General features: G+C 42.3%; 2 protein-coding genes, 2 long non-coding RNA genes and 1 other non-coding gene across 6 annotated transcripts; 3 read left to right on the top strand and 2 right to left on the bottom strand.

The window, feature by feature from the left end:
• Positions 1–1661: 1661 nt before the first annotated feature.
• On the bottom strand, positions 1662–11092 carry LOC130604404 (uncharacterized). Of its 2 annotated transcripts, XR_008973445.1 has the most exons (4): positions 10477–11092; positions 7857–7958; positions 5083–5175; positions 1662–2461 (listed from the first exon to the last, which is right to left on the bottom strand). It is a non-coding gene; the product is annotated as an uncharacterized LOC130604404 (long non-coding RNA). The 2 variants fall into 2 exon arrangements; XR_008973446.1 differs by lacking the exon at positions 10477–11092 and having other exon boundaries at positions 7857–8262.
• Positions 11093–25318: 14226 nt separating this feature from the next.
• Positions 25319–29115, top strand: IL6 (interleukin 6). The gene is made up of 4 exons (XM_057418907.1): positions 25319–25662; positions 25748–25861; positions 26098–26244; positions 28487–29115. The coding sequence occupies exons 1-4, from the start codon at positions 25408–25410 to the stop codon at positions 28676–28678; spliced, it is 708 nt and encodes a 235-aa protein (XP_057274890.1). The 5' UTR covers positions 25319–25407; the 3' UTR covers positions 28679–29115.
• A 9859-nt stretch (positions 29116–38974) lies between these two features.
• On the bottom strand, positions 38975–43806 carry TOMM7 (translocase of outer mitochondrial membrane 7). Its single transcript, XM_057418912.1, has 3 exons — positions 43659–43806; positions 40402–40450; positions 38975–39193 (listed from the first exon to the last, which is right to left on the bottom strand). Exons 1-3 carry the CDS (start codon positions 43759–43761, stop codon positions 39178–39180), a joined length of 168 nt encoding a protein of 55 aa, XP_057274895.1. The 5' UTR covers positions 43762–43806; the 3' UTR covers positions 38975–39177.
• On the top strand, positions 43764–48557 carry LOC130604408 (uncharacterized). The gene is made up of 2 exons (XR_008973447.1): positions 43764–43846; positions 48179–48557. It is a non-coding gene; the product is annotated as an uncharacterized LOC130604408 (long non-coding RNA).
• Positions 48465–48552, top strand: LOC130604410 (small nucleolar RNA SNORD93). The gene has a single exon (XR_008973448.1). It is a non-coding gene; the product is annotated as a small nucleolar RNA SNORD93 (small nucleolar RNA).
• Positions 48558–71760: the final 23203 nt, after the last annotated feature.

The following is a 71760-nucleotide window of genomic DNA, read 5'->3' as shown; positions in this document are numbered from 1 at the left end:
AGAGAATCAAAATAGTCAGGATAAAGCTGCATTATTTAACCTGATTAAAAGCCAAAATATTGTGATGAGCCAGTCCCCATCACTACTGAAAAACAAGCACAGTGATCAAACAGGGAGATGTAAAAAGAGTACACAGCTTTCAGCCCGCTGTAAGAAAAGGTCATCCTATTTTGGGGGGGTGTGCTTGTGTATGTCGGTTGTTTTTCATATAAATTGCTATTAAGCCAAACATTATAAAAGGCTTAGTGTCTATGTTCTTTCCTACAGCATATTGCTGGGAAGCTGCACTGTTTAGAGGCTGTGATCTCTGATTGCAAGGAAATCCAGCAATAGCATCAGCAGCCAAATTGATGGCAGTGAGTCAGGCCAGTTTCTCTCAGAAGTTTCTGCTGCTGGTGTACGTAGTCAAAACCCTGGCAAGTATTACTGAGCTGAAATGAGAACTGGGGAAGTTTCACATCCTTGCCCAGTGCTGGGTAAACAGCACCTTCTCAGCCCTCTTGTACCAGAATACGCTTTACACAATTTATTTTTCAAGTAACCCTTGTTGTTGGCCAAGAAGAAGAAGAAGCAGCCAGATTTTCTCAGTGAGAATTACCCATAAGGACAGAAATGTTAATACTTCAGTAGCAAAGACCAGCAATGATGACATGAGGCCAGCCAGTGCTAATGCTAGGCACTCCTGCAAGTACAAAGAAATTAGGTTGAGGGAAATGATGAACAGAATAACGTTCTTTGCTGAAAGGCTGACAGCCCCAGAATCAGTCTGAGAAGCTGTGGTTACATAGCACGATATGTGGTAAGGAGATAAAAGGGAGGCTGGAAGAAGTGATACTGGGATGAAGCAATCAGTCACACTTATAGGAAACAGCCATGTACCATGTTTTTCCAAAAATATCCAAAGCACTTGGAGGATCCTGTCCAGCTTTCACTGGTGTCTATGACCCTGTTACATTGCTGCAAAATAATCATCAAAAAAAGTAAGAAAACTTAACTTTCAACAACTTCTGAATACACAGCTGTTGAGAGGAATGTGATGGTGCCTGCAAGCCGCAACCTCCAATATAGGCTAAATATTTTCCAAGTTTAACTTTTGTAACTTCTTTCAGAGAGTGCCACCTCCACTTCTAGCCTGAAAGACTTGGGAATTTATTAAAACTCCACTTGTCTGAGATACAGTCGATATTAACAGGAAAAATTCACAAAGCTCAGTATCTTTTAAAGGCTGTAGGGAGCAAGCGCGGCTCATAGCAAACCCTGAAGCTGGAGGAATGGAGCATAACATTTAGAGCTATGACAAAATGCCTACCACAATCCTAATGAATATGTGTTTAAACTCCAGACACCTGATGGTCAATTATAAGAGAGTCCTGTAAATATTAAGAGTGGTTTTTCAATGAATCCAATTGTAATGAGTCTCGCTCTGGGTGGTGCTGAGAAAAACCAGATATGTAATTGCAATGTGCTCTGCTGCTGTTCTGATTAGAGCTGTGCTGGGATCTCTCTTAGCTTCTATGATGCGGGAAAAATCTGCATATTCTCATTCAGTTGATGAAGCATCAATATCTTTAAGTTGGCCATTGAAACACCGTCAGTAGAAAACAGCCAATGAATTACCCTTGGGTTCAGGTTCACTGCATTTTACAGTTAACCACCAGGTCTGAGTTTTCTTACTTTTAATTGTAACTCTAGACATATAAATTGTCACATCTTGAATTATTGGTAAAGACATGTTCATGCAAAACATCAGTTAAATACTTTTGAAGATGCAAATAACTAGTTAATGTAGGCATTCAAAATTAGCATTTGACCTCGAGGATTTTCATGTGAGCTTTAATGCTAATTCATTAGGTGTGTTTGGACAGTATAGTTTGCATTCTGAATTCCTGTACAATGCTTGTTCAATGAAGTGAACGGCTGTAGTTAATCTACTGGAGACTGCTGGTTTGACTAATCATTGTAATATTGCTACAGCTAGCAGCCACAGTCAGCTGGGCAGCACTGTTTTGTCACACACAGGAGGCACCCCAGTTCATCACAGTCACCTTCACAAAAAAGGAAGCAGGAGAGAACCCTGCACAATCCTGGAAAGATTCGAACAACGGCTCTTGCCCTCCCTTTGAGAGAAGTCACTGCCATCACTCCTGCATTTGCCCTTATGGCTTGCTGTTACACTGGCCACAGCTCTCAAGAAGCACTGAACACATTTGGGTCAGTTACTCAGTGAATCATCTTTAGTCTATGAAAAATCAGAACAAAGAGCTGAGGAAATTGGGAAGGGAGGTAAGGGGATAACATTCCTTTTTTCCTCTTTGCCACCTTCTTGGAAATATGGGAAATGCCTTCAGCACTTCAGCCATCTGCAAGGCTTGTGGCTTCTCTATTTTATTCTCAGCAGGTACATCTGGTTTTTGCTCAAGGGATGGACTTTCACCTTCCCTTTTTCCTCTGACACGGACATCTGCAAAGTAATGAGAATGAAACCACTTCAGTCACTTTCAGGGAGACTGAGTTTTCTTGAAACATAACAGGAACTGAAAGCAGTGGCAGCTCTTAGAGCAGAGCTCTATAAGCTTATGCAGTGGCATCACATCTTGCTGCAATGCCAGGCTGCCTAGGGAACTTCTGTCCATTCAACACCTCTTCCAATGACATCTTACACTAGTTCTTTGAAGTTCTTGAATCTGGAAATAATTAGTGGCCAGTCAAAAGTGGTGTTCCCCAGGGTTCAGTATTGGGGGCAGGTCTGTTTAATATACTTATCAAGTGCACCCTCAGCAAGTTTGTGGACAACACCAAGTTGGGCAGGAGTGTTGATCTGCTGGAGAACAGGGAGGCTCTGCAGAGGGATCTGGACAGGCTGGATCAATGGGCTGGTGCCAATGGTATGAGGTTCAACAAGCCTCAATGACAGGTCCTGCCCTTGGGTCACAACAACCCCATGCAATGCTACAGGCTTGGGGAAGAGTGGCTGGAAAGCTGCTGGGGTGTTGGTAGACAGCTGGCTGAATATGAGCCAGCATTGTGCCCTGGTGGCCAAAAGCATCCTGGTTTGTATCAGAAATAGTGGGGCCAGCCGGACTAGGGCAGTGATCATCCCCTTGTCCTGGGCACTGGTAAGGCTGCACCTCCAATATTGAGTTCAGTTCTGGGCCTCGCACTACAAGAGAGACATTGAGGTGCTGGAGTGGGTCCAGAGAAGGGCAACAGAGCTGGTGAAGGGTCAAGAGCACAAGTCTGATGAGGAATGGCTGAGGGAACTAGGATTGTTTAGTCTGGAGAAGAGGAGGCTCAGGAGGACCTCATCGGTCTTTACAACTACCTGAAAGGAGAATGGGGAGGGGTGGGGTTGGTATTTTCTCCAAAGGAAGAAGTGATAGGACAAGAGGAAATGGCCTAAAGTTGTGTCAGGGAAGGTTTAGGTTGAATATTAGGAGAATTTTCTTCACTGAAAGGATTGTTAAGCATTGGAACAGGCTGCCCAGGGAAGTGGTGGAGTCATCATCCTTGGAGGTATTTAAAAGACATGTAAATGTGGCACTTAGGGACACAGTTTAGCAGTGGACTTGGCAGTGATATCTTAATGGTTGGACTTCATGATCTTGAAAGTTTTTTCCAACTTAAACAACTTTATGGTTCTGTGATTCTGACGTCCAATGTTTGGCAAGGGCAGCCTAATACGAAAAAAAAAAAAGAAAAAGAAAAGAAGTTAAAAAAATCAAATCTGTTTCTTCAAGGCTCCATGTTTAGGATATTTGGAAATTTCACAATAATTGCCAAATTCCATTCATGGTCCCCCCTCCTTCCTGACAAGCTAACTTTACTCCAGACCTCAGATACAGTAGATTCAGCTCACATCTAGACATCCATTCATCCTAACCTTCTGTTAGCAGCACTGTTGTGACAGCTGTGCCTTGTGTCAGGACTGGCCAGCTGCAGGGAACAGGGGTTGAGATAAATATGACAAGAGTGACACCAGCTTTGTACAAAGGAAATCAGGGATTGTGATGGCTCCCCAATGTGTATATGAAATATTACTTGTACTCCTCTGCATTTTTTTGACTTTTAATCGAGCCATGACCACAGGATTCTAAATTAAAGTGACTTTGCCTTCCCCCTCTGGTGTCAGAAGTGACAACACCTTCCAGAAACACAGGCCTCTAGACTGCATCTTTTGGCCAAGCTGTAGTGGCTTTGGGTGCTTGACGTCTGTTGATGTCTTGAGCATATGCTATCATTTTACGTGCGAGCTCACGGATTTCACTGGATAGGCTTTCCACAGGATCTTGGCCAAGAAAAATAACCCCCCAACAGTTACCTCTCTGAAACACAGACAAATAGAAAAATAAATCACTGCCCCATCTTGGCACCTGGTTTGCTTTTGAATCCAACCTGCCTCAGCACATACTGTTTGCTATTGCTGAAAATAGGTGCCTCTAGTTCTGTGCCTTTGGAAGTCAACGTGCTCCTTAGTGGCCTTGCTCTGCAGATGACGTGAGGTCAGCCTAGGGATATTAGAGGGAGTCCAAAATGTTTCATAACAATTGAGAGAGAAAGCACAGCTCAGGACCAGTTTGTGCTCAGTTGGGGCTGGGCTGCAGACTCTGACAAGCTTATCTGCTGATGTCAAGAGTGATTTAACATGTGACAGTGTGTGGAAACTGGCTGTGCAAGCAGTTGCAACATCCAGTAAGAGCAGCAAAGGCAGCAGGAGTACTACAAGTACTTTGCAACTACAGCAGTTCACACTGAAGAAAATCCCCACAAAAAGCATTTACAGCCATCCTCTGACAGAGGCTGGTTAGTAAGATGGGCAGTAAGTGGGATAACTGAAGGTTCCCTAAGGCAGCTGTGGTGGTTTCCATACCCCAGAGATAAGGCTGGGTGTGAGCAGGAGCCAGGAAAAAGGGGGGTGTGACATAAAAGGGAGGAGAAACCACATTTTCCATGACCCAGGAACTTTCCCCAGTGTGGGAGAGAACAGAAACCAGAAGCACATTTGCGTCTTCTCTGGGGTAAAGGGATTAATCACAAAGAGAAAATGCCTTGTAATACTGTGACTCAGCAGAAAATATTACTTACTTGGAAACAGCTGGAGGACACAGCCACAATGCAGCAGTGAGTCAGGGAAACCTGGGATTTGGGCTGTTACCTTTACCCTCCCTTCCAGACAGTCTGAAAATTTGGGAATAAGGTGATTGCTTATAAAGAAACACCTCATGTTGCCTTGTGTAGCCAGTATGGATTTGGACTGCACAGCAGAAATAGAAGTACAGAAGTCATCATTTTTCTTTTTGTGGTGTCTTCTTTGGCACTGATATTTCTACTGCAGCTCCTGTGGCATGGTCCTAGCAAAGCCGGGTGGTGTATCACACCGAGCCTTCTGACATGTACAGTAGTCTAAACTGGTAGTAGTACAGACCTACATCACCAGCTTTTCCACAGGAAAAAAAGAAAAATGAGGTAAAAAAACTCCTATCACCACAGTCTATGCTGGTTTTAGGGGAAAATCTCTTAGAAAAGGGGATAAATAAATCATGTGTTGTCTTTTCTGAGAATGACCACAAGCAATGAAGTGAGCTTTCATCTCATTTTTGATGAAAGCTTTTTGAGCTTTCATCTCATGGAGTCAAAAGGAGGTAAGTCTCATTCCCAAGAAAGACATTGTGAGGGCAGGATGTTATCCAATTGCTCTCTCCTTTCTGATTTACTTAAGTGGTTCTGCAGAGCAATGAATGGTACCTGGGTACTAAATCAAAATACAAGTTAAAGGAGTTTTAAGGACTTTTAGGCTGTCCTACTCATCTTTTAGGAAATGTTAATTTTTCATAAACCCTTCAGATCAACCTACGTAGTGGTTTTCACCATTTTATGTTACATGACAGTCTGGAGACCCCTGCCAGAAGTAAATCTCATGGTCACTGGAACATGTTGCCCAAAGAAGTGGTAAATGCTCCATTGCTGGAAGTCTTCAAGGCCAGGTTGCACAGAGCTTTGGGCGACATGGTCTAGTGTGAGGTGTTCCTGCCCATGGGGGGGTTGGAACTAGATGATCTTAAAGTCCTTTCCAACCCTAACCATTCTATGATTCTATGGTCAGTAGCAGTCTACAACTCACCAGGAAGCTGACTTTCCCCTGCCCTGATTTTATAACCCAAGATACCGACAACAAGCAGCAGGTAAATAGTTAAAGGAACCTAAGTAAGTAAAATAAACAGACTAAATAAAACCTAAATAAAATTAAATAGCAGGCAAGGGAAAGCTGATACACGGTGACAGTGAAGTTAGGTGTGATTATGTGACCTAGTCACTACAGAGACTGGGTAATTACAAGCACTTCAGGATCATTTGTGTGGCAGACAGCATGAAAAGGTAGGATTTGGTGGTGAAGAAAAGATGATGGTCTTATGAATTTGAAATAGTTCAATATGCAAAAATGTTAGGTATTTTAATTACTGGATGGATTCATGGATATATTACAAGTCCATGAAACTGAAGCTGGGATCTGCATTATTACTTTTATCAGTCATGAGGAACAAATGCTCTTTCCTTGCTGCTGTTCTCTTTTAAGCCTCACTGCTCAGCACTCTGACATCTGAAAGATTATAATGAGCAATGCCGGTGGGTTTTTCTCCCAAAATTTCTGCTGACAACCCCTGGTGATGTGTTAGAATACAGTGTTGGTATTGGGCCACTGCCAGAGGGTGAGCCAAGAAACCGGCTGTGGGAAGTGACACCAGTCCTTACAGCTGAAATCATAGGAGTGAGTGAACTTCAACTTCGCAGTCATTGGGCATAACTGCATGCTCACAGATGTACCCAGGCCCTGGTTTCTGTCTTGTCTGAACAGTACAGTTTTCAACCCAGGCTGCCAGAGGTCATCCAAGGACCACCATGACTTCAACGGTGTCTCTCCTGGTGATAGCTCTGCACACAAGTCCAAAGCTGCCAGTAACTTCTCTTAGGAGTTCTCTCTGACAAGCAGCCCTCTCTTCAGCACTAACTAAAATGAAGCCTATAGCTTACCTCATGTTAAGGAAGGGCCTAAGCCAAAACAAAAAGATAGCAATAAATCCATCATTAGAAGTTCATCTTCTTCGCTCTGTCTTTTGACTTAAATTGCTGCTTTTATCCTTGTTTTAGCTACCATCTCTAACACATAAGAAATATGCTGTGAGCCTTGACAAGCAATTGAGATAAACACCAACCCTTGTAAACCCTCAGACAAGAGGCTGCATTTCTGTTATATTTCAGCAGTTTGGAGAAACTACCAGAAGCCAGCAAGGTATAAATACTTATTAATCCTTACCTTGCATTAGTACCGTGAATGGCAGAAAGAGAATTTGAGATTTTACGGAACAATACTACACAGCTATACTACACTGATGCCAGCAAAGAAGTTTCCTCAGTTGAAAGGTGTCCTGAGGTCCTTATGCTTACTTGAGTTGTTAAAGGGTGTTTAACTTGGCCATGCCAGTAGTGTTCCCTGCACATTTTATGTTGAAACAGAACAGCAAATTTAGCTTCCTCGTATTTTCTTCCTTAGGCAATTCATCTTCGGGAAGAAAGATTATAAACATTCTGAAAGCCAGCATTTCTTTACAGTCTCACAGTACAGCTCACAGTACTCTATTAAGAGTTCCAGTATGGGTGGTACCATTATTAGAACCATAATATCCTCAGGGTCCTTATGGTGGATTAGAATTTCATATATAATAGTGACAATAATGACAGTAATAATAATAAAGCGATTGTTAAACCTTGTGTTGGTAGATAGGAGTTTGAAAAACAGCTAAATATGCCTCAGATGCTCAAACCCAGTAATGCAAATGTAGAAAGAAACAAATATTTATTACATATTTATCCTTTTGCTCTCTGTGATGCTTATTTAATGCATGATGTAAGGGTGGCACTGCTACTGTGGTATCCTCCTGATGAGATTGGTGCTGTGAAACCACCTGCAGTACAGAACAGAAGTGGACACATGAGATTAGCTAATTAAGTACTGTTCTTTAGGAGGCTGGAAAATAGAGTAGAAAGCTGGCAAGTTTGAGGAGGCTGAAGTGAAGGCAAGAGAAAAGAGATGAGGATCCCATTGCTCTTCCCATCTCTAGGCAGAAGCAGCCCGTGGCAGTTCCTTCAGTATGCCTGGGCACCTAGGCCATGCAGCAGCCTGCACTGCCACTGCCATTTTGTCCTAAGGGATGGGGAGGGTATTTTAATTTTCATTTTGAAACAGTAGTAAAGAGAGCATTTCCTCATTTCCTTTGCACCATGGCTCCTGTGTGTTATATGCGTCTTCAAGAGAAGGCAATGAAAATGTTTGTCAAAGATGCATTCAATGTAGGGCATGAAGCAGGTCTTGTTTGAGGAGTGAGGAGCAGAGGGACGAGTTTTAGCAATTCTAAGGAAGTCCAGGAAATAGTTCTTGTAAACTTGCCTGAAATCATAACGAAAATGGAAGATAAAGTGCTTTAAAAAGAGAAAACTTTAGCTTCGTCACTTGCCAATATTTTCTTTTCTAAAACTAAGCAGCCAGGCAAAAATGAGAACAGGGTTTGACTGAATTGTTCGGAGGGGCTTTTGGTTTGCGGTTTGGTTTTTTTTCCTTTTAATTTTTAAAGTATGCAGTAACTTATATTTCTAGATGAAGTGGAAAGAATAATAAGCAAAAATGCATGTAAAATGCAACCGAGTTTGTTTTGCTTTTTGCTTCTTTAGGAGTGGGGTCTGGAGATTGTGTTTTGTTTTCTTAGAAGACTTAGAAAGCAACTCACATTCCAAAAGCAGTTACCAGTTACAGTTTATCCTGTTTGTTTTTCAAGAGAGTATGAAAAATACATTTTTAAATGGCAGAAATACTTTACCATTGCTAACCATTTAATTGCCAGACAAGAGCCACAAGTTAGTAACACTATAGTGAAGTCTGTAAAAAGGACAACATGAAAAATTATTAGGTGGCTTATTTAGCTTACAGCTGTTCTGCATTCTTATTGCACTGTATGATATGTCAAAGAATGACAGTTTTCATTTTCTCTTCTGATTGCTCTGTTTAGCTCACTTTGACACAGATCACTGTTTTTACAAGAACACAGTCCAGCTGGAGGGCAAACATTTCTCCTGAGGCAGCACTGGTCTCTGCAAGGCAGTGGTAGTCAGGTCCAGCACTGGATTCAAGGCCCTGCAGAGGAGTTGTTGGCCTCTCAAAGCTAGTACAACTTTCCTTTCTCAGGTTTTTGGGTGCACTGCAGCAGCACTGTCTTCAAGCCACACTGCATCCTCCACTAAGACAGACAAGTCGTATCAAAAGGGCTTAGGGGTAAAGGACAGCTAGTTCAACTGGGAAAGGTAGATCAGACAAGGGAAGGTCTTTGTGATCCAAAGCAGGAGATAGACGCAGAAACCACACTTCAGGAGATAGATCCAGAGACCACTTGCCACTGAGAATTCCTAAAGCTGAAAGGAGATACTAGAAGGAGTAGTAGTAAGAGAGCTTATTGAAAAGCTGATCCTTAAAGACCAGAGAGTTCAGAAGAGGATGCAAGAGCAAATTTTTAGCCACTCAGAATATCAATCCTACTAAATATATTTATGGTGAGAAAGACAACATGTCCTTACAGGAAATGAATGTAAATACATTATCAGAGGCAAACATCTGCAACTGACTGAGGTTATTGTTTATGAGACTCTCTGTTGACTGCAGTGGAAAAAGGAAACAAGCATGCAAGGGAAGTGGAAGAAAGCATTTGAGAATCCTCTTCTGCGCAAGCATGAACATGTTTTGGTTTTCACTTGGTCTCTCTTGCAGTGTCCAACTGCCAAGCTAGCATACTTCTCTCTACTGCTGTTTCCTCAAGTGTCAGGCAATTGAAAGTGCCTGATGCCTTCCCCACAATGAAGTGTCTTCCCCCATGTCTTCCTCCAGCATATGCATAACTGCCCTGGGTCTTTGAGTCACTGGAGAGGTGCCAGCCCATGCGCTGTTTTCTGGGCATTTCCAAATGATTCAAACACTTTTTCCTGTGGAGGTTGTTTTGAAGTGTTCAGACAAATGATCCTGCCCATGCCTGTGCTGGGAGAGCAGGACACCTGCCACCTCAGCAAGTAGCCCCCAGTACATGGTCACACACATAGATACGTGCAGAGCTCACAATGCAGGCTGAGAGCAGTGATACTGGTGAGTGTGCTGCAAGCAACCTGGGTCACACTGAGCCACCCATGCAATGGAGACAGTCACCTGAGAGGCAGCAGATTGCAGAGTACCAGGAGACAGAAAGCTGTGCCCTGGTTCTTGGTGCAAGGCTGAAGCAGTGCAAACTCAGAGAAAGGCTTCAGGGAGAGTATTGCAGAACTACACACATCTTGCATGTATAGCTGTCTTGCACCTCACAGGTATATAAAGGCCAAGACTTTTTAGGGTCCCCATTGGCCATACCAGGAGAATTTTATCATGAGTCAGTGAAGGTTTATACTTACATTTTGAGTATATAGCCTAGGGCAAGCTGAGCCTTAAGTCACTAGAAATCGTACAACTCATTGTGTACCTCTTTAGCATCAGAGTTGTAGCCCAATCTACAGATTACCAAAAGCATGTGGAGGTTTTCCTACCAGATACAAATAAAACCAGTGAATAAGATATCCTTTCACATGAAAATATCTTTTAATTTATTCCATTTTGCCCTTCTCTGTTTATTTTTTTGCCTGCTACTTCAATATAAAAATAAATACTGTTTTAAAAAATGTTATCCTGGCCATCTAGTTATAGTACTTCTATTGAGCTCAGTAAACTATAAGCCCAGTCCTTGCACATGTGTTTCTCTGTTAATATAGGTCTACTGGACAAAGAGCTAAATTGCTTGAATTTGTTTCAATGGAATGACATTGGAAGAAAACTGAGTTACAAACAAGAAAGAGGGCTTGCCTTCTAGTCTCAGTATGGATGGGCCTGATGAATCAACTGCCTCTTTCCCCTAGAGATAATCCTACCAACCCACTTAGGCTCACTGGAGAAGATGAGTTGCTAGGGAGAGAAGGTTGAGTCAATTTGTTGGTTTTGTGGCTAGATACCCCATCTTTTGCAAGCTCTGTAATTCCATGGCTCAAAAACAGGTCAATTTTTCTTCCCCACATCATTTCACTTTCTAAATGATTTAGGAGAGGCTGTGTATCTGCCAAAAAAAAAAAAATCAAATTTTCTAATCTCTTTAGCAAATCTGGACTTCTGGCCTCCTCTTTCTCCTTCTTCCCCTTGCTTCTCTTTTGGTTCTTTCCTTTTCCCACCACTCCTTTTTTTTTTTTTTTAATCCTATTTCTGCCTCAGATGTACTTTTTTTTCCACTGAAAAATAAGATTCTTCCCAAACTTCAGCACATCTCTTTTGTTCATTACTTGGCCATCTTCAGCTTTCCTGCAAAGCTTTTCCCTGAACCTTGTGAAAACTATATTGAGGAAATGAGTGATAAAGACAACCAATAAATAATTTCCTGAGTTCCTCTCTATCAAAAAAATGCTAAGAAAGGATTGTTGTTGCTGCGAAGCTGTGAGACCTAAACATAAGAGTTCGCAAGACATTCTGTCTTGTCCCTGCATGTCTTCCCTGTAAGGCTTACAGCCTGGAAAGCACACCCTGGTCCTCAGTCTCTTTCCTACATACCACCTACATGTATAAAATAATGCTGTTGTAAAGGTCTGACATAACAGCACTTTGGGGTTTGAGGACTTATACTTTCTTTCCTCCTGCTTCTCACTCATGTGCTATGAACGGTTTCTGGGAGCTTCTTTGTTCCAATGGAGCATGAGATCATTCAGGTGGAAGGCACCTCTAGAAGTCATCTAGGCTACCTCCTCAAATATAGTTCAAAGTGTGATCAAGCTGCTCAGTGCCCCATCCAGTCAAGCTTTGCACAGCTCCAAGGATGGTTATTCAACAGCCTCTGGGCACTTGTGCCAGCAAAATTTAAATGGATTCTCACAAACATCTTTGAATCAAGACAGTAAGCTTCCCTCTTTTCTGTTGGATATACCTCACCAGACCACTCTGGCACATTAACAGCCCATCCACTGTATACACCAAGCTCCTTCCATTCCACAATTATTTCCATCCAATATATTTACTGCCATCACAGCACCCACGTCATGAATTCCTCTCTGATACATACTAACACTAAGCAGTGATATCTCCCTTTTAGCCAACTCTGTACACACCTAATCCCTGTTTTCTCACAGCTCCCTCATCCCTACATCACACAAGACTCTGAAAAGGCTTAACTGAAATTCCCGGGAAGAAAACATATATCGCTTCTCGAAGAGTCTATTGGGCTGACACTATCCAGTGCTGTAAACACATGTTTAATTTTATCCTGTTCACCTCCCAGTTTGTCCCTTCATCCAAAGTTTTCTTGAGAGCTTTGCATACTATAGCAGCCAATCACATAAGGCTTCCTGGGTCATCTCCTCTCCCCACCCTCTTAACTAAATGGCCCAGGTTTGCTTTTCTTCATGTGTGTTATTGTCCTCATCTGAAAGGTCTGAAACTAAGAATACTTGCTCCCAGGGCTCTGCTTCCATGTACTAGTCCCTCCAAAATTCACAGGCACACTTTGCTCCACAATAATCTAGAAGTTTTCTGGGAAAATGCCAGACTTGCTGTATCTTGAATGGCAGAAGGGGCAGAAAAAATGATGACACACTTGTGATCCAAAATGACTTATGATTATCCCAAAAGTGTGAAAAAAGAGACAAACTAACTGCACCGTAGCTGACAGTGTGTTCATAGCTTCAACTGTATCTCTATTGTCAGAGCTTATCTGTTTGGTCATGGGGATACAAAATGCTGCCATAGTGCTCAGTTTCATTTCTGGAGTTACTAGCTGGAGAAACATGAGAAGAGGTAAAATCAAGGCTTAGGAGTTAGCTACCAATAGGAGAGATTTCAGTTTCCTTCTAATCTCTCTGTTTGTTGACACATGGCTTATTATCCCAGTGTGTTATCTTTTTCAATCAGCTTTCCCAGAAAAACAGTTACCAGCACTGATTTTGTAGTACCCATAGCTAAAATAGTTTTGCAATATGGGGAATATCAACAAGATGGATTTTGTTGGCCTCCTGCCAATTTTCTTCAACTCTTCTTGAAGGGGCAAAAAATCACTTGGTACAAGAAAATCTTTTCCCCAGTAATCTTTAAGAAATCTACACATAGAAATAGATTCTTAAAAAATTTTAATGTCATGCTCCACATTTAAGGAGTTTCACTTTCTAATTTCAACCACAGTTATGAATAAAAACCCTGATCCCCTGCTCAAAACATAATATAAATGTCTTAAGCATGCCAAGTGGAACTTCTGGAATTTCATCCTAGAAATTTAAACCAGACCTAATTCTTTCATCTGCTCAGTTCCTTACAAAACCATCATTAAAAAAAAACAAAATACCACAGAAGTAAAACTGCCAACAAGAATAACCTTAACCTTCTGTTGCAGCTCAATGGTAACAGCACTAATCTTAAAAGATGAATTTTGTGGGTGCTGTTATTTAGTTAGGAAAAATGGTACCTGCATGGTATGGATAGTCAAAGATTAGATTTATCAGTACTGGAAACTAACTGTAGTGAATAAAATGCAGAAGACTGGGAAGTTGGAAGCCAGCAGAGAGAAGTAACACAAACCATGTGAATGTGAATGGTTATTTATAATAGAATAAGACAACATTATGTACATAAACCCAACTAGTTACTATGTAAAACATAATGGTTTATGCCATCAAAAGGCATCACGTCTTTTTCTCCTTTCAGAGCCAAGACTAAAATTTACAGACTGTCTCTCTACCAGAGTTACTCCAGACTGCAGCATGATCACAGCTGCTGTTTGTCCACCAGGGGAAAGGAGCCGATTCCTCCTTTCTCTGGAGTGTAAAACACTGTGTTGAGCTTTCAGCAGCTTTGCTATGAATCAGCTTGAGGGAGCTTGAACCCAGGGCATGGGAATGCCCCCAGATGGCTAACCAGCTCCAGCTTCCCCTCTCTCCTGTCACTATCAGTATAGCTGACATAGTACAGCTGACTATATTACAGTGCAAATACTGTCTGTAGTGTAGGTATGTAGTATAGCTGATGAAATTCTGCTCCTTTTTTGTATCAGGAAGAGAACAGCAGTATCACTGAGGGTGATATTTAAGAAAATGGGAGCTGTGGTTCAGAAAGTCTGACACTGTGGCTTCTTATAAGCGTTGTGGCAGCGCTCAGTGCCAACCAGGCCCTGCAGCAGTGTGACAGCATCCACAGAGCATTGCTACCAAGCTGCAGAGCAAGGGACATCAGGGACAATGGTCCACTGGAAGGATTTCTCACACATCACTTAATATAATGTAAGTTTATAAATAGCTAACACATTCTAGACTCTCATTTCTAATTCACTTTCTGGTCAAGACAAGAAAGCTGAGCAGCTATCACAGCTGTCCTGCAATTTGGAGGTGCCAAGAGCCGCTCCTGATATTTTAGAGCATTCCCAGCTAAAAAGAAACATTTTCTATTTCATATAAATTACTTCTGATTTATTAAAACCATTCCGGGTTACTGAAGGGAAGAAAATTAAAGTGGTGCAAAACTGTCATTGATATTTCTTTTGCAAGGTTGCAGAGTAGCCTTGGGTTGTGGTAGAGTACCATAAGGATGCTTTCCATGTGACTTTTTTTTCTTCCTGATAGCTTGAGAATGGCAGGTTTGAAGTGCTAAAGCAAGAGGGAAGTAAAGAAGAAAAAAAGATAGGAAAGAGCAGAAGTAGGATAAATACCCACAGAAGCTGGAACAGTGATCTACAGGTAATAAAACGTATTGTCTGATGCTAACAGAGGAAATGGCATGCCATGTCTTTTTCAGTCCAGGTCAAACCTGAAATTGTCTATATAGTGTGATGCTGTATTAACATTGAAAGGAAGCCCACTGCACGTGTACAAGGGAACATGCTAGGCAAAATCTGATTTGAGGGAAAAGACATTGTGGTGAAAGAGAACCTAAGTGCAGGGCAGGCTTTGAGGATACAGCAAGTATGCCTATCAGCAGGGAATTAATGCCAAACTTCAGGAGTATCAAGAGACACTGCTGTGTGGGATTACAGGTCCCTACATGTCCCTGTTCAGAAAAAGCTATTCAGGAAAAGGTCCTTAATGAACCACTTTAAAGTATTTCAACTTTTTTTTCAAATTTAAAAAAAACAAAACCAACCCACAACTATTTAAAAATCTTTGAAAAAAGGTATCACTTCTCACAAGCAACCACGTAAAATTCATTTCAAAATGAAAAGCTTGTTACTCCAAAAATCCTGGGACTTCATTTTGGAATTACAAAATGTCATGGTCCCATCATGTACTTTGTGACAATTAATTACATTCTCCTTGTTACTCCAGGGTATGTGAAGATTATTAGTGCTTAAGGGCCTAACCCAAAGGAACAAGTGGCAGAACAGGCAGAGTGACTTTGTCCCTTGGCAAAGAAGTGTCCTAGTCAATGGCAAGCAAAGAATTTCAAGCAGATGTCATCTAATGTTTGGAACCATTAGTTCCTCCTTTTCTGATATATATGCTCTGACTCATTTTCTTCTTTGAGGATGCTCATAAAGATAGATATCTATCTCTCTGTGGTAGTGTTTGTTCTGATGGTACTACTTCTAGAAAAATTTTTTCGAGAAAGAGCTGAAGGTCAAAAGAGAGTGAACAAATAGTACAGAAGGTAGGAGGGATGGTAGAAAATATTTCCCACTTGTCTGTCTTTCCTGCCAGGTTCATAATGGATTTAATAGAAATGTTGCCATTGAGTTCACCCCCTTGCAGTAATTTTACCATACCATTGAGAAAGTTTTAAAACAGCTTTCCCTCTGTGTGGCATTGATCTTTCCCTTTTGAGAAGCAGCTATTTTCATTACCCCTGTGACCGGTTCTCTGAAACAATATATAAAAATTTGCTCAACAGGGACACGAAAAGGAAACTATGAAGAATGAAGTAATGGAATTCTGGAGATGTGAAAGGAGCCTCCCACACATTTCTTATCATCGTCAGAAGCCAAAAAACATCAGCTCTGTTTTGCTGACTCTTTGCAGGCTTTTGATTCTGCAGAGGCTCTCAGTAGACCCAAGATCACTGGGAGCTCTGGCAAAATTTGTTGTCTAACAGGTTGTGCAACCCCATCACATTGCTTAGTAGAAAAAATTGTCAGCTGTGTATTTACCTATTTGGATTGCAAAGCATGCACTGACAGTGGTGAGTGGCTGCAAAACTCTTCAACTTGACTTTCTCTGCTGTTTCATCAGATGAGTCCTGTCAAAATCAGAGTAGTTAAAACAGCACAAAACATATGCAATTGCTTTCTGTAGGCCAAGACAACCATTCAGGGAATAGCAAATATGCCCAAAGCATGATCTGGACCTGAAAGGAGGTGAGGAGACAAAAGTCCTCATGAAATCAATTTGAATTTGTCTGTTAATAGAGTGATGAACATGTTAATGTCTTAAAACTTTCTCTTTTTATTACGTGGTTTCAAGAGTATCTGCTGCTTTGGAAATGCGAGAGGTGAATGTTATTTGAGATGAGGTAAAACATTTCTCATGTTCAACATAAAGCTGTAATTGGTATGGTCCTAGTAGTCAGGCATTGCAGCTGCCTCCATCACACTGACACAAGCATTTGGGTAGACGTTCAGTGACTCAGATCACACAAAAGATCCTGGTTAAAATTGTTTTGTATTAAATTCCTTTGGTGTCTCAGTTTCCAACTAGATCCTCTCCCTAGTCTGACACAACTGCTCAGCACTGACACACATGGGAGGTGGTGAGAAAAAGTGACTCATGGCAGAAGTCAGATTATGGATTAGCCTGATACTCTTTTTGGTAGCATCTTTCCCACATTATCACCCATTTGGTAGCACATTCCCACCTCCCAAGAGTTAGCAGGGCTCATTGAAAGAACTTTAAATTAGATTTGAAGGGGGAAACCAGGCTCGCCAGAGATAAATCTGGAGACAGCACCCCAGTGTTTGAGGAACAGTGTGCTAGCAAGGTCCTTCAGTCTGCCATGGAGGTATACGATGGAGATGCATGTGTCAGCAAAGACACACATTGGTAGTGTGTTAGAAACCACAGAAGTGCCAGATAATGGTCACATAGGAATTAGAAGCAGATTTCAGTAAAATAGGCATGTGGCACCCAGACTAAATGGGAGACACAGCACTTAGCTGATGATGGCATAGCAGTGTACAAGGAATGTCTTCTATATGACTTTGAAAATTTCCTATTAAAAATGCCCCTTTACTCTGCTCTTGTGAGACCTCACCTGGAGTATTGTGTGCAGTTCTGCTGTCCTCAACATAAAAAGGACATGGAACTGTTGGAACAAGTCCAGAGAAGGGCCACGAGGATGATCAGGGGACTGGAGCACCTCCCGTATGAAGAGGCTGAGGAAGTTGGGGCTGTTCAGCCTGGTGAAGAGAAGGCTGCGTAGAGGCCTCATAGCAGCCTTCCAGTATCTGAAGGGGGCCTATAGGGATGCTGGGAGGGACTCTTCATTAGGGACTGTAGTGATAGGACAAGGGGTAACGGGTTAAAACTTAAACAGGGGAAGTTTAGATTGGATATAAGGAGGAAATTCTTTCCTGTGAGGGTGGTGAGGCACTGGAATAGGTTGCCCAGGGAGGTTGTGAATGCTCCATCCCTGGCAGTGTTCAAGACCAGGCTGGACAAGGCCTTGGGTGATATGGTTTAGTGTGAGGTGTCCCTGCCCATGGCAGGGGGGTTGGAACTAGATGATCTTAAGGTCCTTTCCAACCCTAAGTATTCTATGATTCTATAAAAAAATAGTAGAAAATAAACTTCCAGAAATCTGTAATTTTACAAAATGTATAAAATATGGAAATTCACACCAGACATTTTGCATAGACTGTTGCAAACACATAATAAAATCACTGCAAAATGAAAGAGATGTTTAATTTATCCTTTCTTAAAAGTGCCTGTAATTCTGATCAAAGTCTTTGCTCACTGTTGATGCTTGCCAGTGGTTATTGAGCGAATAAGGAAAATACACTTTGCTGCATTCACCATGAATTGTGTTGGAAGTCTAAGCACTTTACCCTGACAAGCCCAGACAACTAATATCAGAAAAAAAGCAAACCATAGAAATCCCAAGATTTGAGCAACTATAAATTACAAGAAATGAAGACCAAAGCAAGAGCAGCAGGGAGTGACGCTTGATGCTGCATAGCTAAAGTTCAAAGGGAGATAAACAACGCTTTCCCTCTCCAAACCAGAATTCAGGCACAGGGAAGAGCTGGGGAGTTTTCAGTTCCAACCAGCCTGCTTCTGGTTCTTATATTTAACTTCCAGTTTCTCTTGTATTTTTAACATCAGCAGGGAGAAACAGTGCACACTGAGTTGGGGATGAGCAGTACCAGGGGACTTCATAGCAAGAGGAGCCTGACTGGGGCAGGGCAGAGCCATGGTGTTCACCAGCCATGGGCAGGGCCCCCACTGAGAAATGAGTGAGAACTGGGTTTTTTTTGTGTGAGGAGCTCTTGCACCAGCCCATAAGAAACTCGAGGGAGAAAAACTTTTCCTTCCTTAGAAAGCAGGTGTCTCTTCCTGAGAAGCAGCCTGGATCTTTGCTGTGGAGGATCCAACACCCGGTCCTCCTGGGTTTCACTATACAGATCAGCTTCTCCTCTCAAAATACACCCCATGGAGGAATTGAGGCCCTCACCCATGCCCAGGCTTACCCAACAGCTTTGAGGTCAGAGTGCTTCCTCGGAATCAATTCGTATTTCTGCCCAAAGGCTGAATTTCTTGTATCGAGCAAATATCACCTGGAATCCAGATCAGTCCAAGGTGGTACCGTGGACTTCAGACTTTCTCTTTCTGACAAAAAATGGTCCACTTTAGGAAGACAGACTGGAAACCATCTTGGCCAAGATTATTCTTAGGAGTTGGGGGACTTTCCTGTAAAGTAGCAAATCTGGGTTCATAAGCCCTTTAGATAGGGAAGGGATATGATTCAAAATCTCCACATCCTGGTTGAGCAATATAAACAAAAAGCACCTGACCATTTAATTGGTCATCTCAAGGAAAAATCTTGTTGGATCTAGACCACTTGAATCCTCTGATAATGGAATCAATAATCAATGTCCTTATAGCTAGCCTGGACCCCTGGATACCTTTACTTCAAAAGCAGCAGCATAGGAAGAATGAAGATTACAGATCCAGCACAACCTATTAATCCTATTATAGTGTGCTGGCATGTAATTAGAAAGGGCTCCCACTATAGTAAGTAGGTTTCCTTTTACAAATTCAGTTTAGAACCACACAACAGTTATTGCAGGTATATTTTGGTTTTCTAGTTACCCATCTCCTAAGAAAAATTTGCAACACATATGTACTGCTAATTAAATGTTATCTCCTAAAAGGAATATACTGCATCTGATTCTGGTGATGGAGTTACAATACTTTCATCAGCAGCACTACCACATTATAGCATGTGTAAAAGATAGACCTCCAGCTGGACACTCTAAAGGTCTCATTATACTCAGAAGGGAAATAATTTGCACCTACCAACTTTCAGCTCTATTTCCCTATTCTAACCCCCAATGGAGAAATAAAGCTCTCTGAAGCATGAAAGGTACTATCTCTTGCATCATTCCGCATAGAATGGCAAAAATAACCGCTGATGCCACCCAACTTCTGTTCTCAGTGCAGAAAGAAACTGTTGCTTTCTGGGAAAAAAATATTAAAAATACTATTAAGTGCCTTGGGTCATGTGTAGGTGATTTACAACATCACAGAGAGGCAATCAGAAGGAAAAGCAGAACAAGAATGCATGGCTAAATGTGAAACCGAGCAAGAGAACACTCTGATAATGAGATTATGGGCACCAAAAATTTTGGCATGAATGAGGGTAAACACATTTAGATCTACAAATGTCTCATTGAGCAACATATCAAACTTTTATGTAAGAGTGAAATAGATGCGATGGTTACTGAACCGAATTAGGCTTGGTATGCATTCACAAGTGTGATTACTTTATGGGTAAACATTGACACCCCTTCGGTTTTCTTTGGCACTGAGCAAGCATCTCAGAGAGAGAACTTGTCTTTTGAATGCTTTCTAACCCAAATCTCTGTCTACTGTATTATGTTAAAAGCAGCAAACTAGAAAGATAACAAACATACTGTTAAGTACCTCCCATACACTCAGGCTCCTCAGTGTTCTCTTTTCAGATTCATCATCTTCCCCAGTGTCCGAAAAGCCTCACTCTTCACCTCTGTCATACAACTTCTTCAAATTTTCATCTTTCATGCATAGAAGAGAACTCAAAGGGAACTAAGAAGTTCCTTAAACACAAGTGGAATTTAGTTCAAATAACATTTTCTATAGAAGTGCAGACCAACAAGTGCAGACCGACATAGTACTCACAAGATGGGGTCTTTGTCAAAACAGTGTGTTGCCATGGTGGACTATGGTGGACTATGATCACAGACAAGGCAGATAACACCATGCAGGTATCATGCTTGCTTGTGAAAGACAGAAGGCCACCGGGGTATTTCTAATATGGCCAGTTCTCTGCTTTTGTGCTTCATGCAGCCCTACAAAGAAGCATCACCACATGAGGAACACTGTGCCATGGTGGAGACAATGCAAGAGCTACCTTTCTTCCATTGGAAAAGTTTGTGGAATTGCTTTGTGACACCATCAGTGCAGCCACAGCAGCAAAGTGCTCCTTGTGCAAATCTAGGTTCACTGGTGAGCGTTTCGATATTCTATTGCAGTGCTAAACCATCTGCAATTGTTTTGATTTGAAGATGCGTCTACTTAAAGTGACCTGTGGCATTCAGATATCCCCCAAGAACAGTTTCTAGATCTTTCATTTACAGCTGCATACCTGCCTAGAAGCTGACTAGAGAAGACCATGATTTCTCATGGTCTCATTTCTCATTGACATGATTTCTCTCCTCAACATTAAGAAGGTAAAGCTGAAAATAAGGACATAATCTAAAGCTAACTAAGAATTTTTCCTCTAAACCTCTGATTTAGCTTAAGGCATGGAAATTCATGGTATTTGCACATAAAACACTGGGGGGGGGGGGCGGGGGGGAATGTCTATTACTACACATCCCAGTATTACTTGAAAATGATGCAAGTCTACCTTTAATGAAGTAAAAAGAAGTAAAATGAGCAATCCCCAAAGCTTTTCACCAAAAATCCACAAACAACTCTGCATTTACCTGGGAAACAACAAAGAGAGAACCAGTTTGCAAAGCCACAAAATCCAAGGGCCATTAGTCAAGTCCACCAGTGCCTTTTGGTGATGTGCAGCTTCTGAAAGCAATGTTTGCTTACGAGAAACATGAACACATGACATTAATGATCTCTTCAACCCATTCAGTTTAAATGCAGCACAGGGCAGCTTGCTTTAAGCCTCATGCTTTCATCTCTTAGCAGAGCCAATGGTGACCATTTATTTGAAAATGCATGGACAAAAATGAATTCTAGTTTTTGAAGCTAGTGATTTTTGATGGAGACTGCTGAAGATGATTCTGCTAATGCTTTGTGACACAAAAAACTCCAGAAAAAATAGAGAAGAGGCACATAAGCGTTTAGAGATAAGTGACTGTAATGTCAGTGAATGCCGAATATAAAGATCCTTAAAAGAAACGAGCTCTAGAAAAGATGAAGTGTTCACATCTCGATAGACAACAAAGAATTCATCTCCACTTTTTACAAGATCTGTAGAAACTCAAGGCTCCTCATTCCTAGCTTTGATTCAACCAAAAATATGTCAGGGGAATTGGACATAATCTTCCAACCTCATTCAAGACATTCAGAAGTTATTTTTTTCAGTCATTGTCATGATCCCACTTGAACAGTCTACCAACCATTGGCATTTTCTTCCACACAAAAACTAACACTTACGGAAGAACTGCATTTTTACTTGTATTTCTTCTCTTATTACCAACAGTACAATCTGAAATCATAATCTCTGAATAAACATTAGTGGTTTGTATTACTACCATAGAATAGTGTAGTTTATTAGAAAGAAAAAAACAGTCGAACCAAATACCCAAATAAATCAGAGTAGAACATACTGCAGCCTTAGTAATCCTCCTGCTTTATTAAAAGACCTTATTTTTCCATCTAGGAATTGCACTTATACAGCCATTTAATTGACTTGTAGAATTCAGCACACAAGGTCTCCTACTGCTGGGTTTTACCTTGGCTGATGGTGGGACTCCTTGACGACATGTGCCTGGTGGTTGACAGAAGAAGGGTGACAAGCTTTGACCATGACAGCTCCACAGCCTGTTGAATTCTTCAGTGGCAGCAGCATTTCCACACTGCTGTCACCCACCTCTCGTGAAAACAGCCTCTTGTTTGCAAATTTCTCAGGTATCAGGAACAAAAGTGGTATGGGCTTGCTCCCAGGCAGAACAATTTTAGAAGAAACAGAACCTGTTTAGAAATGGGCCTCTGAGTTGCCACACTGATCCTAGAGTTTGATGCATGGGATGATCCTGGGTGGGCTCCCTCGTTATAAGCTCGAACTGTAACCAGGAGTCATTTTCATGTCTGAGAGGAGAGAATTCTACAACATTCAGAATGGACCCCTCTTTTCCCACAGAAATGTACAGCAGTAATGCTCATTGCTCAGACAGAAGAGAAAGCTGGATAAACACTGAGAACTTCTGAAATCCCACCTTAAGAAGATCTGGTTTATAGTATAAATTACAGGGGAAAAAAACTACAGTGGCGTGAAGAACCATAGCAACAAAAGGGCATCAGAACAGTAATATGCAGTATTACAAAGATGCTATGCAGGAAAGAAATTCTTCTGTATCTAGGAATTACACCTCAGAGTCTCAGTAATACTACTTGTACATTTTAAAGTACCAACAGGCAAATCTCCTGACTGGTAGCTAACTCATGAGCAAGGGCTGTTTGTTCAGAGCTTACTACATTTTGAATAATGTGGCTACTGATGAATCAGTGTAACTCAGTGTAGTACAGTGCAGATTAATAAACCCCCTTTAAACCAGACTTCAACCGTTATTATAGATAGATTAGCACAAAGTATTTCTTTGACGTGCAGTACCAATTTAAAAAGTGGGTTTTCCATAAGAAGCTGCAATAGCAGAAATATATTAATGCTACTGTGTAAATTCCAGTTCCTCCTTTCCTTGAATGCTACGCTTTGTCCTAGATTGTCAAACTGAGTTTCTAAGGCATTAGTGAACAACTTCCACTGTTGTATGTAAGCACACTTTGTATTTCTGAAAAGTCGTACAGACAATGATGTAAAAGAGTAAATGAAACCCCAAAAGGAGACACTAATAACTGAAGGCTGAGAGGCTTTTAGATGAGGAACAACAGCTGAAATTTGCTTCTATTTCACTCTGAAAACATAACTACACACATTAGTAAGACTTGGCCCTGTACAGCAGTGCTCAGCCCAAAAAGGTTCTCTGTAGACTGCTAGGGCACAAATATTTTCATGACATCAGGAGAAAAGGACAGCTCACAAAATAAAGTTACAGAATTAAAAATTCCAGAGCTACAAACAAGATTAACTTACAGAATACCTGCTGAAAATATATTTTTAAGGAAATGTAGCCTTTTACTGAGTTTTGGTGATTTTAGGAATAGTTAATATTTAACCTTTGGATAGGCAAAGGAAAAGTTTGGCTGTCTGGAGGGAAGAGCCCAAGAGCCACCCGGCAGTGGAAGGAAATCCCTATCCAAGACATGTACACCCATGTGCTACCACAAACAGAGGAGGATGCACGAGTTCCCATCCTGTTGTATCTGCCCCTGATGGTTATCAGACTGTCAGGAGCACTGAGCTCATCTGCTCTGGCTGTTTTAATCCTTTGGCACCTTGGTCTTTTCATTTGATATTAATGAAACAGACTGTTAGTGGGGTGCTTTATTCTTATGCCTAATGACACAGACCTGCTGAGGGAGAGCTAACATGACAGAACATTATTGCTGTTGCTCCCTGCTGCTGCGCTCAGGAAACTGGGCAGAGGGGGATTGCTGCTGTTGGAAATGGCTCTCTCACACCTGCATTTCAGTGTTAACATCTCTTTACTGGGCAAAATAACCGCAGCTGCTTCTCTCTACTGGAGGAATAGGACATTAAATAAAAATGCAGTAGTACCCTCTTCTTTCCTGCAGCTCTCTATCCAGGATGTCCTTAGAAAATGAATTAGAAATATCTGGGGTTTTTGGAGAGTCTAAATGAGGACACCCAAGTTCGGTCACTGTGTTGTCTCTTATGTCCCATGTCCTGTTCTCTCCCCTTTGTGCCCTCCTGCTAACACCTCCTGAAGCAGAATCAGGCCTTTTTCTGTCTTCCTTAAGTAAGAAAACACCAATTTCATTAAAAAAGAAAAAAGATAAAAGTCACCTTGTCCAAAATCAGTTTAAGACATTCCAAAAGTTCAACTTCAGAATGCCTTGCACAGTTTGACTCAGTCCACACTCTACACAATTGAGCTGAATAGCCATACTTGCCCTGGGTAAAGAGCCCCTATGTGAAAGGTTAAAAATCCCACCTCCCCTCCCAGATGGGCAGAAAGAGATAAGGCAGCAGATAGCAGGGAACTGGGTGATATTTCCTACAGCCACCCTCTTGTCAGAGCTGGATTTGGCCTATTCAAGGCGCACTTAAAGAGCATGAGCATGATGTATTTCATTTCAGCCATACACAGGTCAACAGGGAGAGAGGTCACTTATGACTTATACATATCCAGCATTTAGTTTCAGATATATCACAGAATCACAAAATTGTTAGTGTAGGAAGGGACCTCCAGGGACAGCTGGAGGTCACAACTAATGAAAATAGCTAGAATATAAATACACATAACATAAAATTTATAGAACACTAAACCACTTTAAAATATATGGAAAAATATACATACATACACACATAGGTATAGGTACACACATAAGTGTATGTACACACACACGCATATATATAATGTAAGTATGTGTGTACACACGTAGTAGGTGCATGCATTTTCAGAGATGTTCTGTGCACCTGGAGCTGGCAGACTCGAAGGCTGCCGGCAGCTGGACCCGACCCCAGCCCCTGCCCGGTGGGGCCAGGTAAGCCGTTGCCAGCGGCAGGGATGGGAGATAGCCCGGTCCTCAATGAATTACGGTGCAGTAGCACGATGACTTCATGTAGTTTCACAATCGCCGCACTGTCCAAAGCAGTGTTTCGCCGCACACAGCCCCGTGTTCTCATGTCGGATTTTCCCTTGTCCATGAATAATCTCGAAGCCCCCTCAATAAATACACGTTCAAGGATGTCCGGAGCTCATTCAACCCGCCAGCTCCGCCGACGAGAAAGGGCCGGTGCCGGAGCCTAGGAGCCGCACCATGAGGTTTCCCCAGGGCTGTGCCTGTGACCATGATCGTAACCGCGCCGCCCGCCGCCGCCAGACCTTCCTCCGCGCCGTCCTGCAGCTGCTGCTGCTCCTATTGCTGCCGCGGGCAGCCGCCGCGCCGCTGCCTGCAGCCGACTCCTCGGGGGAGGCAGAGCTGGAGGAGGCGGCGGGGCGGCGGGCGGCGCTGCCCGACTGCGAGCGGCTGGCGCGGCTGCTGCACGCCCGGGCCGCACAGCTACAGGAGGAGGTGGGTTCGGGCGACATACACACCAGACCCGGAGGTTGCTGCCACTGGCCAAAGTGCAATGAAACCTCTCGATGTCTCTCCCTAGATGTGCGAGAAGTTTACCGTCTGCGAGAATAGCATGGAAATGCTCATCCAGAACAATCTCAACCTCCCCAAGGTGACAGAGGAGGACGGGTGTCTGCTCACCGGCTTCAATGAGGCAAGGAACCACTGCTCTCCTTTCTGGTCTAATCCTCTATACCTGGGGTAATTTTTGTCTGCTTCAAAAAACCTGTGGAAGTTGACCTAAAGATTTGTGCCGGCTCCAGCTGGCTTTGCCATGGCACAGACTTCCACTGTATCAGCACCATCCAGTTACCTGTGCTGCACACACAATGCCACTATCAAAGCGTTCCTGAGCTGTTAAGTGACCTTCTTACTTTTCTCTCACTTCAGGATAAATGCCTGAGGAAAATCTCCAGTGGGCTTTATACATTTCAGACATATCTTCAATTCATACAAGAAACTTTTACTAGTGAAAAGCAGAACATAGAATCACTGTGCTATGCTACAGAGCACCTGGCACATACCATAAAACAGATGGTGAGTTGGTTTTATATTCTCTCCAATAATTGTTATGGCTTGGCACTGATGTGTAGTCAGAGAATGAGGATGCTGTGTGAAGCTCAACATCTCCCACTTTCACTTCTCTCCCCAGATAGACATGATGGTTCCTTCTGCTCACTCACCCTTATGACTAACTTACCAGTTTCACAAGGTTTGGTTTCCTTTTCTTAAGGAAACAACTCTTCTTCCTACTTTTTATTGCTATTTCTAATTTCCAAACTAACAATTAAATGCATAGTTGTTTCAAGAATGAATACACTAACACCGCCTGGCTGACAGAAATGAGATTTCGCAAGGAGCTTGTTCCTAATTGTAACTGCAGTTCCAATTTTTCTAATGTTGCAACCCCCTGAGAAGTAGAAAAAAAAAAAAAAAAGCCTTTTTTTTTTTAAGAACCCACATAAATAGAAGCAAATACATCTTTGCAATATTATTTATCTTTAATATGCTCCAGACCAAACTTTTAAGCCAAGATACTGGTATCTCCATATACCATCTAGCTTACAAATGAAGGAAGACAGTTAAAGTCAGAATATTAGTGACTTGACTAAACAAAAGGTGCTGCCTATTGAAAAGCACACATTTTGATTGTAAACCTAGCACTAATAAAAATTCTCTTTCGATTCAGTAAACTAAATGCTATTCACCTCTGACAATCATTTTGGAGAGCTTGGAAAGTTCATGCTCCAAAAATTCACTTCATTCCTGCAGTTCTTACTCACATTAATAACCCTTAACATGAATACTTCCTTTTGTAATCAGGGAAACTATTTGCCTGAGTAAGAACCATTCAGGTGAGTAAGATCTGCAGAAATCTCAGGGCATGATTTCCTCCAAGGTGTTTTTCAGCACCTGAAAAGCCCTTTGTGTGTTTGCCATACCTTGCCTAACATTTACTTATGTCCATCATTCTTTAAGTGAAAGGGAGCTGAACTGCTTTTTTCCCACTGTGCTAGCTAAGAATAATAGTCCTGTCACAAAGACAGCAACTGACTGCTGGCTTCCAACTTGATGTAATAGTCTGCAGAAAGTTTGTTTCATAACTGGGGGAGAACAGCTTTCTGTGGAAAATTAGTAGGATTGAGGCAACTGTAACAGGCAGAATGATACACACTAACCAAAAGCAAAACTTCTGAGAAAGTAGGTTTTTGAGAAAGAGGTATCTTGATCTCCAGGTTTGAAATCCTTTCTTTACAAAAGCAGCCCATCTGCTGTTTAAGGCAAGGAGAGCAAGGACAGAATCTGTCATTTGTGCTCAGGTTGATCTATCTGCATGCTAGCTGAATGTATATCCAGATACAAAAAATTTTCAGAGCACGCTACAAGGAGTTGGATACACCACTTCCAAGTAATCTGGACAGAAAGCAATTAATATCTTACTGAATTTCACAAAGAAGATGTTCCAGAAGGAGGTGCACATGCTTTTGTCACTTGTTAATGGGTAGGAGAGATTCTAAAACCAGGATGAAGCTGATACTTTAGACTTCTAGACCATAAATCATCTAAACCAGTTCCATGATTTGGGTGAGTAACTCCCATTTTCAGAAGTCATCTACTCAGTTCATGGGACAAGTTCTTAAAAGACATCTGGGTACCAGGTGCCCAGTGCTGTCAGTCAGCATTAACTACATAACTTCTTTTACTCATCTTGCAGTCAGGATCCTACACAGGAGTGAAAGTTGGTGACATCAAGACACCCACGTGCCTAAATGCCTAGAAAGTAAAAATTAGGCAGCTAAACAAGTTTGACATCTTTGGAAACTGTTACTCTACTACAAAACAGGAGAGTACTCCAACGTCATCCAGTTAACTTATGACTTAGGATGGAGCAGCCAAAACAGTTTGGGACAAATCACAGTCCACATCTTCCCAACTCACCACATGGTTGGCAGATAGCAGGAAAAGCGTATGGATCTGTTCAGTGCAGCGTGTTGGACTGCAATGGCAGATGTCGCATTCAAACCAGGACAAACAGTATAGATCAGACAAGACACTCTTGATTGTTCCATAGTAACCATAGCAGGCATCAACATACCTCAAACCCCAAGACAGAAGTGGGGCTGTAGGGAAGCGTAGGTCCCAGAGAAGTCTGTTGTCCACAGTACAGAAAGGGGGGATTTGTAGCTGGTTGGGAACGTCACACACCTAAACTGCTGCTCCCCAACAAGTTCAATTACAATGATTTAACCAGAACACCCCAATATTGTCTTTTTCACAGGTGATGAATCCCGAAGAAATTATCATCCCGGACTCAGCTACCCAGGAATCCCTCCAGGCAAAGCTGAAGTCTGATAAGACCTGGATAGAGAAAATCACCACCCACCTCATCCTCCGAGACTTTACTTCATTTATGGAGAAAACAGTGAGGGCTGTTCGCTATTTGAAAAACACCAGGAGTTTCAGCGTCTGAATGTTTTAATTCAGGCACAATCCTTTGTTACAAATCTGTCATTTGGCAGATGACAGTGTTGTTCTGTTTTAGGAACTAGAAAGAGTAACAATAGTTTGCATTTAGATATGTTCTCATTTCCTTCTAGGAACCTATTTATTGTATTTAAAATATTTATTACTTTCTAACGTTTTCTATTTATATTTTCAATACTTAGTAATAATTTAAACAAAGGCTGTATTTTATTTCACTGCTAATGGTACTATTCAGAATATCAACTTATTTAATATGTATTCAACAAAATATATTTTCAGAAGCCAGAAAAATTGTTTTATAACACACTTTTTAAATATTTGAGAGATGGTATTTATGACTTATTTATATTTTTTAATAAAGAAAAAACAATTTGTAAAAACAAACCATATAATCTGTCTGAACTTTAAATAATACTAAGGAACTGTAACATACCCATTTTTTTATACCTGCAATTACCAAAATAACCACTTTCAAGAATTTTATCTATATAATTAGTTCAGTTATCTACATAGCACATACACAGATAGACAGCTTGATCAACATACAGTTCTTAAACTGGGATATAATGGAACCAGACACACTGAACATAGCACTTAAGAATGAACACAATAAAGCACCACTGCTCTCAAGAAACAAATGAACAATGAGTCCCCTATATTTAACAAGGAACACACCATAAAATAGTAACTGTAAGCATCTGCTTACATGTCAAGCAATCTCTTTTAAACAAATAAAATGGTAAGATACCAAACTAACAGCTTTGACACGAACGCTATGACCTGATTAGATTTATTGTTGTCATCCAAGGGAATTTTCCAAATTTGACTAAACATTTCTTTTCCCTCCCCAAAGAAGCAGAAAAACAAAAATCTTAGGTTCTTTCCTTAGGTGATATAACTCAATGTACTACTGCTAAGATGTCAATCACCATCAACAATCTAATGCATTTGTCTTTTGTCATTTATATTCCACTAGCACAGAAAGGCATACATGTAACATGTATGCATACTCTTCAATACTGTATAGGGAAAAAAAAAACAACAAACTAGGTCCTTTGCCTGAGTACCAAACTGCTGAAATGCTTCTTATGTGTATCATCTGCTTCACTGTGGCTATGCAGATACCTGTATACCCAAACTGAGGGGAATTCACAGCACTCACAAGGGATTCAAGCAGCAGGAACCCCTCCAGCTTTGTCCCTACAAGTGGCAGAACATTAATTATCCTCTTTCTTGCAGCACAGCAGTGCAGATGAGAAGATGAAAGGCAAGCACTGGAATGTGGATAAGGAAGTCAGTGAATTTTCCTCTTCCTCTGAGTGATTGTCCACACATGTATTCCACTGCTGGGGATGCCAAAACAGTGACCAGTCCACCCAGAGCCCACATCTCAGAGGCTCAAAACAAACCACAGCTTTGCCCAATATGGTAAAACCAATGCCTTCAGTTACGCAACATCTCAAGAAGGAATAAGGAGACCTCAAGTTGGTCACTTTGAGGATGTCCATGGTGAACAGTATTTTCTCACCACACAAGATCCTGCTTTAGCTGCCCTGGCATGTGCTCTAGAAGACACAGGAAAGCCTAGTTTGGCTTTTTCACAGCTTACTTTCACAGAGATTTTCTTAGTGATCATTAGGTTAGAGACCACTCTGGTCCTTACTGTATCTGTAATAGCTATGAGACCTGAATGTGGATCCCACATGTGGACCTTTGAAAGACTTTATTACTATGTAAGAAGAACATGGGGGAGGAAAAAAGATGGATCGACCAAAAGGAAAGGCATCTCCCGGCCTCACCTCTCCCAGTAGTAGGTGGCTGCCCGAGATCACCATTAGTCACTATGTACAGCTAAACAAACTTGCACTGATTTCCTCCTTGACTGCCAGCAAGTATCTAAGATACGGGGTACTGAAATCTTCTACAACTGATGGACAAGTGTCCACACATCCCACCAGCACCCTTCAGCTGGTGGCCACCCCAGGTTGTCCACAATTCTAGCAAAGACACAGAATCACAGAATCATAGAATAGTTAGGGTTGGAAGGACCTTAAGATCATCTAGTTCCAACCCCCCTCATATGGGCAGGGACACCACACACCAAACCATGTCACCCAAGACTCCATCCAACCTGGCCTTAAACACTGCCAGGGGTGAAGCATTCACAATGTACAAGATGAGTAAAAATGAACCACTTGCTGGGTGGGGATGTAAAATTCCAAGTCCTGCCTGGAGTGAAGGGTATTACTGATGCTGCTACTGAGCTGCCATACTTTACCTGTAGCTCCTCCACAGCCACCTGCAATTCTCAGGGTACTTCAATGCAGCAGCTGCCTGGCTGGCCATTATTTCACTGTGCCAACTGTAGGGGATGTCCCAAAGGGAAGCACCACTTGCTGAAATCTACACTCACTGGTGCTTGGGGCACATGACCCACATTGCAGTCAGAGGAGAACTACACACTGCTGAGGATGTTATGGCACTTCTCAAACTAACGAACTTACTGTCCTTTTTCCAGTTTGCTGTGTAGAAAGTATTTTACAACAATCAGTAAACACACATGGACATTTATTTTACTTGTCAGACCAGCGCAAACACAAAACACACCCAACAATAGTAAAAATGAGCATTCCTAACTCTTATAAATGAATCCTCAAAAACAACTGTAGTACTTTTGCAACAATGAAATATCTCATTGCATCTACTGAAGAGCAAGGAAAAAAAACCCACCACCACCAAAACCAAATCCAAAAAGCCCTGCTAACAATTGCCAAAAAATCCCTAGGAAACTACCCAGCAAAGCAGCATTTTGACTGCTGCTGTACACAACGAGCCTCTTCCCCTTTCCCTGCAGATCGCATCTAGCCCTTCCCCGCATTCCCATTGCATCCCTACTCATTAACTTCACAAAGAGGTTTTGGAATGCTCAACAGCTTACTAACTCCCTTCACCCTGAATTTGCTTTCCCAATGCAGGAAGAGGGTAAAGCTATGTTAAAAAGCATGCATACACTATACAGTATGCAAGAAAAAGCCCAGGGTGTTTAGAGACAGTGATAAAGATGAGAAACAAAAATTCTTCAGTACTGTGGGAAAGACACTAAAATGCTACATAAGGAAGACAATGCAACCTAATACTCATCTGTAATGCAAAATTACTTCTGTTTCACAATGACAGTGTCTGAAATATCATTTTCTGATTAACCATACTGTATTGATGTAGACACTAGTAAGTTCTGTCAGAAAGAACAACAGCTACTGAAAGAGACTGTCTGCATCTCTAGCACCTTCACAGATTTTATCAGCAGCTGATGGCAAGCGAGGTTAGCAAGTCAGAGATGATGCTACAGGAGTTGGAAGAGTTACACCACCAGTGAAGCAAGGGGAGCAGGATCACTTTTTCAGCGGTAATGAGCCATTAGGTTGGCTTAGGCGGAAGGTTCCCATTCAGCTAAGTCTGCCACTATTATTTGCGAGTAATACTTTTCTGTATTCAGTTTCAAAGATAAAATGGTGGAAAGGTACATATTCAGTACTGCACAACAAAGTCAGATCTTAATGGTCAAGAAGTGCTACCAGATCTATGCATATTACTACAAACCATGTGATACTGGGTAGAAAGCTTTCTGTAAATCCTTGCTTCTCTAGTCAAATGATTAGACAACAATTTCTGATCTCTCTCCGTGGATTTCTTTCTTCTTCTTGATAAGAGAAGAAACAAAACTCATTCCCTCACCTCCAGAAAATGCAACTTCTTTAGGCACCAACACTGAAATACCATTTCCTCCCTGAACTCTTACCAAAATCAACTGATTTCTGTCATCTAAACTTATTTAACCAAACAGTAGTATACTTTCAAGACTGATTTTGGCAGTCAAAAAAAAAATAAAAACCGCTACATAAATTTTGCAATCTGAATTTCTATTCAGTGCTCAGAATCTAAGATTAAATCTTTCATGAGAAAAATATATTTTTAAAGAAATTAAACATTAATCTTCAGATTAACGACAGAGATTTCATTTGCTCTGCCATACCTACTGCCACCAGACAGTGCTTATCTAACATTATTTTCAAGATTTTATTGCATTTCAACCATTCTGAGGGCAGAATTCTGACTGGTTTTGATAACACAAATGTATTTATGATTAGTTTCTTCTTTATCCCTTTGAACTTCAGTATTAATAGATACAGTACTACATTCTTTACTTTCTATACTATAAGAACAATATGATGTATAAGCAAATTATATTAACAGGTTTATTACCCAAGAGAATCACTTAGAGCTGCCACACACACAAAAGTAAAATCACCTATGGAAAGCTTGAAGTCACACCCTTAGCTCAAGAGAAAAATTAGCTGCTACACCATCACCACTGCACAGCAATAGTCCTCTTACATGTCTAACAATTTGGGAACATATACAAAGTTCCCATATATTGACTATGCCCATGGGTCCCACATTAGCATGCATTAACAAACAGAATCAATTTCAAAGATATCAAAGATATATCCCTCCTAAACTTAGCTCAGTGGCCTGGGACAGGACTATAAAAGCAAATGGAATTTGATAAAAGAGAGACCATCAGGGATGAAAGCAGATGTACAGCTAACCTTCCAGCCCGGCTGGAAAAGAACTGCTTTCAGGTTGCACTGAACAAACTGCACTGTTTGGGGGGATCTCTACAAGAATAAAGTGAACCTTGAGAAACAGAACTGGAACATAACTAGAAATCCGGGCTTTACTCACTTCCTGGGCTAATAACTACCCCCTGCTTTGCAGTTGCCCAAACTTCTTATTTTTGATAGAAATTTGGAATCGATTTCTTTACCAGAGGAAATAATCAAAGTGTATATACCTATTTCCACTCAGCAGATAAGCATCCCTCCGGTCTTACCCACCCCTTAATACTGAATTAACCTAAGCATAACCAAGAAACAATGTATGCAACCCACAAGTTTAACCAAGAAATAGCTAATGCATTGCACACGATCATGGAAAAGTATTTAGAAATTATTGCAATTAGATAGTCATTTGTAAAAATTAAATTAGTCATATGACATTTAACCAGGATGTGGTCTCTGACCTGTGGCGAGAACAGACGTAATGAGCTTTTATTTCCAAATATATCATCATAGCTTAAATTCCAAGTCTGTAACAAATATCCAGGGTATATAGCTCTTTTAAACATTTTTTTTTCCAGATAAAAACCAATGTGTTAGATCCATTTCACCTACAACACAATGCAATGAAAACACATTTTCAGAAGCACTTTGTTGTGACCAAGTTATGAACATTGCTTTAGTGTGCAGAGATCACATACCTGAAAGCTAAAGGTTTAAGTTCATGTTAGTTTTGCTGCTGAATTCAAGAAATAAAAGCACGTATCTTCTGTTTTATAACTGTGATGAGATGCAGTACAGTGTTTTTACACCAGCCATGTCTACACCAGGAATTTGTAGCAGAATTAAATACTTGCTCCAAATTTCTTATGAGCTTCATTTTTACCTCACAGCCAGGCCTTGAAAAGTTTTTGGAGCAAACAAGTAGGTTCCTTTGTAGATCCTCTTACAAAGTACAAATTTATACTGAAAGCCAGGTAACTTCTTTTTCCCCTCCCTTCTTTAACGCTGACACAAAATGGAGTAATTTTTCACCCCCTACTACCAGGAGATCCCCAGTCCTCATATCAAGACCAAGACAACCACCAAACTCCACCACCAAGACTCCCTCAGCATCACACACCAAATACCACAGGGTTCTGTGGCTTCTCTGATAAGCACACCTTTTTCTCACTTCTTACTTCATTTCACCTTTAAAAACCTCATCAGTTTATCCTACTCTTTATTCTTCTTCTGACCAACCTCCTTGTCTTTATTCTCTTTCCGGAACCCTAACTTTTCTCCCTACCTTCCTGCCTCTCTGTCTCTTAGCCCAACATCTTTGCCCACACCCTAGCGCATCTCCTCAGAGCCAAGCTTGCAAGAGGTGCTTTGCTAAAGGGGTTGTCACAACTGTGGGCTGAAGAGGTGCTGGCCACCATGTTGCCTTCCATTTCTCAATCAGAAATCCAGCTGAATATGATGATGGGAGAAGCATTCTTAAAAAACAAAAAAGAAATAATAGAATATATGGAAATTGCTCCTAAATGGTAAAACCACCATCAGCTGTTGTGATCAGTGTGCCAGTGAACAAGAGATGCAGAAGACAGTGTTGTGGTTTAGACCCTGCTGGTAACTCAGCACCACACAGCCATTTGCTCACTCCCCTTTTTTCCCCTCGCTCAGGGAAGGATGGGGAGGAGAACTAAAAGAATGTAAACCACACGGGTTTACATAAGAACAGTTTAATAACTGTTTTAATAAGAACTGTTTTAATCAGAACAGTGATAATAGAAAGAATACCAACAATAACGGGAAACAATGAGAAGAAATGAAAGCTCAGAAAACCTTAGGGATGCAAAATACAATTTCTCTTCACCCACCAACCCATACCTAGCCCGACAGAACATGGATTCAGCCTTCCGAGTGACTCCCTGCAGTTTATATACTGGGCATGAGGTGCCGTGGTATGGAATACTCCTTTGGCTAGTTTGGGTCAGGTGTCCTGCATCTGCATCCTTCCAGCTTCTTGTGCTCCCCCTCACTGGCAGAGCATGAGACTGAAAAATCCTTGATCAAGGTAAGTGCTACTTATCAACAACTAAAACATCAGTGTGTTACCAGCACTGTTCTCAGACTAAAGCCAAAACATAGCACTGCACCAGCTACTAGGAAGCAAAATAACTCTTACAGCTGAAACCAGGAAAGACAGGATACCATATTGTTCCTTGCCCATTATAACCTTCTGACACTTTGGCAGCATTCCACACACCGTCTGGCTAGAGGAGGAGAAACAGCCTGTTTATTCAGTCCTGGGTTAAGGACAATCTCTTGTTCACAGACACCCTCTTCAGAGGCCAAGCAACAATTACTGCTGCCATTGTCACTCTCACAGGAGGAGGTCAAAAGGCAGACCAGCACCTTCTGACAAGGAGGAATGCTGTCCTGATGTGAAAGCACCATGGGCATGGGATTGCAGGTCATTCAAGATGGAGAACAGGGCATTCCTCTTGCATTAAAATCCTCAAGATGCCTTAATTTAAGATGCCTTTATTTTTGACCTTCATTTAACCACTGCAACCCTTGATTTTCTTAAGACTGGTCCAGGTGGAAACATTCCTCTTGGCCCCTTGTGCAACTGTTTGTCACCAGGTACAACAGGCTCCAGCATAGCCTCTCACTGGTGTATTTCCCCAACACTAAGGCAACCACAAGGACACTCCACCTCCACTTTGAGGCACAAAGAATTCATATCTCCATGTAAAATCAGCTGGATACCTCAAAGCTCGTACTATCTTCACAGCACACAGGAAGGCATCAGTGACTATTTCACACAGCTCAGACTGTAGACTTGAGCTCATTTGTGGAAGTCACAGCTCAATTTTCAGCAAACTACACTCATCGACTTTATTCCAACACTGAGTTCATACCTGTTCTTGTAGAACTGCATCACAAACTCCACTACAGGGAAGCATCCACACTTGGCTGCAGAAGCCAACAATTCACTTGACAGAGATCAATACAGTCAAGTACAGGAGCCCAAGTCCCTAGCTCACAGCTTGACGAATGCCGCTCCACTTTACTCCGCAGACCTGTCCTCTTCTCCCCAGCACCACCACCAAAACAAAGACTTGATAAAACTAGCATATTTGCTGAAGTTATTTTAAGGAACTAAGGTTCTTCACAGGAAACTAACATACAACTTCACAAAAGTTCACTCTTAATATGCACATCTAAATTTTGTGCAAAAGAATTAACTGCAAAGTAATTTCAAGGTATTGCTACTAAAGATGCTTTCATTTTTAAACTTGAAAAAAAAATAATTATTTCTCCCATTCTGGTTTTTTGCTACCTTCCAATTAATTACAAAGACCTATAAATAATGCTTATTCTGTTGGGGTTTCTTTCAGGAGGAAGAAAAAAAAGTGCTTATTTAAGGAATTTCACTCACCTTTTAGTTACAGAGAGCACACTATACTGAATCAAAGTGTCTGGTGGTGTTATACTACATAGGGGCATTCCATTTAACTTAAATGTACCATGAAAGACTTTTTCCCTCAATTTGAAACCCCAAAGTCCTATGCCAACATCTTTCCTGAACTATACTTGATCTTTTTTTAAGAGTACAAGAATTTCCCATATTTCCACAACAACAGTGAATTATCAAAAATTTGCTATCCAACGCGTCTAAAGTGAAATTCTAGAAGAATTATATAAGCAACATTTATCCAATAATTCCAAGCCTCAAAAAAACCTGAATTACTCCTACTTTTAAGGGACATTTTCAGCATGCTGAAGTCAAAGAATCCGGCCTGTCCCTGGTCTATCCATGCTTATGTAAAACTTCACAATAGAGATAAAAACGTTTCCCTGTTTCTCTGCATCCTGGCAAATACTATTATTCCTGGAGAGTAGCCAGAGCACCCATGTGGCGGTTAAGACACACAAACCATATCCTCAAATATCTGAGCACATGAAATACCCTCCTGCAGGTGTGTGTGTCCATCCACCCACAGCTGCACTTTGGATATTGTAAACTCTGTGAAACACAAAATCAGATTTTGAGAAACCCAAGTTACTTTACACTGAATACCCTATCTCTTAATATTGGTATCTCAGGTTATTCCTCTAGATTCAAGAGAAGGAAAATATTTCTGATCACCATTAAAGCCACTATCAAGTACCAACGAATTATTTCATTACTATTGTAATTAGAATCAGTCAAGCAGAAGGATCAAAATTTGAACTTCTTTCATGATTTAAGACATATGAGCAGTTACATTAATCTCAAGTCACCATTAGAACAAAGGCACTAGAAAAGCAGCACTAGCAACAGGATACAGAGTAACATGAAAAATGTTTTGTGTTCAGTCCTTGCTCTGTTCCCCGTCAGCGATCTATTAACTATTCCACTGTGTCATGACATTTGATTTAATTACTGTGATTAATGGAATTTTAATTTAATGGTTTGCATTAACTCTCCTTAATGTTTCCCACCTTTTTTTGAAATATAAAAGGGGGAAAACCAACTGAAGCCAAACCAATAATATTCCAAAGAGCAAGACTTTGGAGTAAAACTAAAGCAGATACCTTGTTTTCTTCCTTCCATTATACATTAATAATGTCCTCTTACAACAAAAGCACTATATACATAAACACACTGTCGTGGTTTAAACCCACTCAGGTAATTCGTTCGCTCACTTCCCCCCCCTTTCTTGCCCTCCCCCTGCTCTCGGAGGAACGGAGAGGAGAATCAAAAAGAATGCAACTCCCACCAGTTGAGATAAGAGCAGTTTAGTAACTAAGGTATAACACAAATCACTACTGCTACCACCAGTGATAATAATGATAAAGGAAATAACAAGGGAAGAGAATACAACACCTCAGCACCAGCCGACCGATAACTCGCCCCCCAAGCCCAACCAAGCTCCGACCTATACCTCCTCCAACCCTGCAGTTTCCCAGCCCTTCCGGCTAACTCCCAGTTACATCCTGGGCATGACGTGCTGTGGTATGGAATACCTCTTTGGCTAGCTTGGGTCAGGTGTCCTGTCTCTGCTTCCTCCTGGCTTCCTTTCCTCCCTGGCAGAGCATGAGGCTCACAAAGTCCTTGGCCAAACCAAAACATCGCTATCAGTTCTGTTCCCAGGCCGAAAGTCAAAACACTGCACTGCACCAGCTACCAAGAAGGAGAAACATGACTGCTACTGCTGAACCCAGGACACACACAAAGGGCACTTTTATTGTGTTCTCCCATCCTATTCCAAATTATGGAAAATGTACATAATGTTTAAAGGTAAATCTGGCAGAAAAGTGCATTTTTCACTTTCTGACTAAGCGAGTTAAAAACATATACATCTCTCAACTCTTAATGCCTCCAGAGATTAACAAGTCCAAGAGGAAGGGGAAAAAGCCCAAAACATATCCAACCACAAAACCACAATGACCAGCTGCAGAGGCTTACCAACATTTGGGAAAGAAATCTTTGAAGATTATTGAAGTATTTAAAACATTAGCTCACTTTTCTGGTTACTCTGAAGATAAAAAGGAATCCACCCAAAAGACCATTTTAACTGAGATAAATATGGGGGTTGAATGTCACCACGTTTTGGAATGGGTTATCCTTTCTGTAACAGAGGTATTACTACATTAAACTTATGTAAAGACTTAAAAACAATGCATATCCATTCAAATTGTATTTATTTAATTACACTGTTATGCAAATAAGTTAGGTCCATATAAACTCCATTTTGTTGTATGTACAACCTATGGCATTAGAAAGCTGATTGAGCCAGCTGGTTAAGTGTCCGCCCCATCCTCTGGAATGCGCATCTTCAGATACTTTCTCTGTCCATCAGCTGGTTCTAGAACAGGACCACCACTTCCTTCATCCCCAAAGTAGACTGGAAGGGGAGAGGAAGGAAACGAAAGTCAGATTTGCAGCATGTACCTCCTTTTAAATGGATATTTGGAAAACACAAAGCTGGAGGAACAGCCCTATAAATGTATAGAATAAATGCTAGCCCCAAAATACTGAAATAATGCCACCTTTAAAATAAAATTTAAGCCTACAGAGCATGAACATGTGTTCAGAGAAATAAGCATTTGTAAGCTTTGTATTAGAGCAAACACATGGTTCCGGTATCTATGTACATAACATTCTGGTATGAAATGCATGTAAGTGTACTCTGCAGACACAGTCGACCAGGTCTCAAACTGCTAGTGAAGCTAAACATGGAAACACTGTCCAAACAACAAACAACTCCAAGTCAGTTCTTAAGACAACAGAGTTTACTGAAATTCTAACATGATCTTGACACTTTTTTCCATATTTTCTACTGTTAGAAGTAGCTCCCTTGAATCACCGTATCTTGAAAAGGGGATTCCTACACACTGTAACTCTGTGAATGCTAGAAGAGTTAATACGTGACTTTGCAAAATATACAGTCTATCAATTCTCTGTCTTAGTAATACCTGGTTCTTTATATTAACCAAAATTATTTCAAGAAAAACAGAAGTGTCACCCCTTCTTCAGAGCTTTAATTATTTTGACACAAGGGAGCCCTCCAATAAAACTCACACACCACAAGAATTCAATTCAATTCATGATATTGAAGCATTAATAAACACCCCTACAGAAGAGGCAACATGAGCAAATGCACTTGCTTCACGACAATGACTAATACTGAAGGACAGAGCCATTTATTTCATGCAGCCTTTATGCAGTGTTGCTACCATATCTTCAAAGGCAGAGGAAGACTTGGTTTTGGTTTAAATTCATGGTAAGGAGCTGAGAAGTGCAGGAGCTTGCATAAACTAGCCCTACAACAGATTAGAGGGGCAGCTTTCACTGAAAAGGTACAGAAAGTCCCATATATTAAAAGCCATGGAAGGCTAAGAGAAAGGCCATCCCAAGAACCTGTGTTTGCTTGCCTTCTCATTTGAATTTCTAAAGAAACAAAGAACCTCAAGCAGCTATGCTTTCACCCTAAATAATAAAAAAACCAAAATGGCTGAAAGCAACCTTTCCAACTGTTGCTGTCCAGAGATAATACTCAAAACAGTGACTACCTGAACTGGATTTGCATGTACATTTGGAACAGATACATACCTCCAGATGGTTGGCTCAGGCATTCCAGGATCTGCACCTCTCTTAAAACCTGAAGTGAAACATATATTACATACATATATGGAAAAACATGTATGTGCAGATGCCAAAGTACTTAAATCACTATCAAATTATTCCAGCCCATTAAGCTGCAATAAAAAAAGAAAACCCACTGAAAACTGCAATTTATGAAGTTCTGTATAAACATGAATAAAAACTGCACGTTCTAATCTGGGTTAGAAAACAGAGAAAATAAGTATGAGTGTACATTTTTATAGTTTTCCTTTAATTCTTACCTGCATCTTTATCTGATTTAAAATTCAGGGTCAACTAGCTATGTGGGATGGAGGAAGTTATCAAGACATACACACAAACACACAGATTTTAAATGTTGTTCAGAAAGCAATTTAGTACCACCAGTGACACCTATAACTGGTACAAGTGAGCACCTTGAGCCCTAACAGGCAATGTTCTGCAATAACACCTGATACAGAACTTACAAGTAATATTTCAGTAACAGTTCACTCAATGTAGAATGACAGAATTCTAAATGCTGAATCAATTAAACCCTAAAATCTTCTACTTTTACTGGCACTTTCTGAAAACCCACCTAGTTCTAAAGCCTGCAAAGAAATAAGATGTTTGTGAATCTACCCACACCCAGGAAAATGGAAAGTTAATTATGAAGAGTTCATGCCCAGATAATAACTCAAATACCAACTGATCAAAACAAACTAGAGAAGCAACTGAAGGTTCACTGTACGAAATATCTTTGCCCACTGGACCGTAATTTAAGTCTTGAAGCAGAATAATATATTTCATGCACTGTTCAACATGCGGTCTCCCACACTTGCTACCTAGAAATTGATGTTATATGAAAAATATATTATCTCCCTTGTTTACAGAAAATGAATAATGTTGGCTTGACTGAAACACAGGCCATGAAGGTTAATGGAAAAACTTCCATCAACTTCATGGGCACTGCATTAGCTCTTTGAAGAGCTAACCCACCTTATGTGATTTGAGACTATTAAACATACTGATCCACTTTCTTTGGTTGCCATGCTGTCCAGCAAAATCACTTTAAAATTTGTGACACTGGAGTTACACTCCAGTGACATGGAGTTACACAACATGTGTGTGAATGTGTCTGGCTTCCTCTCTTCCCAGTACGTTAAAATAAAATGGCAGATTTAACAAAGCCTCACTGGTCTAATTTACCTACACAACAAGGGCAGACACTTCAAAGCAAGTGTAAAAAAAAACGCAGACTAGTTACCTATAATTGCACTTCCACACACCAAGCTCCCTCTTACATCCCTTGAGCATGCCATCCTGACCTAGAGACCCAGAAAGCCTTTCAGAAAAAGTTTAAAGCTAATTCTGAAAGTTTCCTTGCCTATGTTTAGTTTAGTGTCTATTTCATATACACAAGGGTCAATACACAAATTTACTTTCAACTAGTGACATCAAGAGCTGTGTAGCCTCTTGCAGTTGTGCTGCATCACACGTTCCCTCTCAGACTCGAATGTAATCCCGGAACAAAAGAGGTTCTTCCAATTCTACCAGAATTCAAGTGCATGCCACCTCCAAAGTAAAGGCAAGTAAAGGTGGCACCTGCACACCCCCCTCCCATCTGCTCACACTTAGAGCAGACAAATTCAGAAGGCGGCAATACAGATGTGGAATAGCACACTTATTTTCTGGAGGCATGAGGTTAAACTACTACAACTTAGCTTCTCACTGCAACATAACAAATATACTAGGCACACTGATACTAGTACAACCATAAACACAATTAGATGGCTTAATATGACTTGAAGTTAACTTATTTCCTCTGGTGTCCCTCAGAACAAAGAGTATTTTTCCAATATTCACAGATAATGTCATAAAGTTAAAATTAAAACAAAAACTCAGCAAGCACAAAACTAGGTCACAAAACACTGCCGAAATTCCCACCCACAAGATACCAATTTAAAACAACTGATTAACTAAAAATGGAAATGCAATTGAAGTTTAAACTTAATACTGCCAATTCAGGGTTGGGGTTTTGTGTGTGTGTGTTTGAAGTGACCTCTTGTACTTGTTAAAGCGTGAATGCAACTTAAAGAGACCAACTTTCTCCTAATTGTATCTACTACATGAACAATCAAAGCCCTGCAAATCTGCAGGGCTATATTCCCTTCAATTAAAACAACCTATCAGTTTGGACTGTAAACATACCAAACTCCTAACCCTCCTTAATGTTTGCATTCAAGGCAGAGCACACCTGCCTAAGGTGTTTTTCACAAAAGCCCAATGGTAAAACAGATTAACAGCAGGTATCGGTCTTCCTGGGACCTCTTGTCATAAAAGAAGCAAAAAAAAATGTCAGGCCTGTTGCACACATTAGTATTTTAAGTGGGTCAGGTTCTTTAATGAGGACAGCTGATGGCACACAGCCCAAACTAGGCAGGACAACTACCACGCGGTAGTGATGCCTAGCCAGCCCCATGACAGGAGCAAGTGAAACACACCCTGGGCCGCCAGCCATGTCATCGGGGCAACCACAGCAGTTCATCAATAGCACCCACACCATTTTGGGAGAGACTGCACCTAGCTGGAAATTCAATCTCAGTCACGAAGCTGAGGCGCTACGAAGCAGAACTCCGGACGCACAGAGCTCTTCCTCACACACGGCTGCCTACTGCAAAAAACACGCAGGCGAGCCTGCTAAAGCCCGCAGTCTCTAACGCATGGTCTAATCGCAGCTTCGCTTGCTGTTAAGCTGCTCCCATGCCTGCTCCGCCCGCTGCCCAGATGGAGGTCCTCCCCTCACTGGGCATGCGGAAACATCCACCCGGAAGGAAAACGGGCAGAAAAGCCTTTTTGAAAGACGGGGAAAAAAGAAAACAAACAAAAAAAACCCGTCTCGCCGTTCTGCCAAGGGCTAACCTTCACCCTACTTCGCCACACCCATCCCAGCAGCCACTCTACCCTCAGCACTCCCCTGTCTCATCCATCCGCGCATGCGCACGGACAGGCCGCGGAGCCCAGGTTGCGGCGCCGGGCGCCTCGCCCACGCTCTCTCCCCCCCCCCCCCCCCCCCCCCCCCCCCCCCCCCCCCCCCCCCCCCCCCCCCCGCTTACTACCGGACGGGCAGTAACGGCCCTGGCGGGATGGGAGCGGGGGGTGTGTGCGCCCCCGTCTCTCAGCCTCGACAACGGCCCCCACCTTCCCAGCCCCCAAACCCCTCCTTCGGTGCCCCGTCCGGCACTGACCGAGATACAGCACAACGGGGATGAAGCCCCAGCGAATGGCGAACTGCCCGCCCTTAAAGAGCTGCTGTAACCGCTGCTTGGCCTCTTTGCTAAGCTTCGGCATTACGGCGGCCACGGAGAGATGAGGAGCCCAACTGCCCTTGCAACCCTGCGCTAGAGCCGGTGGGCGGAACCCCATCGCGCCGCCGGTGAGTGACAGGGACGAGACACCGCCTTGGTGGTGGTGGTGGCGGCAACGGTGAGGGGCGGTCCTGGCCTGCCCTGAGAAGGGCGAGAAAATGGCAGCCGTGGTTTCCGTTTTGCTCCTCGGCCGCGAGCGCGCATGTGTGGTGCGGACGCTCGGACCGCAGCCCTGAAGGGATCGTCCGGCGGGTATCAGGCCCGCAAGCTGGGGGCGATGGGCGAGCGGCAGTCCGTCAGAATCGGGGTGTTCTTTCGAGGGTGAGGGAGTTACAAAGCTGTGAGTCTTCTCCATCTGCCTGCAGCCACTGTGCTCATGTATTTGTGTTTCTTTCCTGGAGCTGTCAAGGTGCGCACGCTCTTTGCACACTGCCTGTGGAGGCTGGCGGGAGTGCCTTTTGGTAAGTGCAAGGTAGAGGTTGGAGTTATAAGAAAAGTATTTCTGGGTAAAATTGGAATTGACTCTCCATCTTTGATAGCATACTATGCAATGTGACGAGTCTGTGGAAACATAGAGTTCTGGGAGCGAAAGTTTACTGCATACATGGGGAAGGACAATATGCCAGTACAGAGCTTAGGGCCTATTGTTCTTACAAACTCAAAGCCCGGATAAGTACTGGGACACTTTGTTTTCTGACTGATAAATGATTGGTCTCTGCAAAAAACCCTTGCAGTGCCCAAATCACCAAGCTATTATCTGTTTAACACCACTACTTATGAGACGTCTTGCTATGTGATGTCTGTGGCCTTGACTCAGCCAGTTATGTCATATCTGTGCCATGTTTTTGTGCTCTCTCATGTAGTGTTGCTGCTTTTTGCTGTAGTGCCAGATCCAGGTCTTCAGGTGCTAGTACTACTTACGTGGCTGCAGTATTTAACATCAGCAGTCTGTAACATGTCTGCTAACTATATGAAACTCCAGTCATAGTTTGAAGGAAATTTAATTACATGTGGAAACTCTGGAAAATGTTCTTAGAAGTCACTCTGTGTGACAGAGCAGAAGTCTATTCAGTTTTGTTCACAGCCATGATTTACTGAACAGACACATTTAAAGCTCTGCATGTTATGTACTGCTTTGCCTAAGGCAATTATTTTGAGTTTTGTAGCCATTTTGTCACATTGAGAATAACAACATGTCAGTGCTTTTAGATCCAAAAAAGAATTCAGGGCTGTAATAAATATCACTTGCACAGATCCCTTATTTTGTCTTCCAATGTGTGGATGCCTGCTCTGCCATTCTGAGATTATAAAAATACAAACTTATAGGTGGCCCCTTGCTTTCCAGGTGTGGACAGGTAGCAAACTGCCAGCCACATGAGGGGTTCTTGCAGCCCACAGCTTGCTTTTGCCATGGTCTACCCGTAATCAAAATGTGGAGGATAAAAGAATGTTTTGGTGATGTGATAGCACAAACGTGCGGTTATGTTACAGAATGCACAGAAGGCCTTTCCTTGTATGAACCAATCAATATGTATTGTGCTTTCATGTGCATTAAATATGTTGATGTGACTGATGCACATTTAATGATGCCCAACAAATAAAGCAGAGACATAGCATTTGTGAGTGGTTTCTTTATGAACTGAATAGCTTATCCCTAAAGAAAGGTTAGGCACCAGTGCTGTAGTTCATCTGCAGATGAACATCAGTATGAAACATGGACTGTAAGCCTACATCTTTCCCAAAAGAACATGTGCTCATGACATATGGCACATGATGTGATCATATCTCCTATTTTCTTTATATATTTTCAGCCACTGGGGTCAACAAAGTGTGCTTCAAATAATATCACATAATAATGGAAGCACAGTTGTTTCAACTGACTGTGTAAGAGTTAGTGTTGCTTGGTGAAGTTTTTTAACAGTCAGTTTTGGCTTACTCCACTTTTCTGCAGAAGTTAAGCTGCTGGGATAGGTAGAAAAATACTAGCTGAGATACCTTCATTTTACTTTTAAAGATAAAAGTATCATCTTGCAGGTAGGGCCTTTTGCAGTTGGCTATTCAGCAACCAAGATGATGTTACGTCAAAATAGTACCTCCAGATTAATGAAACACTTTCAGTAATCAAGAATTTATGGAAGATATTTCTTTGCCATAATTTTCTTGCAAACAAAATCTGTGTGGCTTAGAAGAGCACAAGTGCATGTGTTTCGTATGCAAGTGAAGAAAGTTGATTCTGTATAGCTAGTGGGCCAAATTGATATAGTGTTACAGGCTGAAGCTGAGAAAGCATATCTGTAAACTAAGGAAAGTGACTGGAGAACATCACTTCTTCCATCATAACACATATAATCTCATACTATCCAAAGTACGTATTTGCAGTAAACCAAACAAAAAACCAGCAAGCCGCCCCCCCAAGAAAACAAAAACACAAAAACAACCAAACAACACAAAACCCAGATCATGCCAAGGATAAAGGGTTGCACTAACTCCAGGAGTTTTCTGTGCCTTTATTTGGCTCCTGTTGCACCTAGGAAGTTAGAGGCTATAAGGGCTCAGCAGTCCTTTGGTGAGCTCATGACTTAGCCAAAGGGTAAAAGAGCACCTGTCATCTTCCTGGCACATTGAAGCTGGTGGGACAGCACTATTCAGATAACTGAAATACTGGAAATTGGTCTCTAAAAGCAAAGATGCCAATGACAGGGCATGAAACAATGAGCTGTTTTGAAGGGAGAAGTAATACCCAGAGAAATTGGTAGAAGACAGGAGGAGGATGTTGTGGGAATGCGTTGGGACTAGTTAATATTAATAATTTATTATCCTTCCATGAAGGATATTGGATTTACTTGATTTTTTTTTTTTTTTCCTTATGGCTGATAATGAAGAGAAATACACTTGAAATGATGCATTCAGTAAATATGAAAAACAAGCTCCAGTTGCTGAAGTGACAAAAGAAAATCAGTAATACCATATATGCTTGACAGTTTTTTGTTACAAAAACCTTTTTGAATTTATTTTGTCTCGTAGTTCATGTAATCAGCAGCAACAATAAAATCAGAAATAAAATTGCATTGGTTTTAGCTAGGAGAGTAAGAATGTGAATCCCTGCTGTTTTATTAACTTGATGAACAGTAATTTCACAAATGTGTGTTTTCTTGGCAAATAAATATCACTAAACAGTCACTACAAACCAGCCAAATTCTTCTGGTTTTATGGGTAAAGGAGAGAACTGAGATTCTTACAGACATGTCTGAATCACTTGTGTGTCAGTCTGTAGTTCAGGGAAATGTCCTTCTGCCTAATGGATTTAGCTTGTCTTTGTTTTTTGGTGCAGAGGGTACATGTCAGGTTGAATTCCTGACCTCTGAAGTTTAATGTCAACACACTTCAGAGTAAAACCCCACAACAGTGCATGCACCTCAGAAGGCTGAAGAAGGAGACAAACTGAAGTGACACATAAAGTTTGTGAAAAAGCACCATAAACTCTATGTAGGCAATTCCTGCAGGCCTCCATTATGCACTTTTGATATTTTCCCTTTAATGTAATGCAGTTCCCTGACATTAAATTCATCTGCTTGGTAACAAAGCTTTGAATGACTATTTAGGAGGAACTTATATTTCAAAGATACTCCAGAGGTATTTCATTCTTGAGAATTACATTGTAAATCTGTGCAAATAATGCAAGAACATAAGTAAGAGGAATTTAACAGATTTCCATTGCAGACTGATTCTTTACAATTTCAGTAGAAAAGGTCCTATGTTATGACTAGAGACTCTGTTTCACTTTAGTACTACAATTAAACTTTCTATTTTTGTTGTGACTTAGCAATGATGGTCCTTTTCTTCCATCCCATTTTAGTATTCCCATTGATTTAGTCTAATAAATCCCAGCTATGCTGCACTACTGGTCTGGGAGACGTTCCTTTTTGATTTAAAAAGAGACAAATAAAAATGGAAAGCACTGCAGTCAAAATAAAAAGACTGAGGCTGTCCAATTATGTCACATGGGAAACATCAGGATTTTAAATGTCTCTTTCTTGAATGTTGGTAAGATCTGGGTTACTTGAGGGTGAATATGTTTGAGTTTTTCCATATATCCTATTTTCAAAACATACTTGGAATACAGAGCAGTAACGCATATACGAAAAAATTCTGTCCACATTGGAATATCTCATATGAATTTCTCTGTGACACTCATTAGCTGTACTTTGGTCACTGTTTGATAGTATTTCCAAGAAAACTGATTCTGTCAAATGCCCATCTAGAAAATCGGTAAAGTGATCAGAGTGGTAGGAACAAAAAGCAAAGTGGAGTAATTTTGTATAATCAATACAGTAAACCTCAGCTGAAAGTAATATGGAGTTGGGTGCAAACAGTAATAACTTCATTACTTTTCCTTACAGCTTCTGAGGCCAGTGAAGGACAGACAACAGTCTGAGGGGAGACAGCATTCAACAGAAGCTCATCAAGTGCTTTTAGAGGCCTTCAAGAAGAACTGCTGTTGTGCTTGAAAATTGAATATGACCTGCTGCAAAACTTTTGTTTAAAACCTTAGTTTCCAATTCTCCCAGTCTTCATTTAATGATGAAAATGAAGTGTTATATTTAAAGATAATGCTACCTTTTACCATAGGTAGTTCGTCTGAAGAAACAACAGTTCTTAAATACATGTTTTTATGCTAGCAGTACTTGGCCAAGGATGAAAACCATCATCTGATTCCTTGCATACTTTCAGTGATACGCAAAAATCTGATGGATTAAAGGATTTTCTGAGGCCAAAACTGATATCCATATTTACTCATTCTTTGGTTTTAAATTAAGCTTGAATTTTTTTTTTTTTTTTTTTTTTTTGGGGGGGGGGCATCTGGGCAGTGAAGGTTTCAGTATCTCTGGGAGGGTTTTCCTCTAAAAATATTTGAATGTATTTGTCAATAATCTCAGCTAGGCTTTTGTTGCTGAAGAATATATTGTTATGAGAGCACGTGTTTATAAAGATTTTAAAGGATTTAAAAGATGTTTGGTTTAGGCAGATTTTTAGTATGACTGAAATGTGGAGACAGTGTTCTCACAGGAGAATGGATAATTGGTACATAAACTCTGAATAATCCTGAAAGATACAGCAAGGCCGTGAGAGGCCCAAGGAAGCTTAAGCAAGCAAGATAAGAAGAAGCTGGAATTCACTAATGTAATGAGAACTGTGGACTGTTGGCAAGCTTTTGAGGTCAAGTTCCCACACCTGTGCTTAACCAATTATATGCTAGTTGCAAAGGGTCTTCAAGACATGTATCCAATCATAATATGCCAAATCACTGTAAGTGCATGTAAGAAATAGTATTTGAGGGGTTAAGGCTTTGTAATAAACGGCTTTTTGTCTGATCATATTGATCTCTGACTGAGTCCATATATATTCTGCGGCAAATGGCGCCCGAACAGGAACCCCCCATATTTTTCATATTGAAACTGAAGGAATTAAAGCGCATGGCACTGAAGAAAGTGGAAAACGTGGAGCCGCAGGGACGTCAGCTGGGTTCGATCCGGCAGGACCAGGATCGGGAGGTAGTCGCCTCGGAGCGGAGCCTGGTGAGCCCGGAAGACACTGTGCAGTGCAAATAAGGTAACAGCCGACGGGGTCTGGAAAAGGGTTAGGATGGGGAATCAATTAAGAAAAAATGGTCATCCTTAAGCTCTTCCAGCATATCCTCTCAGTGAGAGGGATAGAATATGACGATAATCTGTTAAAAAGAAAAAGAGCTGATCAAGGGGGTTAATGAAGCTTTTGATCTCGGGACTTGGAAAAAAATTGGGGCACTCCTGTGGGATCAAGTTACTTGTGGGTTTAAAGAGGTGAAGTCTCTTGCTGCCCCCTGGTTACTACTAAAAGAGACTCTAGCCGCAATGAAGGCTGAGAAACAGGCGGCAAAATCCGTTTTTACAGCTCTCTCTGACTCACCTTCACAACAGCAGGGCTCGGCATCTACATTAGATTTAGCACCCAGTGCTACAGCCATGGTAGTGTCGTCTGCTTCAGGCATAAAACATTCTGGCCAAAAACTGGAGTGCAGTACAGTACAAAAGTTTGAGGACCCTGCGCCTTTCCTCTATCCTGTGTCAACAACGCCTTTACTGGTGGTAGCTCCAGCTGATACTCGGGAGTCAGTAGCGGCTACTGAGCAACCAAAACAAACTGATGTTAACCCTTTTCGTGCTGCTACTGCCCCTGAGCTTAGTCCCCAAGAATTTTTGCTGGGGTGGGAGTCTCCTGAGGAGCAGAGTGTAACTCCTTCACAGCTCCTACATTTTAGAAGTGGGTTTGAGGAGCTTGCTGCAAAGGCTGCAGATGAGAATTTAGAGTGTGATCCTCATCATCCTTTGCACGGTGTTTCATCTGAAATGTTACTGGGAAAGGGACAATTTCACCCTGATGGAGTACAAGCTCATATGAAAATTGAAGTTTTACAGCAAGTACAGCAATTGGCTTTAGCTGCTCTGAAAGCTGTGCCGGAAGCGGGAAAACCTAATCCTTCATATACATCAGTAAAGCAGGGACCTACTGAGCCATATATGCAATTTATTGACAGATTGACCGAGGTTATCAAAAAGAATATTGATCTGGCATCTAATGCTAAAGAATCCATGCTTATGTCTCTGGCTATGGAAAATGCTAACCCAGCTTGTAAGCGTATTTTGCAGGTTTTGCCAAAATCTGCTGGTCTTCAAGAAATGATGGATGCATGTTCTAAAGTGGGCACAGCAGGGGAAAAGGCTGGATACATGGCTACTGCCTTTGTCGCTGCTGTTAAACCCCTTCTACAACAAGGTCAGGGTGATTGTGGGGGTACTAAAGGACAAGCTATTATTGAACGAACACATCAAACTTTGAAACAACTGTTGGAAAAACAAAAAACAGGGGAAGAAGGACATACACCTGTAGCAAGGATACAGAAAGCTGTATATGTTATGAATTTTGTGCAATTGACAGGAGACTTTAATGACCCCCCTGCTATAATACATGGTCAGGCATTAGGTTCAGGTTATATGACTAAAACTCTGGGTATTTTGGTCCAGTACAAGGATTTGGAAACCGGCATTTGGAAAGGTCCTGTGAAAGTAAAACTAACTGGTCGAGGTTTTATATGCGTAATTACAGATTCCGATCTGCGGTGGGTGCCGGCTCGATGGGTGAAAGCCTGGAAAGAGCCAGCACCACCCCAGGGCAACCCCCTTGTCCATGATTGAATTAATTGAAATTTCAGCTTAGGACTTCCGTTTTATGGATGTTTTCAGTCCTTCTTAAAGTGAAGGGAGCAATCTTTTTTACTTTAAAGAAAAAAAAAAAAACAACAAAAAAACAACAAAAAAGCACACACAAAAAAAAAAAAAAAAAAAACACCACCCTCCACCCACGCCCCTGAACCTACAGCGAGACAAACACGGGATACAGGCATATTGTGTGTGTTTTCGGTGGTGGGAAGGTCTTATCAGGGGTATTGGGCATACGGTGTCTCATTTAATACAGTCTCTCTGTGATACTTATGAACTAGAAGTTGGTAAAAATAAGTATGTCCAGGTTTCTATCAACCTTTGGAGACCTTTGTAGATATTGCTGGCCACTTCTTCCAGCATAGGTTGGCCACATGTGTCGGAATGAGTGTGAATTTTGGTCAGTATAAAAGCCCAAGCCTCATGCACCGTGGGGGAGGCAGAGTCTCTGCAGGAACGCCCGCTAAGGATGAGTGCCACCTTGCACTGCAACGATGCTTCTCGGAGCTGTTTTTCTGTTAGTCTCCACAGGGTCCTTATGCTACGTTCTGTACGTGGGACTGTGTAGTGGGAGTAATAATTGTCTTTTTGTGTTTCAAATACTGTACTTGTGTGGAGTGTGCTTGTGGGATCCCACACGTGTGTGTGTATGTTGAGGGCAATCGGTGTGTTGTGTATTGTTGGGTTCAAGTAAAAGTTTTTAACGGGTAGCTGTTTAACATTTCGGGCATGAAGCAGTTCATGTAAAAGTGCGGCTGCCAGCAGGTATTTATAGTTGCTGCTGAAGCAGGCAGGCAGCTGTAGCTGCTGCCCAGCAGGCTGGCTTTTGCAGGGGTAAAAAAAAAAAAAAAAAATGGAAAAGGGGGAAAGAGCAATGATGCTGCAAATATGCAGTTTAACCTGTCTGCTTCTCAAGAACTGATAACCTGGACTGCCTGCAAAGTTTGTGAAGCCTTGCCATGAGCTGGACAGACGAATGGAAAAACCTGATGCCTCGGCTACAGGAGCTGACCGTGAATACCCCAAGCAGAATAAGATAGAGGAAGAGAAAAAACGAATAACTGCAAAGCATCACGTGGGGACAACTGAAAAGTAACATCCTGAATATGTGTGCTTGTAAAGTAGCTATTATTAGAGGCTGTGATTTTGTGTATAAAACCACCTGTATTTACTAGCTAGTTGCTAATAAGAAACTACACCTTGTATTGTTATAGATTTGTCACTTGTAAAAGAGATGTTAGAGTATGGAAATTTGCAGTAGCTGCTAGAAAATGCTAAGGCAAAAGCTAGAAAAATTTTAATACAATGGTAGTGTTATAAAGCAGGTGATGGAACAAATTAAGAGGGTGGGAGAATTCCACTGGTAAGAAATTTCTTTGGCTAGTCCCTTGCTACCACCAGCATCTTCAACACGCTGCTGCACCCTGTAATAGTTACTCTGCTAATGTAAATTTGTGTGTGCCTTGCTGTAGTAGCGATTTGTTACTGGATGAAGCAGGTGAAACTCTGCATTGACAACAAGGTTCAAGGACTGAGGCTAACCAAAGGCCTGCTACCACAACCAAGGGCAAGACTGGGTTGGCCTCTGTGTTTGCCACCAAGAAGAACCTTTAGCTCCGCTGTTAGCTGCAACCCAGCAGGCGTGGAGCGGTGGGGACACATGCCATGCCAGACCTTGATGTGAAGGATGGCCTCCCCTGTTGTCAGAGAGCCATACAGGAGAAAAAAGGGGCAGGCCCAGCAGCCTGTAGTTGGTGTGTGTTGGAGATATGATCTAGCCCAAATCCCCTGCTCGAGTCACCCAAAACATATATAAAACAAAAAGGGGGAGATGTGGAGACAGTGTTCTCACAGGAGAATGGATAATTGGTACATAAACTCTGAATAATCCTGAAAGATACAGCAAGGCCGTGAGAGGCCCAAGGAAGCTTAAGCAAGCAAGATAAGAAGAAGCTGGAATTCACTAATGTAATGAGAACTGTGGACTGTTGGCAAGCTTTTGAGGTCAAGTTCCCACACCTGTGCTTAACCAATTATATGCTAGTTGCAAAGGGTCTTCAAGACATGTATCCAATCATAATATGCCAAATCACTGTAAGTGCATGTAAGAAATAGTATTTAAGGGGTTAAGGCTTTGTAATAAACGGCTTTTTGTCTGATCATATTGATCTCTGACTGAGTCCATATATTTTCTGTGGCACTGAAACAAGATGAGAAAACCAGTGAATATACTATAGTTTCCAAAACAGTCTTTGCTCTCAGTGTACTTGTTTTTATTGCAGTTCTGACCTTAGTACATTGTATTAAGGCAAGCAGCCATGAAATTGAGAATGTAAGCCTTTGCAATCCGTTGACAGCATTGCACATGAAAATGCAATATTTCTCTTTAATGCAGAACATAAAACTGGATCATTTGAAAAATAAGAATTGTAATTAAAAGTCGTATTTCTGCTTCCTCTCTTCAGTGAGCATTTGTTGTAACAGTCTCTCTTAGCATGTGTTTACAAAATAAACATGCTGCTGAAACCCCTTTCCCTGACAATGAAATATTCTAAAATCGTGATTGATGCACAGCATTGGCTTCACAGTAATCCTTTTGGATGCACTCTTTTAAATTTTACATGGTAAATGTATACAACAACCAGCTACTAATTATCTCCTGTTTATAAGCAAAGAGAAAGCAAGTAGTAAAGCAAAAGGAAGGACTTCTAAGCTGAAATATACCAGGTGGATGTAGAACAGTTCCCTGTGGGTTTTCTGCTAGAATGTTTGTTTTTTTTCTGGTCAGTTGCTGTGTATATCCCTAAGTATCCTTTCCCTTTGGCACTTCCCAAACAGGAAGGCTGTTTGTTAAAATTAATATTTTTTTTTAAAGGTATAAATTAAATTTAATGTAACATCTTACATTTGAATAGAATTAAATAGTATACATTTAATAAAATTATATAATTAATAAAGCATAGCTTTAATTCTTCAGAGTCTATATTGTAGCATTGTCATTGTAATAGTTTTTAACAACGTGCAATGCAAACTAGAGAGGTCAAATTATAATAGCAAAGGTAAAATATGTATCTTTTCAGATCTTGAATAAGATTACCCAATCAACAAAGTAAATGTGTCATGTATATTCATAAATTAAATCTTTCTAGCTATATCTAAATGTTGAACAAATTAGTTAGGTTAACTGAATGTAGGTATTAATTTATCTTGATTGTTCCCTTTGGGTGAATTAGCTTCAGAAATTTAAGGACAACCCTTTTCTCATATTCCTAATTCAGCATGGCCTAAATGTGACCAGCAAGGTGAGGAACAGTTATTGTCCTGCCGAGCTCCATCAGAACACATTGCATGAGCTGTCTACTAAAGGTGACACTCCAAGAAGAACTTAACTGCCTTTCAGAACTTGAAATGGAACCAATGTTGACAAAAGTATCAGCATTTGCGCCTGTCTGTATTGTTCACATTTCAGTAGCTCAGATTTCACTGAAAATTCTTTGAGATCTTCAATATGTGGAGGATTATAATCAGTAATTGAGAATTATAATAAGGAATAATTAAGGCCTTTTGTAGATAACAGAGGGTGATCAAGGAAAGCTCTTTTCTTCCTTTGCAAGTCTCCTGTAGTGCTGTCAGGGTTAAATGAAATGCAACTCATGGTTTTACTATTCTATTAAAATAAAACTTAATCTCTTAAAATGGTGTATCTTTGCCTGTCAATATAATATCTGTCCAGCTTTGTCTATTTTAGCATAATCATATGCCATATTTATCCCAGAAAAATGTTTTTATATTTTATTAATTTTAAAATATTAAGTAGACAAGTATATCTTCTCTATATATTGACAGCCAATTCACCTCTCTGTAAGTTCCTCTTAGATTCTTTCCACTAACGCACAGACCACCAATGACCTTTCAAGAATGTATCATCTGTTATTGTTTCAGTGTGGCAATGCTGCTGCTTTTCAGTTAGGATTATTAAAAATAATCCTCTGCACCTGGGTTGGGGCAATCCCAGGCACAACTATAGGCTGGGTGGAGAATCGATTGAGAGCAGGCCTGGGGAGACTTGGGGGTGTTGGGTGAGGAGAAGTTGAATTGACCCAGACCAGAAAGTCAAATGTACCCTGGGCTGCACCAAAAGGAGTGTGTCCAGCAGGTCAGGGAGGTCATTTTCCCCCTCTGCTCTTGTGAGACCCCACCTGCAGTCCTGCATCCAGCTTTGGGGCCCACAAGAGGGACATGGACTTGCTTGAGTGAGCCCAGAGGAGGCCAAGAAGATGACAGAGAGCTGGAGCACCTCTGCTATAGAGACAGGCTGAGAGAGCTGGGCTTGTTCAGCCTGGAGAAGAGGCGGCTCTGGGGAGGCCTTTGAGCAGCTCCTGGTGCCTAAAGTGGCCTACATGAAACCTGGAGAGGGATTTTTTACAAGGATGTGTAGGGATAGGACCAGGGGGAATGGCTTTAAACTGAAAAAGAGGAGGTTTAGATTAGACACTAGGAAGAAATTCTGTACTATGAGGATAGTGAGTATTATGTATAAAGTACACATCTGAAGAAGCCACATTTTACTCCTTTATTTTAGATTTAGGTAGCAGTCACAAGATATTAGGTGCTGTTAAGTGTAATGAAGCATGAAGATGACAAGATAAATGAGCCAGAGGCTTTTCAAATTGATCACATCCTTCAGTTCATAATGGTACAGATTTTGTATTCCAGACACAAGTATCACCTTGGGGTTGAAATTATGCTAGATGAATCCATGTGAGTAAGGGTAATTAAAATAGCTTTTTTCCTCCCCCAGTAACCTTCCTACTTTAAATATATAAAGGAAAATGAGACTTCCTGAGTTAAAGAGATGAGTTAATTGCATGTGGGATTTGTGATGGAAAAATCTCTAAAATAAGCATGGTAATGAAAGTTGTTCTGTCACATTTTAGGGGGAAAGGCTGCCCCTAATTACAGTACGAGACTACTGTCTTTTAGGACATTAGTACTTGACTAGTATATTTAGCACTATATGTAACATTGTGTCATAGCAAAATACTTTTCTGTTGCTTTTCTAGTAAATGTCTTTAAAACCATGTGCAGACTGTTCCTTCCCATACTGTATATTTGTTCCAGCAACTCTGATGTGAATGGTATGTTGGTAGGCTTTTGAAAACCCAAAGAACAAGAATCTGCCAGAAAGCGTAGATGGGCCTTTAAAATAAATCTAAGATTACTTAACTACTATTAAAAATAAAAAAGAAATTACTACAGGCCTCAGTAAGTTGTATCAGCTTCTGTTAATTTAGTTCCTCTACTTCATTGCAGAAAGACAAAGTTGATCCAAAATTTATTAACAGTGTTTCATTAAAGCCACAGAGGGCAGAGTTGAATTGGAAACTATTTTTGCTACTGCAGTTATTTGAACTTAAAATACCAGATAGTCCCTCGAACTCAAAACTGATGACAATCATCTCACCACTTCTCTACTATTCTAGTTACACTTTACACTTGTGCTGGATAAAAGCTTCTTTACAATTGCTGTTTGACAAAATGAGTGTTTTGCTATGTCTCAGTAAGAATAGTGAATCATGTTTAAATAAAGATGCTACCATGAAAGATGGTAAGTCAGTGTATTAGCAGCCATGTGTTACAGGGGAGAATCCACACTGCTTAATAATTAACCACATATATCTTAAAATGTTTTTTAAAAGCTGGTGAATATCATTTGTCTGTAAGATGAAGAAACTTGAGCAATAAGATGCATATTTCTGAAACCTAGTCCAGTGCTCAAGCATATCTTTTGCACAATGACATGTCTGCTTTTGTGGGCATTCTGGAAATGATTGCTAGCAGCCCAAATTGCTGAGGCTGGGGAGCTTAGGCTAATGAAATAGGTGTAGATCTTGAGAAGAATATTCTTCTCAAGATGGGTCATGATCAGATCAGATGGTTAAGGATCTGTTTTAAGAACAGTATTTTATTATTAAAATAAGTATTCTGCATTTTTATGTATATTTGTCATTTTATAAGTTAGGTTGTACTCTTTCCAAGGAATGAAGAGCTTTTCTGTGTAGGCCTTTAAAGCCATTCTAACCTCAGTACTAGGAAATGTATCATTAAAAAGTCAATTTACATGCAGGTGAAGGATTAGGATGCTAACAGACTGTTCCTCCCTTCCTTTCATCTTTAGTTATGAGGTTTTCAGGAGTGCTACAATAGTCTTCCTTGCAGCTCACCAAGCTCACCCTATTTAGTGTACCTGTGGTCAGTTACATTTGTGGGATTAGTGTGACTATCTGTTAATTTTTTTTTTTTTAATGTGCTTAGGAGGTTATTCTTCATGGTAACAGCTTTTTACATTATAAAAACATACTGGGTTTGGGGTTTTTTTGTTTGTTTTTGTTTTTATCTATAAGCCCTAGTGTAAACTATTCTTTCTCTTTCTAGAGAAGACTGGAGCCACAGTGTTATAAAGCTTGACATTCCTGAGACTTATATCAGATATACCACAGAACATCTGGTGCTGTGTATTGAAAACTCTACTTACAGAATGAATGACCGCATTGCACAATGCATTTTTTGGTTTGGGGTTTTTTTTCCTTACTGCTAATTTGCAGTGGACAGGTGGTGGTGGGAATTAAGTCATTGGTTTGTGTGCCTCCAATGAAAAGGACCACGTTATAAATTACAAATTAGAATGTGAATGAATGGGTGCTTAACAGTTTGGAATCAAATACTGTATAACCTATTACTTTGTTATTAATATTTGGTATATTTCCAGACAAACCATGTTAAAATAGGAGGTAGAAATATCTGGCAGTGATTTAAAGTAACTTATAACAATGTGGGAATTATTCCAAAACTTATTACTGTAAATGTAAGCAATGAATTTCAGGTTAACCTTCAGAGAAGTAAGCCACATGTGCAGGGGGAGCTTTCAGACAACTTTTGCGATAGCCTCTTACTGACTTTTCAGCTTTATATTCAATATTTTCTAAGTATTGTATGAAGGTTTGTAAGAATGGATTACAAAAGAATTTACAAAAAAAAAAAAAAAGAATTCCTGTATGATTCTTGGTGATTTTTCCATGTATTTTATAATCTGCATCTCACAAAGACCAAATAGTCTCCACTTTTTTATACTTTTCCATGTATTTTATAACCTGCATCTCCAAATAGTCATCACTTTCTGTAACTCACAGAGGCCTGAAAATGCAATTATCTCAAAGGGGAGAAGATGATTAATTTTCCCTTTTGCAGAAGGTAAGCTCTCCTTTTCTCAAAATAACCTCTAACTAAAGGCATTTATTTGCAGACTAATTTTACAGCAAACCGCTGTATCCCTTAGCTCAAGAAGAAGCAGGAAAGATACAATTCAATTAACTAAAACTGCTTCTTTGAGAAGTGTGGTTGCCCGTGTCAAACTTTGCTTCATCTTTGATTTGGTCGTTTTACAGGCATCTTACTGTAACATAGGAGTCCTGAACATTAATGCATTTAATGAGCTTTCTGATTAAAGTCATATTCCTGATCAATAGGGCACAAGGCCCAGTTGATTGAGGAAGGCTTCAGCACTTACAGAGTAAGCAGCAGTTCTGAAGGCTGAAAAGACATTAAGGCACAAATATTTCTCACCAGCTACCTGGAAAGTTGCAGTGTCTGCCATCAAGAAACTGTTCTATAACTCATAGGGAAGGTGGTGCTTGCTGCAAGAATGGTACTGGTATCCAAACTAGTTTAAGTTAATTCTGAAAAAACCCACAGCTCACACACATGCATGTATGTACACCTGTATAGACACTTATACATGCATTATATGTATATAAATATGTATATAAATTCAGTACAGAACTGTAATTTAACAGAATTAATTTTAAATGAGCCAGCTTGGATATCACTAACACCACCATTACCAGGTATATGTGTTTATAACTTTGTGTATGTATGTATATAGCCATAGAGCAAACCTGAGCTGCAGTTTGGAAGTACTCAGTGTTTCAGCTGCTTAAGAGCCATATATGCAACTATTTGACATTAGAAAACCAGAAACATTCTAATTGAAGTGATTAGGTTGGTACATAGGAGTTCTGTAGTAGAGGCAGGAACAGAGTCCTCCTGAATTTTCTGATGCCAGTTTCCACAAAGAATTTGAAAAAGGAGTTTTTCATGCACTTAACTTCCAGTTGTGGTGGATGCTTTACCAGAGTCCACTCCAGGCTTTGAAGAAGCCAGGTGGTGTGTGGTGACAAAGAGTTGAGAACCATGGTTCTATGACGGCTTGCTCAGTTGAGAGCAAGGATTCAACATAGGACGTAAGACATAGTACATAGGACAGTGTGTGACATCTCCGACTCCATTCTGTGGGATCTTAATCGCAGTTGCTCTTGTTTATGTCAAGGCCAAAGAGCTGCACTTAAAAAACAGCTACTGCATAGGAGGAAGAAACAGCAATATAGAATGACTGTCTTGACACTGTAACTGTAACATACCTTTCATTAATGGACTCAGTTTGCTTCCTCCAGAGCCAGGTTTGCACCACAGAGGTTTGTTCTTACTCACCTCAGGGCACTGAGTTTCTGTTAATACAGAGGAAAAGCAGAAAGGTTGATAAAATCTGCAAGCAGACTGTGTTGCCTAAAAACATGCAGTCCATGCTTTCATGCCATGCAGAGCACAGCACTCACCACCATTGCTCCAACACCTTTCACATCTGGGACACCCATTCTTCTGTAATATATCAGCCTCGGCTCCAGTGTAGCATAAAAATTAGGGTTATTTTCAGAGAGTTACAAAGAGATTCAGAGAGCTACAAAGCCTAGAGCTCCAGAGATACTGGGGCTGCCAAAGGCATGTCAAGGGGTGCATGGCACTACACCAACCTTGCTCCTTCAACACTTTTCACACCTGAGACATCAATCCTGCTCACGATGTCAGGCTCAGCTCCAAGATGCTTTAAAAAATAGGGTTAGGGTTCAGAGAGCCACAAAGCCTATAGCTCCAGAAAATTGGGGATACCAAAGATGTGCCAAGGGGAGCACGGGATTTCACCAACACTGCTCCTTCAACATCTTTCACATTTGGGACACCCATTCAGCTGCAGGACATCAGCCTCAGCTACAAGATGCCACAAAAATTAGGGTTACGGTTACGATTCAGAGAGCCACAAAGCCTACAGCTGCAGAGATACTGTGGCTATTAAAGGCATGCCAAGGGGAGCACGGCACTGCACCAACATTGCTCCCTCAACACCTTTCATATCTGGGACACCCATTCTGCTGCAGGACGTCACCTTTAGCTTCAAGATACCATAAAAATTAGGATTAGGGTTAGGGTCAGGATTCAGAGAGCCACAAAGCCTACATCTCTAGAGAAAATGGAACTCCCAAAGGTATGCAGTAAGCGGCGCGGAGAAGCAGACAGGCCAACCCAATATGGGTGATAAGCAACTTCTACTTTATTTGTGACGCAGTTCACACATATATAGGAGTGGTATTCAGCCACTCCTTCTTGGCATAACAGTATTGGTTAGCCCCCACAGCTTCCTCCACATTCTCCTCTCAGGTCCGGTCTCCGGCCACCTGTGGGGGCCACCCCCTGCCTTGCTTGCACAGTCCTCCAGAACTCTATGGTCCTGCTCTTAGAGTCATTCTGCAACAATTCCCCCCTTTTTCTTTGTGCAAGCAAGGCATTATGGGTTATTCTGTTCACCTGTTTTATCACACAACTGTAAACAAGTCTAATAGCTACGATGATTAACCTAACAATGATACATAAGTGCAATACTTTTAAACAGTGTTTGACTCAACCTGTAATGCCCCATGAAGACAACCATCTAATTATTCTTAGGATATTGCTCATTTACTATTGCTGGGTAAGCTGAGCCAGGGTTCTCAGCTGTGCGTGCATCGAATTAGCATAATCAGAGAGACTCATACAACACATTCCATCAAACTCTTCACATCCATGTCCCTGTTCCAACAACAAAAGGTTCTGCAGTGTTGCATGTCTTACAGAGTCAACATTAAAACAAATCAGAAATTGCCTTCGATGTAGAATTGTCTGCTTAGCAACTCAGCAACCCAGTCTGCTTAGTTGAGCCAAGGCCCTGGCTGAAGCACTTACAGTGATTTGGCATATTATGATTGGATACATGTTTTGAAGACCCTTAGTGACTAACATATAATTGGTTAAACACAGGTGTGAGAACTCAACCTTGAAAGCTTGCCAACAGTCCACAGTTCTCATTAACTTGGTGAATTCCAGCCTCTTATCTTGCTTGCTTAAGCTTCTTCAGGCCTCTCATGGCCTTGCTGTATCTTTCAGGACTATTCAAAGTTTATGTACCAATTATGCATTCTCCTGTGAGAACACTGTCTCCACATCTCCCCCCTTTTGTTTTATCCAGTAACAAGTCACTACTACAGCAAGGCACACACACATTTACATTAGCAGAGTAACTATTACAGGGTGCAGCAGCACATTGAAGATGCTGATGGCAGTGAAGGACTAGCCAAAGAAATTTCTTACCAGTGGAATTCTCCCCCCTCTTAATTTGTTCCATCACCTGCTTTATAACACTACCATTGTATTAAAATTTTTCTAGCTTTTGCCTTAGCATTTTCTAGCAGCTACTGCAAATTTCCATACTCTAACATCTCTTTTACAAGTGACAAATCTATAACAATACAAGGTGTAGTTTCTTATTAGCAACTAGCTAGTAAATAGAGGTGGTTTTATACACAAAATCACAGCCTCTAATAATAGCTACTTTACAAGCACACATATTCAGGATGTTACTTTTCAGCTGTCCCCAAGTGATGTTTTGCAGTTATTTGTTCTTTCTCTTCCTCTATCTCATTCTGCTTGGGTACTCACGGTCAGCTCCTGTAGCTGAGGCATCAGGTTTATCCATTCGTCCGTCTGTCCAGCTCATGGCAAGGCTTCACAAACTTTGCAGACAGTCGCCATGGACCTGTAGGCAGGAGGGCACAAATATACCCCCTCCCCCAGGTTATCAGTTCTTCAGAAGTAGACAGGTTAGACAGGTTTTGTTTTTTTTTTTTTAGTCCCTGCAAAAGCCATCATTACTCCCACTACAGTTCCACGTACAGAACGTGGCACAAGGACCCTGTGGAGACTAACAGCAAACCAGCTCCGAGAAGCATCAGTGCAGTGTTAGGTGGCAGGCTCAACCTTAGCGGGCGTCCCCGCAGAGACTCTGCCTCCCCCACATTGCATGAGGCTTGCTTGGGCTTTTATACTGACCAAAATGCACACTCATTCCAACACAGGTGGCCAGCCTGTGCTGGAAGAAGTGGCCAGCAGTATCCACAGAGGTCTCCAAGGGTTGACAGAAACCTGGACATACTTATATTTACCAGCTTCTAATACATGAGTATCACAGAGAAACTGTATGGGCTCCCCCTGTCAATTGCAAGAAAAATCGTAACATATACAGCTTGAGTATAAGAGGATTTTAACGCATAAGTGGTCACTGTTTGTCAGGCCTCCTTAACTATTTTGAGATCGAGAGCTTCCCACTCTTTAGCCCCCTGCTGTGTAGTAAACACAGGATATGCAAAGATGCCCATTGCAGAAAACTCCCCAGTAATGATCACATATTTGGTTACCCATTGTTACAACTGAGCGTCTCCAGGGTCAGTAAGTCTGAGCAGACAGACCCGGGAGACAAAGAGTCAGGGTCTGGAAGCAGAGGATATAAATCTGGCTCGGATTCAGGGGATTTGGGGGCTGATCCTGCTCCGAACTCGGGGTCTCCGTTGCTTGCAGCTGTCTTTCTTATCAGATGTATCTCGTTCGGTATGTATCCATCTGCAGACCTGGCTCCTCCGTGACTGAGTTAAAAATTTTTTCACTCTAGGACGTAGTGGGTTGGAAAGGCTCGCGGTTCCTTTAAATCTCCCGCTCGCGCATGATCCCTATTTTCTACTGCGTGCTTCAAAGTGGCGCCGCAATCGATCCGGCGCCGAGGCACCGCCCTCTTTCTTTCGGATTCCTCGACATTTATCATGCGTATACCTTCTAATATACTTTCTCTGTCCTTTTCAAAGTCCCTACTTTTGGAACTGGGGTGATGGGGGAGCAGGGGGTTACACCTCCTCTGCGGCACCTTCTGATGGAGGGGAGAAAAGGAAGGGGGGGGGGGGGTGGGGGTGGGGGGGGTGCGGGGGGGGGGGGGGGGAAACCCTGTGCTCCCGCGAGTTGGGGGAACGAGTTGTAATCTTCCCCCGGTTTCAACCGACTGGGGATGTCTGTTCCTAGTTTCTCCGTTGCTACCGCAGCAGTTTTCTTTTCTGCCTTGTATCTTTTTATACAGTTCATTACTTCCCTCCGTGGTTTACCGAGTTTCTTTGCCTTTTTATAATCATTAAGCACTGAGTCAAATAGTTCATCACCAAACTTTCGCCACTCACTCTCCTCAAATATTGTATTAGGATCTGCAAAAAAAAATCTCTTAGCCTTCCCTACAGCCAGTAGACCTGCTAGCTGCTTTAGAGTCTCAGGCTCAATTCCCCGCTTTTATAAAAAGCACTGTAAAAAGTTCAGGGCTCAGTTCCCCGCTTTTATAAGAAGCACTGTAATAAGTCCAGGGCTACCTCTCGGTCCATTTTCATGGCCAGCCTTTTCCGGATCGTCTTCTTCTGGGTCGTCCTGTAACCTCGGTCTCCGGATCAGCCTCCCGACGCAGCAGTGTCTGGTTCGCCCCAGCGGCGGATTTCTTTCGGTTAGTCAAAGCACCCGGGTCCGTCACGCCACCGCAGCAGCGTTGCCTGCGCTTCCCGGCCGCTGCCGCCGGCGCCGCTCACTCACCGTTCCGGGTCCCCATCGACCGGGGCCCTGTATCCCGGGTCCCCGCTAGTCGGGGCCCTGTATCCGGGTCCCTGTCGACCGGGGCCCTGTATCCGGGTCCCTGTTAAACCGGGGCCCTGTATCCGGGTCCTCGTTAAACCGGGGCCCTGTATCCCGGGTCCCCGTCGGCCGGGGCCCTGTATCCGGGTCCCCGCTAGTCGGGGCCCTGTATCCCGGGTCCCTGATAGTCGGGGCCCTGTAATCCGGGTCCCCGTCGACCGGGGCCCTGTAATCCGGGTCCCCGTCGGCCGGGGCCCTGTATCCCGGGTCCCCGCTAGTCGGGGCCCTGTATCCCGGGTCCCTGTTCGGGCGCCATTTGTAAGCGGCGAGGAGAAGCAGACAGGCCAACCCAATATGGGTGATAAGCAACTTCTACTTTATTTGTAACGCAATTCACACATATATAGGAGTGGTATTCAGCCACTCCTTCTTGGCATAACAGTATTGGTTAGCCCCCACAGCTTCCTCCACATTCTCCTCCCAGGTCCGGTCTCCGGCTACCTGTGGGGGCCACCCCCTGCCTTGCTTGCACGGTCCTCCAGAACTCTATGGTTCTGCTCTTAGAGTCATTCTGCAACAGTATGCTAAGGAGAGCATGGCACTGTGTTGCAGAATGGCTCCAAGAGCAAGGCCATGGATCCTTAGAGGCCTTGTGCAAGCGAAGCAAGGTGTAGGCCTCACAGGTAACCGGGTACCGGATGTGGGAGGAGAATGTGAAGGAAGCTGTGTAGAACTAACCAATGCTGTTCTGACTAGTAGGCGTGGCTAAACACCACGCGGATTTAAGCGAAGTGCTCCACAAATAAAGTAGAAGTTTGCTTATCACCCATATTGGGTTGGCGTGTCTTGCTTCTCCTCGCTGCTTACAGCACTGGACCAACATTGCTCCTTCAACACCTTCCACAGTTGGGACACCCATTCTCCTGCAGGCAATCAGCCTCAGATGCAGGATGCCTTAAAAATTGAGGTAATTATTAGGGTTAGGATGAAGACAGCCACAAAGCCTGCAGGTCTAGGGATCCTGGAGCTCCCAAAGGCATGCCTAAATGAGCATGGCATTGTACCAACCTTGCTCCTTCAACAACTTTCAAATCTGCGACACCCATCCTGGTGCAAGACATCAGCTTTGGCTCCAAGATGCCACAAAACATTTAGGTTATGGTTAGGGTTAGGGTTAACAGAGCCACAAAACCAACAACTCCAGAGATACTGTGGCTGCCAAAAGCATGCTAAGGGAAGCACGACACTTTGCCAACATTGCTCCTTTGGCACCATTCACGTCTAGGACACCCAGTCTGCACCATGACATCAGGCTCAGGTACAGAGATATCAAGCCCACCAAAGGCATGCCAAGGGGAGCACGGCACTGCATCAGCATTGCTCCCTCAAAACTTCCTTTTGAAAGAAAAGAAAAAAAAAGAAAAAAGGAAAGGAAAGGAAAGGAAAGGAAAAGAAAAAAGAGAAAGAAAGGGAAAAGAAAAAGAAAAGAGAAAGAAAAGAAAAGAAAAAAGAAAAGAAAAGAGAAAAGAAAAAAAGAAAAAAGAAAAGAAAGGAGAAAAGAAAAAAGAAAAGAAAAGAAAGGAGAAAAGAAAAAAGAAAGGAAAAGAAAAGAAAAAAGAAAAGAAAAGAAAAGAAAAGAAAAGAAAAGAAAAGAAAAGAAAAGAAAAGAAAAGAAAAGAAAAGAAAAGAGAAAAGAAAAAAGAAAAGAGAGGAAAGAGAAAAGGAGGAAGGGAGGAAGGGAGGGAGGGAGGAAGGAAGGAAGGAAGATTCAAATGGACTTATAGGTGGGAAAGCGAGGAGTGACATCAATATGGGAGACACCGTTGCAAACCTCACTGTCTGCAGAAGAGGCCCATCACCAGCTTTCTGTCCTGGCTCTTCAGCTGTGGAAGCTGAGGCCAAACATTGGTGCTCTACTCACTCTACTCCTCGACAGTCTAGAGCAGACGCAGCAGAGTTTGGATTCAAATGGACATTTAGGTAAGAAAGCGGTGAGCAACAGCAATATGGGTGGTACCATTGCAAAGCTCACTGTCTACAGAAGAGGCCCAACAACGCCTTTCTTCCCTGGCTCTTCAGCTGTGGGAGCAGAGGCCAAACATCCCTGCTCTCCTCACTCTGCTGAGTGAGAGCTGCGTGCCGGCACTGCAGATGTTGGATTCAATGGACTTTTAGGTGGGAAAGTGAGGAGCAAGGGCAATGCGGGTGACATTGTTGCAAAGATCATTGCCTACAGAAGATGCCCAGCACCAGCTTTCTCTCCTGGCTCTTTGGCTGTGGGAGCAGAGGCCAAACATCTATGCTCTGCTTGCTCTTCTGAGGGAGAGCCCACTGCCAGCGCTGCAGAGGTTGGATTCAAATGGGCTTTAAGCTGGGAAAGGGAAGAGAAAGAGCAATGTGGGTGACACCATTTCAAAGATCCCTGTCTGCAGAAAAGGACCAGCACCAGCTTTCTGTCCTGTCTCTTTGGCTGTGGAAACTGAGACCAAACATTCGTGCTCTAATCATTCTGCGGCTGGACAGCCAACACCGGGCACCACAGTGGTTGAATTCAAATGGAATTTTAGGTGGGAAAGCAAGGAGCAAGAGGAATTTGGGTGATACCATTGCAAAGCTCACTGCAGAAGAGCCCCCCACCAGCTTTCTGTCCTAGCTCTTTGGCTGTGGGAGCTGAGACCAAACATTCATGCTCTACTCACTCTGCTGCTGGACAGCCCTGAGAGGACACCACAGAGTCTGGATTCAAATGGACATTTAGGTGGGAAAGCAGCGAGATACAGCAATGCAGGTGGCACTGTTGCAAAGCTCACTGCCTGCAGACGAGGCCCGTCACCAGCTTTATGTCCTGGCTCTTCAGCTGTGGGAGCAAAGGCCAAGTATTCGTGCTCTACTCACTCTGCTGCAGGACAAGTAAGAGAGGGCACCAGAGATATTTTTTCCACAATTGCACTTTTAGGTGGGAAAACGGGGAGCGACAGCAATACAAGTGGCACCCTTGCAATGCTCACTTTCTGCAGAAAAGGCTCATCACCACCTTTCTGTTGTGCCTCTTTGGCTATGGGACCTGAGGACAAACATTCTTGCTCTACTCAGTCTGCTGCAGGACAGCTGAGAGTGGGGGACACAGAGGTTAGATTCAAATGGACTTTTGGGTGGGAAAGTGAGGAGCAAGAGCAATGCAGTTGACACAGTTCCAAAGCTCACTGTCTGCAGAAGAGGCTGAGCACCAGCTTTCTGTCCTGGCTCTTCGGCTGTGGGAGCAGAGGCCAAATATTCATGCTCTACACACTCTGCTGCAGGATGAATAGGTGAGGGCACAAGAGAAGTTTTGCTCAACTGAACTTTCAGGTAGGAAAGCAGGTTGCGACAGCAATGTGGGTGACACCATTGCAAAGCTCAGTGTCTGCAGAAGAGGCCCACAACCAGCTTTGTGTCCTGGTTCTTTGGCTGTGGGAGAAAAGGCCATACATTCATGCTCTACTCACTCTGCTGAGGGAGAGCTGAATGCCGGCACCACAGAGTTTGGATTCAAATGGACATTTAGGTGGGAAAGTGAGGATCTTCAGCAATGGCGGGGGGGGGGCACCACCCGCAGAAGAGTCCCTCACCAGGTTTCTGTCCTGGCTGTTCGGCTGTGGGAGCAGAGGCCAAACATTTGTGCTCTACTCACTGTGGTGAGGGAGAGCTGAGTGTCAGAGCCGCAGGGGTTGGATTCAAATTGACATTTAGGTGGGAATGCGAGGAGCAAGAGCAATGTGGGTGACTCTGTTTCAAACCTCACTGCCTACAGAAGATGCCCAGCACCAGCTTTCAGTCCTGGCTCTTTGACTGGGCTAGCTGAAGAAAAACATTTGTGCTCTACTCCGTCTGCTGCAGGACAGCTGAGTGCGGGCACCACAGAAGTAGGATTCAAATGGACATTTAGGTGGGAAAGCAGTGAGCAACAGCAATGGGGGTGGCACCACTGCAAAGCTGTCTGCCTGCAGAAGTGGCCCAGCACCAGCTTTCTGTCTGGCTCTTCTGATATCGGAGCAGAGGCCAAGCATTCCTGCTCTACTCTCTCTGCTGCAGGACCAATAAGAGAGGGAAACAGAGATGTTTTACACAATTGCACTATTAGATGGGAAAGCAGGGAGCGACAACAATGCGGGTGGCACCCTTGCAATGTTCACTTTCTGCAGAAGAAGCCCAGCTTCAGTTTTCTGTCCTGGCTCATCAGCTGGAGCAGCAGAGGCCAAGCATTCTTTCTTGACTTACTGTGCTGCAGGCCAGCCAAGAGCAGGTGCCACAGAGGTTGGATTCAAATGGTGTTTTAGGTGGGAATGCAGTAAGCAACAGCAATGCAGATGGCACTGTTGCAAAGCTGACTGCCTCCAGAAGAGGCCCAGTACCAGCTGTCTGCCTTGGTTCTTTGGCTGTGGGATTAGAGGCCAAGCATTCCTGCTCTACTCTCTCTGCTGCAGGACCAATAAGAGAAGGAAATAGAGATGTTTTACACAATTGCACTATTAGATGGGAAAGCAGGGAGCGACAACAATGCGGGTGGCACCCTTGTAATGTTCACTTTCTGCAGAAGAAGCCCAGCATCAGTTTTCTGTCCTGGCTCATCGGCTGGAGCAGCAGAGGCCAAACATTCTTGCTCTCCTTATTGTTCTGCAGGATAGCCAAGAGCAGGTGCTGCAGAGGTTGGATTCAAATGGTCTTTTAGGTGGGAATGCAGTGAGCAACAGCAATACAGATGGCACTGTTGCAAAGCTCACTGCCTGCAGAAGAGGCCCAGCACCAGCTGTCTGTTCTTTGGCTGTGGGATTAGAGGCCAAACATTCGTGCTCTACTCACTGTGCTGCAGAACCAATAGGGGAGGGCACCAGAGAATTTTTACACAATTGCACTTCCAGGTGGGAAAGCGCGGAGCGACAGTGATGCGGCTTGCACCGGTGCAAAGCTCACTGTCTGCAGAAGAGGCCCAGCTCCAGCTTTCTGTCCAGGCTTTTTGGCTGTGGGAGCTGAGGCCAAACATTCTTGCTCTGCTTATTGTGCTGCAGGACAGCAGAGAACAGGGGCCTCAGAGACTGGATTCAAATAGACTTTTAGGTGGAAAAGCAAGGAGTGACAGCAATATGGGTGGCACATTTGCAAAACTCACTGCCTGCAGAAAATGCCCAGCACCAGCTTTCTGTCTGGCTCTTTGGCTGTAGAATCAGAGGCCAAGCATTCCTGCTCTACTCTCTCTGCTGCAGGACCAATAAGAGAGGGAAACAGAGATGTTTTACACAATTGCACTATTAGATGGGAAAGCAGGGAGCGACAGCAATGAGGGTGGAACCCTTGCAATGCTCACTTTCTGCAGAAAAAGCCCAGCACCAGCTTTCTGTCCTGGTTCTTCAGTTGTTGCAGCAGAGGCCAAACATTCATTCTCTACTCACTTTGCTGAGGGAGAGCCAAATGCTGGAACCACAGATATTGGATTCAATTGTAATAGTTGGCCTCTGCTCCCAGAGCCGAAGAGCCAGGACAGAAAGCTGGTGATGGACTTCTTTTGCAGGCAGTGAGCTTTGCAACAATGTCCCCTACATTGCTCTTGCTCCTTGCTTTCCCTCCTATTAAGTCCGTTTTAATCCAACCTTAGAAGCCATGTCTCTAGGTTCTCCGTCCAAAGAGTGAGGAGAGCATGAACGTTTGGCCTCTGCTCCCACAGACGAAGAACCAGGAATGAAAGCTTGTGCTGGACTTCTTCTGCAGACAGTGAGCTTTGCAACGGAGTCAGCTGCATTGCTGTAGCTTGTGCTGTCCCAACTAAATGTCCCTTTGAATCCAAACTCTGCAGCCTCTTGGCTCTCTAGCAGCAGAGTGTGTAGAGCACGAATGTTTGGCCTCTGCTCCCACAGCTGAAGATCCAGGACTGAAAGCTGGTGAGGGCTTCTTCTGCAAACAGTGTGCTTTGAAAAGGTTTCAACTGCATTGCTATCACTCACAGCTTTCTCACCTAAATGTCCATTTGAATCCAACCTTTGCGTCGCCCACTCTCATTTGCACCACAGCAGAGTCAGTAGAGCACAAATATTTGTCTTCTGTTCCCACAGCTGAAGAACCAGGAAAGAAAGCTGCTGCTGGTCCTCTTTTGCAGACAGTGACCTTTGCAATGGTGACACCCGCATTGCTGTCACTCACTGCTTTCCAACCTAAAAGTACAATTGTACAAAACTTCGGTGCCCTCTCTTATTCCTCCGGCAGCAGAGTGAGTAGAGCACGAATGTTTGGCCTCTGCTCCCACAGCCGTAGAGCCAGGACAGAAAGCTGGTTCTGGGCTTCTTCTGCCGGCAGTGATCTTTAAACAGTACCAGCCACATTGATGTCACTCCTCACTTTCCCACCTAAAAGTCCATTTGAATCCTACCTAAGAAGTGGTATGTCTAGGTTCTCTGTCCACAGAGTGAGGAGAGTGCGAACGTTTGGCCTCTACTTACACAACCAAAGAGCCAGGACAGGAAGCTGGTTCTGGGCCTCTTCTGCAGACAGTGAGCTTTGAAGTGGTTTAAACTGCATTGCTGTCGCTCGCAGCTTTCCCATCTAAATGTCCATTTGAATCCAACGTTTACATTGCCCTCTTTCAGCTGCACAGCAGCACAGTGAGTAGAGCATGAATGTTTGCCCTCTTCTCCCGCAGCCAAAGAGCCAGGAAAGAAAGATGCTGCTGGTCCTCTTTTGCAGACAGTGACCTTTGTGATGGTGACACCCGCAATGCTGTCGCTCACTGCTTTCCCAGCTTAAAGTACAATGGTGTAAAACTTCTCTGGTACCCTCTCTTATTCCTCCGGGAGCAGAGTGAGTAGAGTACAAATGTTTGGCCTCTGCTCCCACAGCCGTAGAGCCAGGACAGAAGGCTGGTTCTGAGCTTCTTCTGCCAGCAGTGATCTTTAGACAGTGTCAGCCTCATTGCTGTAACTCCAAGCTTTCCCACCTATAAGACCATATGAATCCTACCTAAGAAGCGATGTCTCTAGGTTCTCGATCTTCAGAGTGAAGAGAGCATGAACGTTTGGCCTCTGCTCCCAGCTGAAGAGAGAGGACAGAAAGCTGGTGATGGGCTTCTTTTGTAGGCAGTGAGCATTGCAACAATGTCACCCACATTGCTCTTTCTGCTCGCTTTCCCTCCTATTATGTCCGTTTGAATCCAACTTTAGAAGTGATGTCTCTAGGTTCTCTGTTCACAGAGTGAGGAGAGCACAAACGTTTGGCCTCTGCTCCCACAGCCGAAGAGCCACGACAGGAAGATGGTTCTGGGCCTCTTCTGCAGACAGTGAGCTTTGAAGCGGCTTAAACTCACTGCTGTCACTCACAGTTTTCCCACCTAAATATCCATTTGAATCCAATGTTTACCTCTTGCTCTCTCAGCTGATCCTCAGCACAATGAGTAGAGCAAGAATGTTTGGCCTCTGCTCCCACAGCCGACAGGACAGGAAGCTAGCGCTGGTCCCCTTACGCAAACAGTGAGATTTACAACAGAGTCAACTGCATTGCTGTCGCTCGCCTCTTTTCCAACTAAATATCCATTTGAGTCCAAACACTGCGGCCTCCTCTCTTGGCTGTCCAGCAGCAGCATGAGTAGAGCAGGATAGTTTGTCCTCTGCTCCTGATACCAGGAAATAAAGGGTTAACATTGTGCCTGCTTGCTTAAGCAGTCACTGTGCTTTGGTGAAGAAGAACCGTAGGAGTCAAAGTTGCTAGAATGCTGAAACAGAATTGTAGGAGTTACAACTGCTAGGCTGAATTGTAGTAGATAAGATTCATAGCTTAATATTTAAGACATTCTTGTTCAAATAATATCTTTAGAAAGAAAAGGAACAAAAGATAGCCAGTTTAACAAA

This window comes from Pezoporus wallicus, unplaced genomic scaffold (assembly GCF_028554395.1).
Source record: "Pezoporus wallicus isolate ANWC-B61680 ecotype Strahan unplaced genomic scaffold, APGP_CSIRO_Pwel_v1 contig_47, whole genome shotgun sequence".
Taxonomy (NCBI): Eukaryota; Metazoa; Chordata; class Aves; order Psittaciformes; family Psittacidae; genus Pezoporus; species Pezoporus wallicus.
This window is presented reverse-complemented; position numbering and strand designations above follow the sequence as displayed.

Coding starts and splice junctions, on each gene's coding strand:
- IL6 (XM_057418907.1), top strand. CDS start 25,408: ATGAGGTTTCCCCAGGGCTGTGCCTGTGACCATGATCGTAACCGCGCC. Junction 25,663..25,747: donor CCGCACAGCTACAGGAGGAG/GTGGGTTCGGGC, acceptor GTCTCTCCCTAG/ATGTGCGAGAAGTTTACCGT. Junction 25,862..26,097: donor TGCTCACCGGCTTCAATGAG/GCAAGGAACCAC, acceptor CTCTCACTTCAG/GATAAATGCCTGAGGAAAAT.
- TOMM7 (XM_057418912.1), bottom strand. CDS start 43,761: ATGCCGAAGCTTAGCAAAGAGGCCAAGCAGCGGTTACAGCAGCTCTTT. Junction 40,451..43,658: donor CCCCGTTGTGCTGTATCTCG/GTCAGTGCCGGA, acceptor GTTTCACTTCAG/GTTTTAAGAGAGGTGCAGAT.